This window comes from Schistocerca piceifrons, chromosome 1 (assembly GCF_021461385.2).
Source record: "Schistocerca piceifrons isolate TAMUIC-IGC-003096 chromosome 1, iqSchPice1.1, whole genome shotgun sequence".
Classification (NCBI taxonomy): Eukaryota; Metazoa; Arthropoda; class Insecta; order Orthoptera; family Acrididae; genus Schistocerca; species Schistocerca piceifrons.
The window spans coordinates 438,439,471-438,511,559 of record NC_060138.1 but is presented as its reverse complement, the minus strand read 5'-3'; positions in this window follow the sequence as shown (position 1 = coordinate 438,511,559).

The following is a 72,089-nucleotide window of genomic DNA, read 5'->3' as shown; positions in this document are numbered from 1 at the left end:
ACCAGTTTTTCCACTCGTCTGCAGAGAATTCGCGTTAGTATTTTGCAGCTGTGATTTATTAAATTGATAGTTCGGTAATTTTTACATCTGTCAACACCTGCTTTCTTTGGGATTGGAATTACTATATTCTTCTTGAAGTCTGGGGGAATTTCGCCTGTCTCATACAACTTGCTCACCAGATGGTAGAGTTTTGTCAGGACTGGCTCTCCCAAGGCTGTCAGTAGTTCTAATGGATTGTTGTCTGCTTCCAGGGCCTTGTTTCGGCTCAGGTCTTTCAGTGTTCTGTCAAACTCTTCACGCAGTATTGAATCTCTCATTTCATCTTCATCTACCTCCTCTTCCATTTCCATAATATTGTCCTCAAGAACATCGCCACTGTATAGACCTTCTATATACTCCTTCCACCTTTCTGCTTTCTCTTCTTTGTTTATAACTTGGTTTCGATCAAAGCTCTTGATATTCATGCAAATGGTTCTCTTTTCTCCAAAGGTCTCTTTAATTTCCTGTAGGCAGTATCTATCTTACCCCTCGTGAGATAAGCCTCTACATCCTTACATTTGTCCTTTAGCCATCGCTGCTTAGCCATTTTGCACTTCCTGTCGACGTTTGTATTCCTTTTTGCCTGCTTCACTTACTGCATTTTTGTATTTTCTCCTTTCATCATTTAAATTCAGTATCTCTTCTGTTACCCAAGGATTTCTACTAGACATCGTCTTTTTACCTACTTGATCCTCTGCTGCCCTGACTATTTCATTCCTCAAAGCTACCCATTCTTCTTCTTCGAGCCATAATACGTAATGCAAAAATTACTTACGTCTTTAGCAGCTATGTAATTTCACGCGGGCGGGGGGTCAGTTCGGCCAGTTCTGCCTGGGTCACAGGACCACCCCGGTACGACTCTGCGAGCAACACGCAAGGCCCACCCTTGCAGGGTAAGGCTCTGCTGAAGGGGGAGGTAAGTGGCTGGCCTGGGGTGGGAGCAGGTGGCGCGCCTGCGTGATCACTGTGTGTAGCGCACGGCGGGTTGCGTCTGCCCCTATGCCGGCGCCACAGCTCGTTAGGGCCGCGGCGTAACGACCCGAGCCTGCAGCCGACAGTCAGCAGCCGGCAGAGAGCAGGTGCCGCGGCCCTTTGTTCGGCCGGCCAGCCCGGCGCGCTCCTTGCTGAGCTCCTCGCCTCCTTGGCTGCCGCCTGCGCTGATACAGCGTCGCTGCCCAGCCGCTGCTGACATTTCATGCCGACGGTATGAAATGTCAGAGGTTCACGCCGCGGCCGCAGCGCCGCTAAACAATTTACCGCGCTCCCGAAGGGACTCCGAGTCGTATTGGGTGCGCGCGGCGCATGAAATTCGAGCTGCAGCGCCGCTGCCCCTGACGGTGCCGCCTTATTCTGTATGTAGATTGGCTACGGAGACCATTTCTGTTTGGCGCAGCGATACGTTGTTTCCTTCCAGTTTTGTCGTCGGAAACTGTTCTGATACCATTACTAGCATGGGGGTCCATTAATTAATGCTGAAACTCAGATATAGAAGACTATATCCACGTCCCAGCGGAGGATCTATATCCGATTTACACGAGGAGGATTCTGAATGAATTGGACAAAGAATTACTTCTTTTATCGCAGAAGATACTTGTCACCCCTAGTTATTAATTGTGTGTAGCCGTTTATTACAGGCACGTCGCGGGAATTAGACAAAGAGTTTCGTCCTTTGCCGGGCGTGACATGTTTGTAAGTCGTCTGCATTGGGAAGATGCGATTGTCTAGAAAATAATTGTACTGTTTCAGAAAAGGAGAGGGAGTGTCTAATACGTTGATTACTGAATTTCACCTTCAAGCTTACAGGTTAACTACGGCTATGGTGCTCTTTCAAATTCTGTAGGTGGCAGGGTAAAATACAGGGAGCGAAAGGCTATTTGCAATTTATAGAGAAACCAGATGGCAGTTATAAGAGTCGAGGGACATGAAAGGGAAGCAGTGGTTGAGAAGGGAGTGAGACAGGGTTGCAGCCTTTCCCCGATGTTATTGAATCTGTATATTGAGCCAGCAGTAAAGGAAACAAAAGAAGAATTCGGAATAGGTATTAAAAATCCATGGAGAAGAAATAAAAACTTGAAGGTTCGCCGATGACATTGTAATTCTGTCAGGGACAGCAAAGGACTTGGAAGAGCAGTTGAACGGAATGGACAGTGTCTTGAAAGGGGGATATAAGATGAACACCAACAAAAGCAAAACGAGGATAATGGAATGTAGTTGAATTAAGTCGTGTGATGCTGAGGGAATTAGATTAGGAAATGAGACACTTAATGTAGTAAAGGAGTTTTGCTATTTAGGGAGCAAAATAACTGATGATGGTCGAAGTAGAGAGGATATAAAATGTAGACGGGCAATGGCAAGGAAAGGATTTCTACAGAAGAAAAATTTGTTCATATCGAGTATAGATTTTGTATTATCGCGAAGTAGGGGAGATAGTGCCATAGACATGATGCGTGAATTGGAGTGGCAATCAGGAAGTCGTTACTCAAAGTATTTGTATGGAGTGTAGCCATGTATGGAAGTGAAACACGGACGATAAATAGTTTGGCCAAGAAGAGAATAGAAGCTTTCGGAAAGTGCTGCTACAGAAGAATGCTGAAGATTAGATGGTTAGATCACATAACTAATGAGGAGGTATTGAATATAATTGGGGAGAAGAGGAGTTTGTGGAACAACTCGACTAGAAGAAGGGATCGGTAGGTACGACATGTTCTGAGGCATCGAGGAATCACCAATTTAGTATTGGAGGGCAGCGTGGAGGGTAAAAATCGTAGAGGGAGACCAGGAGATGAATACACTAAGCATATTCAGAAGGATGTAGTACGTACTGGGAGATAAATTAGCTTGCAAAGTATAGAGTAGCATGGAGAGCTGCATCAAACCAGCCTCAGGACTGAAGACCACAACAACAACAACATGGTGCAAACAATGAATTTTAACTATCAACTTTAAAAAATGCCCCAATGGGGTTAAATCGGCCGAGTGCACAGGCGATGGAAGATGGCCCTTCAAGATCAGGCAGTAGGGTAACATTTCCCCAGAAAACACGTATAGTTCGTGCTGTGTGTGGCGTGAAACCCACCTCGCTGAAGTCACCCATCCGCAACATTAACATGTTCAAGACTGCACAAAAGTCCCTAATGACTTAGAGAAATTGCTCCGGTGTAACTATAGACTTCGGCTGCCGTTGCCACAGTCAGTAAAATTCTACAAATAATGTGACCGTATTATGAATGTGTAAAATGCTCCGTCGTTTCGGCCACTGTTGCAAAAGATCTTCCTCAAGGTATTTTAGCAAAACCACCGTGAGGAAGACCCTCCGCTACAGTGGCCGAGGCGTTGGAGAATTTTACACATCGACAATGCGGTCTAATACCCTGAAGAATTTTAGATAATTTATTCAGTATTTCAAGTTACGACACGTTTGTTTTCCTCATAAACGTAAGGACCTGATTCGCGACAGTACTCTCAATAGTTACGAGTGTTTGCACTCTAGTAACGCCAGCTTTCCTTATCCACGTACGCAGGAGAAAGTTTGCCTCGCCACTAAAGAAAAAACAGCTCGTCATGTTGTAACTTTTCAAGCAACTGTTCACATTCATTTTGCCGAGCAATAAAACCCCGTTCTCTGAGTTCTTGCGGCACAACCAACTTTTGTCAATGGAAACGAAGGCCTCCATGAGGATTTCGCGTCATACAACGATCTGTACCGCTTTAGGAAAGGGCATAAAATGACTGTCTCACTGCACTGAGATTTAGTGCTGATCTCATGGTTGCGATAGCTGCATTCTACTTCTTTGCACATTTACTGTTACGCTTAAGGCGTCCGTCTAATCGCAACATTTAAATCACTTTCTGCGGAGGGTACTAGATACATGCAGGCGCAGGCGTATAATTCGTAGCCTACGTGGGTACTACAGGGGATTATAAGGTGTACTTACGTCAAGAGATAACGCCAGGAAATCTAAAATGGCTCCGTAAGATAATGAACGGATGTGGAACCTTTTTAAAACTCCAGTTATGTTTGTTTCTGCTGTCAGGACTGTGTTTTATAAGTCTACCTTCCAATTCTTCTTTACTCAAGGTTTATTACAGTGGGCTTTACATATTACATACAGCCAAAATAGAAATAAATCCAAAGACGTCACGTCACTAAGGCACTGTAGCCAAAGTCATATGAACCATAAACGATTTCAGTAGGAATGTGTTCAAATTAAGCTGAAATACCATTGATCAATAGAGACAACGACACAACACTTACTAGCAGAAAAGGAAGAAGACTGAATACTGCTAGAATCAAAGAATTCTGAAAATAATAGTACTTGCAATAATAAGAATAATAATAATAATTGTAATAAACATTTTGAGATAAGAATGTGTATCATTTTGCAACTATTTGTAACAACCACTTGGCATGAGCGTGCACGGAAAGCTACTCAAGAAGGGTCAAGAGTCTAATATTGTCATTTTTTATATCAGAAAGCTGTTGAGAAATTCATGTTGATTATTAACAAAAATGACTAGCAAAAAACCGTTGGTTAATACGCCTGAAAGCGAAGAAACAAGAAATAAACTTTAAAATTGCCTCTTCAACATACGCTACCAATATTTGGTTATAATGCTTAACATCTGGTGACGTAAATGGAAATTTTTGGCATTAGTTTAATTCCTTCAGTTTTTAAAGTTAACTGGCATAGTTAAAGATTAATAAAAAGTGTTTTCAAAAGAAAAATTTTTAATCTTATTTGGATAAAGTGTAATCCAGGCCGGCATTCGACAAGATGAATGTGGGAAACCTCTTAAAACAATTACAAATTACCCGGTGAAGTTGACTCTTTAAAACCTTGTGAGTAAAACAGATGTAGGTATAAAAGGACTGCAGAAGACGGCAGATGTTCAGTACTACTATCACGGAGTAATCTGATCTCCATCTTTTCTGGCAAGTAGTCTTTATGTTATGTAACAGCACTAACAGGTATTTATTACTATATATAACTTATTTATTAATTTTATTTCTAGAAACGTCACATAATCCATCCTTTGAAGCTGTAGAAACTTTGGACACCAATTCGAGTGATTCTCTTCCATCTATATCAGACGCAAGGGCAATGTTAGAATGGGATTCAGACGAATCTGATGATATTATTACACACTCTGATGAAGAATCAAATAGAACTATCACTGATTCACAAATAAAAGAACGTTTGAAACATATTTCTTTCAAATGTACAAATGATATACGAAGTATAAATCCATTGAACTATAGAACTACATCTCGACCTGATGTATATTCTTTTGAATTAACTTGGCCTAAATGTGTTTTTAATTCACGCATTCGTCAAGTTATTGAAAAAACAACTTATGATATATATCCCAATGATAATAATTTTCAATGGTCTTTTGACTGGAAATTAAAAGAATTTAGGAGATATGATCACTTTATGCGATATTTGTCTATAATACCAGATATATGTTGTGTAAAATGGTCACGACCAAATCAATATAAGTTTCCAATTACAGAAATTATTTTGGTCAATTGTATATACCGTGTGTGTAATATTGGCAAATTACATGTTTTTTGTAATTTACATAAGAGTAATGTTTATAAACCACAATTATTATCAGCATTATGTCCTGAATGTTATATTAATGAAATTGTAAATAAGAAAGATAATGAAGCACTTAAAGAATTAACTAATGTACATGCATATGTTGGCAGCAGACCTTATATCTATGCAACTTATTCTCCAAGTCAAGATCATTATGCGTTTCAGACAATGGAAATAAGGTGTAAAGATATTACAAATATGTTTGAAACAATATTGCATATGAGCTCAATTCTATTTTGCAATGTATGTTTAAAAGCGACATTTGGAGAAAGAATACATACAAAATTTATTGATAAATATATTTATCATGATGTGTCACAAATACAGACTAAAGTGTAATTTTAAAATGTTTTAGGTTACTGAAAACAGGAAAGGAAGACATTTATTATTTTCGTCCAAATCAAAAAGACATTAACCAATTATTTGGATCTAAAATCATGTCTAATAATAAAATTAGTGCTACTGTTTCCTCTTCAGACTATTCTGATACTGAAGACATTACTGACCAAGAACCTCCTAAAACCCCAGGCAAAGATTTAGAAGTTGTTGAAGCTGAGGAAGACGAAGAAAATATCAATACAAATTCAGCACCTAAGAGAAGAGGTAGAAAAAGGAAACTTGAAAGCACTGACAGCACTGATTCAGTACCATATTTAGAAATTATAACTTTACTAATTAAAATTGTTAAATTATATCAATCAGAACAAGAATGTATAGATTCCTTGTATGGTTATATAACCACTTTATCAAAAAATATACGAGTGTCACTATTCAAAATAGTGAATTGCATACAAGACAAGTGGAACCGTTCCAAAAACCAGAACATTTCGTTAATTTCTGCAATATGTTCAAATTCGAAAGCAATTGGTCACATAACGTCTTCAGGCAAAACCAATATAAAAACAATTATAAAATCATTACAAATTTTTATAGAAAATTCACACAAAACACAAAACATGGAAAATTCGTCTTTCTCTTCCTCGAAAAAGCAGGAAGTAATAGAGAACACATCCACTTCATTCACAACCGTAAACGACGTAACGGATCATGCAGATGTATCTTCCACAACAGCATCACTTCTATCTTTGGGAGGGCCGAATTTACTAGGGTCACCGGACCTTACGACTTCGACGGAAAAATCAATCTCCTCAAGTATTTCATTGAGAAACCAAGACGGATATGTTTCTTCGTCATGGTTGGACAAACCGGAAAATGTATTTATGATCTGTCAATTTTACAATGGGCAGAAAATCAAAACATTACCCCGCAATGTTTGGTACAAAGCCAAATTAAGGGAAATTCAAATGTATGTGAATTTGGAGAATCCCAATTCGAAAGTGACTCAAGCAGCCCGGAATTTGATAACCAGTACACAAATTTATCTGGACAATTTAAATCCAGACCAAATTACAAAAAAAAGTACACGTTTTCAGAACTAGTTAATATTGTAGAAAATCATGTTACTGTTCCAATTAACAAAATACAAAATACATTATTTTGGAGAAATAATATTTCTTTATGTACTTTAAATGATAAGATTTTTTCAAATGTTGTAAAACATATTCAAATTATGCTAAGTGATTTTTCCTTATGGCAATTGTATAATTATCTTTTGAATGCAAAGGAAGTGTATTTTCAAGCATATGCACAACAATTTGATTCATATTATTTCAATGAAAAACAATCTTTAGATATAATTAAACATTTGTTAGAATATCAATTTGGTGGTGACTGGGATGTTATTTATGATTTTATCTGTACATTGTACAATGTATTAAACAAAACAAATGGAAAAAGAAATTGTATTCAGTTAATAGGTCCACCAAATAGTTTTAAATCTACATTTGCTCGTGTAATAGCAAGTGCTATGATAAATACAGGATGGTGTAATAAAAATAATAAACATTTTACGTTTGGGTTGATGGAATGTGCTAATAAACGATTAATATGTATGGATGATCCCAATTTTGATCCAGGATCATTTGAACAATTAAAATGTACTTTTAGTGGTGATCCTACTAATATTCAAATAAAGTTTGAAGGAGATTTTACTCTTGATAAAACTCCTGTATTTGTATGTTCTAATATTGAATATTTCAAAGGAGATGTATGGGAACAAAGGATTTGTAAATATTATTGGACTACATGGGATATAAAATTGGAAAAACAAATAAATCCATTTTCTTTGTATAATTTGTTTATTGAATATAAACTGTTACAAAAATAATACATAGTCTTTTATCGTAAATCCTCAACATCCTTTTCACCTACAATAGGTGATCTACTACGATCACGATTCCTACCTTTTTTTCTTTATTTTTTGGTACATTTAAATTACTAGAAACACGTGCAGAAGACCCAGGTAATATATCAGTACTATACATTGCATTAGAATCAAAACAAACACCTCTAAAATCATCTACAAATGATTTAGTAGAAGAAGTCATCCACATTTCGTCAGTATGACTTAATGTACGTGTTTGAGAATTATATGTTTCATAGTTAGTGCCTATAGTAATTCTAGTTGTCATCTGAATTACCATTTTAGCATTTACAAATGAATTTCCTTCTGTAGGAGTATTATTTGGTACAGGATTAATACCTAAACTGAAACTAGGTATTTGAGGTGCTTGATGAATTTCATTTAATTTACCTATTTCCTGACTTTTTTCAATACACTGGTCATACACAAATAACGTTATATTATTAGATATTGGTTTTAATTTTTCGTTTTCTTCTTGCATTGCAAAACCAGATGGACTTACATTTTTCATTACAGTTGAAAAAGCAGGTCTATTCATTGAACTTAACATATATGTATCATCTGCTAAACCAATGCCATGAGCACGCCGTGCTGTTTTAATTATACCTATTTGTGGCTTGTAATTCCATGAAAAAATTTCTGAATTATCAACTGCCCGACTAGCTATACAAATTTTGTATGTATTCTTTCTCCAAATGTCGCTTTTAAACATACATTGCAAAACAGAATTGAGCTCATATGCAATATCGTTTCAAACATATTTGTAATATCTTTACACCTTATTTCCATTGTCTGAAACGCATAATGATCTTGACTTGGAGAATAAGTTGCATAGATATAAGGTCTGCTGCCAACATATGCATGTACATTAGTTAATTCTTTAAGTGCTTCATTATCTTTCTTATTTACAATTTCATTAATATAACATTCAGGACATAATGCTGATAATAATTGTGGTTTATAAACATTACTCTTATGTAAATTACAAAAAACATGTAATTTGCCAATATTACACACACGGTATATACAATTGACCAAAATAATTTCTGTAATTGGAAACTTATATTGATTTGGTCGTGACCATTTTACACAACATATATCTGGTATTATAGACAAATATCGCATAAAGTGATCATATCTCCTAAATTCTTTTAATTTCCAGTCAAAAGACCATTGAAAATTATTATCATTGGGATATATATCATAAGTTGTTTTTTCAATAACTTGACGAATGCGTGAATTAAAAACACATTTAGGCCACGTTAATTCAAAAGAATATACATCAGGTCGAGATGTAGTTCTATAGTTCAATGGATTTATACTTCGTATATCATTTGTACATTTGAAAGAAATATGTTTCAAACGTTCTTTTATTTGTGAATCAGTGATAGTTCTATTTGATTCTTCATCAGAGTGTGTAATAATATCATCAGATTCGTCTGAATCCCATTCTAACATTGCAAGTGTTCGAAGAACGCGCAAAGCGCACTTGCTGACGTCAGAAACCGCAGGGGGGGGGGGGGGGTCGTGGGTTGCTGTTGGCAAGTGATCAGTCAAGGCTATCCAAACAGATGTAGGTATAAAAGGACTACAGAAGACGGCAGATGTTCAGTTGTATTGCAGTGACAATGGAAACACAATGCCTAAGTCGAAAACATGGAAAGACAAAAAGACAGGTGCAACTCGTACTTTACGGTGGGCTGCAATAAGAAAAATTAATGCTTCAAGAGCTGCTACATCTGCGACACGTGCTGCTATTGATACAGATGAGGTGCTTGGCGCTGTTGTTGATTTGTTTTCCAATTTAGACGACGAACCACAAGAGCCACGAGACGTTATTCAAGAAGCGTCTGATAGTAGCGAATTAAACACTCCACCTATTGAGGAAACAGATAAACATTCTGGAATAAAACGGAAAGCAGAAGAAGATCTTCGGCCTGATTCGGTAGAACATAAGCAACCACGTGAGGAAACTTCAAGTAACGAAATAGAAATGGCTGAAGAATATTCTGCACAAATTCGTTCTGTAAATAGTGACAATAGTACTGATGGTGGTACTAATAGTGTGGATCAGTCATCAAAGTTTTTTATGTGGAAAAGTGTAGATGCTATTAAAAATGGTGATATACATTTTATTAATACTCATTTGTTCCAAGTGTGGGGCTATGGACACAGCTGGCAAGATATTAAAGATGCTCAAGGTAATATTTATGGTAAACGTTATGTAACGTCTGCAGCGCAATGGTATTCTAATCAATTAAGTCAATTTTTATCTAAAGCTCAATTTCATAGTTTACCTGATTATTGTTATGTTAAATCTATATCTATTGATTTAATTCCTGTTGGATTAGAAGCTTCATTTTCCACAAGTAGTACATTAAGTGGATCAGGATCTATAACACATGTACCATTTATTATTTATAATAAAGGTGGAAATTTAGCTGTTGCTCATGAAATAGTTGAAATAAGTAGCACATCTACTAATCCAATGTTAATTAGTGGTATTAAGGGAAAGAAAGATGTATCAAAAATTATGTGGGGAGATGGATATAACGATTATCCTTCTTGTACAACAGTAGTACGTAATTGGCCTAATTATGATTCATGGAGTATACCATTTGATAATAATGGTTCAGGAAAAAAGAATATGTGGAGTATACAAAATGAAGTAAGAGGACCAGTATTATTAAATAAAATATATTCACAAGGTATAGCTAGTCGGGCAGTTGATAATTCAGAAATTTTTTCATGGAATTACAAGCCACAAATAGGTATAATTAAAACAGCACGGCGTGCTCATGGCATTGGTTTAGCAGATGATACATATATGTTAAGTTCAATGAATAGACCTGCTTTTTCAACTGTAATGAAAAATGTAAGTCCATCTGGTTTTGCAATGCAAGAAGAAAACGAAAAATTAAAACCAATATCTAATAATATAACGTTATTTGTGTATGACCAGTGTATTGAAAAAAGTCAGGAAATAGGTAAATTAAATGAAATTCATCAAGCACCTCAAATACCTAGTTTCAGTTTAGGTATTAATCCTGTACCAAATAATACTCCTACAGAAGGAAATTCATTTGTAAATGCTAAAATGGTAATTCAGATGACAACTAGAATTACTATAGGCACTAACTATGAAACATATAATTCTCAAACACGTACATTAAGTCATACTGACGAAATGTGGATGACTTCTTCTACTAAATCATTTGTAGATGATTTTAGAGGTGTTTGTTTTGATTCTAATGCAATGTATAGTACTGATATATTACCTGGGTCTTCTGCACGTGTTTCTAGTAATTTAAATGTACCAAAAAATAAAGAAAAAAAGGTAGGAATCGTGATCGTAGTAGATCACCTATTGTAGGTGAAAAGGATGTTGAGGATTTACGATAAAAGACTATGTATTATTTTTGTAACAGTTTATATTCAATAAACAAATTATACAAAGAAAATGGATTTATTTGTTTTTCCAATTTTATATCCCATGTAGTCCAATAATATTTACAAATCCTTTGTTCCCATACATCTCCTTTGAAATATTCAATATTAGAACATACAAATACAGGAGTTTTATCAAGAGTAAAATCTCCTTCAAACTTTATTTGAATATTAGTAGGATCACCACTAAAAATACATTTTAATTGTTCAAATGATCCTGGATCAAAATTGGGATCATCCATACATATTAATCGTTTATTAGCACATTCCATCAACCCAAACGTAAAATGTTTATTATTTTTATTACACCATCCTGTATTTATCATAGCACTTGCTATTACATGAGCAAATGTAGATTTAAAACTATTTGGTGGACCTATTAACTGAATACAATTTCTTTTTCCATTTGTTTTGTTTAATACATTGTACAATGTACAGATAAAATCATAAATAACATCCCAGTCACCACCAAATTGATATTCTAACAAATGTTTAATTATATCTAAAGATTGTTTTTCATTGAAATAATATGAATCAAATTGTTGTGCATATGCTTGAAAATACACTTCCTTTGCATTCAAAAGATAATTATACAATTGCCATAAGGAAAAATCACTTAGCATAATTTGAATATGTTTTACAACATTTGAAAAAATCTTATCATTTAAAGTACATAAAGAAATATTATTTCTCCAAAATAATGTATTTTGTATTTTGTTAATTGGAACAGTAACATGATTTTCTACAATATTAACTAGTTCTGAAAACGTGTACTTTTTTTTGTAATTTGGTCTAGATTTAAATTGTCCAGATAAATTTGTGTACTGGTTATCAAATTCCGGGCTGCTTGAGTCACTTTCGAATTGGGATTCTCCAAATTCACATACATTTGAATTTCCCTTAATTTGGCTTTGTACCAAACATTGCGGGGTAATGTTTTGATTTTCTGCCCATTGTAAAATTGACAGATCATAAATACATTTTCCAGTTTGTCCAACCATGACGAAGAAACATATCCGTCTTGGTTTCTCAATGAAATACTTGAGGAGATTGATTTTTCCGTCGAAGTCGTAAGGTCCGATGACCCTAGTAAATTCGGCCCTCCCAAAGATAGAAGTGATGCTGTTGTGGAAGATACATCTGCATGATCCGTTACGTCATTTACAGTTGTGAATGAAGTGGATGTGTTCTCTATTACTTCCTGCTTTTTCGAGGAAGAGAAAGACGAATTTTCCATGTTTTGTGTTTTGTGTGAATTTTCTATAAAAATTTGTAATGATTTTATAATTGTTTTTATATTGGTTTTGCCTGAAGACGTTATGTGACCAATTGCTTTCGAATTTGAACATATTGCAGAAATTAACGAAATGTTCTGGTTTTTGGAACGGTTCCACTTGTCTTGTATGCAATTCACTATTTTGAATTGAGGTCCAAGTTATTGAAGGCCCCATGTTGCCCATGCTATATTAAAAACAATATGTCCTGATACATCTTATTGAAGTCATTCACCGTTTCTTCCTTGGACCTCCTCAATATTGCTTGAATAACAGTTGTATGAAGGCTTCACATCAGTTACCCTAAAACAAAATCTCTCTTTCCTCCCATTCTCCTGAATCCTCCCCCCCCCCTCCTCCCACCGGCCCCAGGTTTGATAAATAATATTGCAACCATTCAATGACTGTATCTTATGCTGTGGCGCACCCCATAATATGTTGAGAAGCATCGATTGAGGTGGAGATCTTTTCGTTTTGGTTCTACAAACTTTTACCCTCTCTTATAGCACAGAAAATGGTATTCATTATTTTCTGTTGGTGCATTCTGATCCAATAATGAGGTAGTGACGTACACGACTACAATACAGCAACACAGTGTTCTCCATAGTTTTCTACAATTGCTATATGATTGAAATACTGATGGTGGTCTGCGCAAGCCGTCACAGACAAATGGTAAACTCCAGTTGTGATTAAGGTGTGCAGTAGGAGAAGGGTCTATCTTTTGGGGAACTTGGGAAGGATGTTGGGCAGATAAACTACAGCCATCTTTACTTTATGCTCTGAATGGTGCCGGAATTCGCACGCCAGAATTTTGGGCTGGCTCCTCTCTGTGAGTGGACTGTTCGAGGAAGAGAGAGAGAGAGAGAGTAGTTTGGAGACTGTATTTTGGCAATGTCCTGTAAAAAGTCATGGACGCAGGACAACCGCGGAGCCACCACTGCGCCGAAGAAGACGCGTCTCAGTACCCCAAAGTCAAATTTCAGGGGTGAAGTGCCTACTTCCACTCTCCCCCCCCCCCCCCCTCCTCCTCCCCCCACGGTCGCCCTCGCGGAAGCCTGTGTCACTTGGTGCTATTTTATTCCTCCTTTCCTCTCCAATTCGATTTCTCTACTTTTCTTCCCAAGACGGCTAACCTCAGTAACTACATGTATTCAAATGACTTAATGCAATGATGATTTACGAGTTTGGTAAGAAACGCGTTATGATGCGGACAACAAAGCCTGGAATTGACAAGTAATTATGGATGAGAATTACTGATAATTATTACAATTGTCATGTCTGAAAAAAAATTTAAACTGCAATTTGATTCACGAAAGTTCCGCATGCTACAACACTTCATGAACAGCATCACACTGCAAGATTATGAATACTGTAATCACGACGCAAATGATTAAGCTGAACAACATCTTGAGAGGATTGCAGTTATTTTCCCTGTATCGTGAAACAGACGTCTTCAGGCGTCAGCTTTTCGCTAACACTAGCGAAATGGTATCCGATTCAAATATTACTCAGAGCGTGAATAATAATAATAATAATAATAACGATATCAAACTGCCAGTTGTCTGCTTCACTTTCGACAAGAAAGAAGAAAGCCTCAAGGTGAACGCACTCTGGATTCCCGTGCTGCAACGAGCAAGAGGAGAATCTCATTGGAAAAGACCACGGAAAATCCCTTGGCGACTGGCGCCCCAGGTACATGTAATCTGTGTCCATGAGCTCGATTCCAGTCCACCACCAGCAATGGAGGGTGAAGATTTGACAATTTCAGCAACTCGTGCTAGCGAAACGTCAGAAAAATCATCAGACAAACATGCGCCGAAGAGTCCGAGACAGAAGCCTCCAGGCCACGAAAGCCTTAAAAATTTAATAACAATAATATCTTCGGTAGGCAAATATTATTTCAGCAGTTGCTGCATGATTGTCAGTATTTCACAGCTCGATATGTCACCAAACCATCGAATAAGCTTAAAGAAAGTGCCGACAACTATTAAATTACGGCGACGTTTGAAGGTAAAGAATCCTCACAAACCGATTATATATTAGGGTAAACGAATCGTGCACTGCGTTCTATTAATAGGAACCGTAGAAAATACTGATCAAGATGGCTTAGTGATGTGAATAAGCCTTTATTCCCTGTACACTAACAGCTTCTACGGATTCCCAACATACTTCAGTAACTTAATGAAATAACGATGTCGAAAATACTATTGGTGTATAAATTGTTAACGATTTCATTTATTTTAGTCTATTATTGCAACATAAGACAGTTAATTGAGTATAAGGTATTCAAATAGCGAATAGACAGTATTTTCTGGGGTTACCTACTCGGGTTTGAAGGGCCGTGGTTTGTCACTTGGAAGTCTTCAACTGGTAGCTAAAATGAGTTCTTCTTCCATCTTGTAGTTCAAAGTACGGCTGCAATAACAATATTTCACGACAAGATTTCTCTTCCTGCCTGTTGGTTCGGAAATTTGTATTTTCATCTTAACCTGAGTGATATAGGCAAGTGGTATAGAAAGAAATGTCAGCTGGTAATGATACTCGAAACAGAATAACAGAGATACATGTAAAAAACATCGATACATTAGATTTGGTATCAGTAATGACAAATGACAAAGTGGCCCATCAATCTAACTAAATACTAGGAAATACTAGTAATATGGAATATTATTTTCTAAATTCAATTCATGTTTTGAGCATTAACATTAGGGAACCAACTGAAGTACTGCTTCTGAGCTGTAAGAGTATTGTTCATGTAGATAATATTTGCATACTGGTGCACAAGCCTAGGTGAGTATTGGTAGGTATTGTTGTTGAAATAATGGTGAATTATGGAGCCATGGAAGACGAAGAAAGTGTGCTCTAAAGACAATAATTAAAGGTTTTAGTACGACTGATTGATAAGTACTCCAATAAAAAAGGGACGAAGTGAAGAAATTTTGACAGTACTATGGACTGAGGTATTTATGGGCTGAGGTATTTATGTAAAGAAAACTACGAAGTCTTAAGTTTTGTCTGTTGTTACTGTACCGCACTTGCAACTTCAAAAATGTATCACAAATTGTGTTGGCAATCAATGAGGCATGAATAATGGAGAATAATTACATTTTGTAACAGTGTGCATCAAACTAATTTCAGTGTGCTAATTGGCTTTTATGTGAGACTGAACAGATAAAGAATAAACTTTCATTATCTCGGGCGAGATTCAACAATTAGTTTCTATTTGCAACTTCATGTGAAAGGCTATCCGGCACGGGTGATTAGTTTGCCAATAAAACATTATCAGTTACAACGCTGGAACTTGTGTGAGTCGAACGAATTTGTTTTCATTTGCCAAAATATTGTTATGATAATACCCTTTTACTTTTGTTGTGGCACATTCTATTCGCCACAAGAGAACAATCTATGAAATCAGCTCAGGTCAAGCAGAATTATTGTTATTTTTTCTCTTTGATGTATATTCAAATTTCCGTCATCCGTGAGTGATGTTTCTAGAAAAAATGGCAAAGAAGAATCATCGTTCTATTGTGCAGCGGGTGAACTAATAAAAAATACGTATAATTATGTTGAACTTTACACATCTACGTCAGCTTCACATTTTAAATTGTTTTGAGAAAATTTTATTTTGTTTACATTTATAGTTCCATATACCGTAGTTCTTAATGTGTTCACTGCTTTATTATTTCTGTGCTATTTTACCTTGATGTTTTTCGCTGTACTGACTACGCAGAGTGAAGTTATTTTAGTTTTCGTTCTCGTAACGTGACTAGGCTGATTATTAAAGTCGTAAAGGTATTGTTTAACGTGCTATAACACGAGCATTAACTTTACTGATGATTAATTGTTGATGGTAATGATCACTATTTATTGGAAGTAGGCGTACTACATCTTGTTCTTGGTGGGAGAGAATTTGTCCCACTATTCTGCATTAGTGTTTCAACGAAATCCACAGAACAGGCAGTAGAAACGTCACATCTGTAAATATGTGCTAGAATGTTAGAGACCCTTAGAAATTAGTATCAGTCTAGCAGGTGAAACTTATCTTTATCTTTACTACATGCTCTGTTTGAAGACCTTTACGTAGCAGCTCATATGTAATGTAGGAGAAGAAAAAGGATCATTAGGGTTTTACATCCAGTAGAGGTTACTAAAGGCGGAGCGAAACCTTTAACTGGGTAACTATAGGCAGGATATTGACCGTATCCTTGCCCTTTTTTAGGGAGCGATGCCGGAAATTGCTTTAAGCGCTTTAGCAGAATCACGTGAAACCTAAATCTCTTGAATACGACTGTAGTGTCTTAAGCAATTTGGTACCTAGCTCAGTGTTATACACTTTCCGCTCTCAGAGCTTGAACTGGGCCAGGCATATAAAGCTGGACTAGTGTGTTACGCAAGTGGACGCCGAGTGCCGGCATTTCCGACAAGGTCGCGAACTGTACCGGGGGTAACTAACTACGAGTGCGTGCAAATCGGCCTCTGGCGTGCGTGCATAGGTAATGTGGAACGGACCGGAGCGCCTTTGTTAAGGACGGCGTGATAACAAGTAGTGCTCAAGTCTTAGAATTTGCTTCGCGTTTCATAACGTAAAGCAACGGCAGCTAGCATGGACCACTTAAGACAATATTGGTATAAAAATTTTGGTGTTGTTTTGAAATAATGTGTAACTGTATAATACCTTCACTGGAACATTTGTTTTGCTATAAACGGTAAAAACTATGTTTCAAAGCAAAACGACACACAGCAAGACAAGTTTTTCTGATACTTACAGTTCGAGTTGTAGAAGAATGTGGAAAAAAAGAAAACAATCGGTTTTTAAATTAAAAAAAAAAGTTTTTCTCCTTCACAAACTAATGGTTTATGTATCAAAAATACGAGATGATAAAACTTAACTGGTTATGTAATCTTTCACCCTTTGGTCTACTCCATTTGACACAAAGCATTGAACTTGTGGACTGAGGTATTCTGTTAGTCTGTACTGTTCGATGTGTTGGTTATACATTGTTTTAACCTACAATAGATTGTTCATGGCTACTGGCAGACTTGCTTCCTTCCATTTGTTGTTGAAGATTGTTCAGGCTGCAGCCTGTAGTCTGTAAACTGAAGAGTGAGCCGGCGGGTACCCATACTCTCTATTGAGCTACGTCACAAGGAGCACCTGCGTGTTCCTCGAGAAATACAGGTCCTGCAACCGTCTTGTGATGTCACACTAGTCGGCTTGTCCGCCACACGTCGCCAACGCTCGGTTTCGTGCAGTGCCCACGGCAAATCAATATGTAATTGAAAAGGTATCCACTAAAGTCTTAACTTTGTTGTATGCTATCGACAGTTTGCAAGCATTTAAACGCGCTGTCAGGAATTATTAAACTTGTCTGAAGTAGCTTCTCGCTCCTCGCCGGAGACGGCTGCTGGCACTCGAAGGGCCTGCAGAGTCACCTGCTGTGACGTACGCGCCGCGACCTGTCTTTCTCGTGGGCCTCGGAGCACCTGCAGGCTACTTCACGTAGTTGCACCGACCCTTCCATGGCGCTCCTTTTAAATCAGTGGTGACGCATACGCAGACACACCGAGACTGTTTATTGTTTAATAAATGCGATTAACCTGTAAGGAATACAGAATTAGTTAATAATATAACATTCGGGATGAACGCACATCTCCAGAATTACGTAAATCACTGGACGCTGCAACGCAATGCTTGACGGAAAAATGGTTCTTAACCATCCTCTGCGGCAGTTGTAGCGTTCGTCCTGGAATGGCGACCTCCTGCACCATAAACGCTGAACACTCTTCAGTTTACAGGCAGGATATAATACCTAGCATGAACAAAACATAGGAGGCTATGTTCCCGTAACAGGCCATCCTTCACCGTTTTCCTAATTTTGGGTGTCTGACATCTTAACGTCAGTATGCTGAAAATGATTCTGATGGTATTCAGTCTACTTCCCTTTGGTTTGAGTAGCTCACCATTCCGATTGTGTCTAACGGAAGCTCTAGCACTGACGTATGGAGGGTGAACCCTAACACCCTACACGAAATTTGAGAAGTTGTTTAAGGATGTTCTTTGAACATTTTGATGCACGGTATTCGAGGTCTCTGGTGACCCGTTGCAGAATAACAGCATTTCGTTTGATCCCTTACCTTCATTTTTCTATCTGCGTTTCAGTAAGAATATCGGCAAAACAGAGAAAATTTCGAAGGTATGCGCTTCATGTCTCGTTTGAAAGGTTAAAATAGATCTGTTGCGATACTTGCTGTTGATAACAGTAATCCGCACTTTATTTTTCACCCTTAAGCTTAGGTTCAGTACTGCTCGATTTTGTACCGGGTTTATTTTTCGGACGTTGTTGATAGGTTTAATGGCGAGGAGTTGGTCAACATGCATCCCATACGTGGGTTGAATGAACACAGTGGGAAAAAAGGCAAAACGGCGCTATGTTGAGTTGTTCCTGCAGTGACGAAAACCATATGACAGTGTTTTATAATCTCTACATAGACGCCTAAGAGAAACTGGATTCTACCATGGTATCATGTTACAGGCTTATTTGCTATTCTGAAGACATTTACTCAGGAACAATTTAATTGGGGTAGTTAATTGAATTACTCATAATAACATTACTACTCTGTGACGAGCCACTCGTGGTCACGGGTTCCTGACAGCGAAATAGGAAATATTCCTGAGCAACGTCCAAAATTTTGTCGGTGGAGTTAGGGTTCGCCTTCTGTGAAACATGGTAAGAGAAGTTAAGGCAGCAAAAATCTGAAATTTTTGATATTTCCCTAAACTAGTCCTATAATTTTCCTTCGTAAAATGGTGCATAATTTATCTTTGTATGGCCCATATACTTTAATTTTTTACATTATTTTCTTATCAGTGAAGCGACCTAGTTTTTGGACATGTACTTCTTTATATTCAGATATTTCGAAAACTACTCCACATAGAACTCTGTGATATGTATCTATTGATAGAAGATACGCGGCACACAGTATTGGTTACGCAGCTGTGTACAACGTGTCCCATGTGACCTCACAAAATTGGAGCAAACTTTGCCCACCATCAAACAGTCAGATCGAAAGGTACTGGAGAACAACTCGATGATAAAACAATAACTGATTCTCAGTAGTATTATGGAATGGCCGTCAGGTACAACAGAAATAATTGGAAAGTATGAAGGATGCCTTCTGAGCCACATACTTGAACAATTACTCAAATGACAAAGAAGCAATACAGTCACTTTGTCCAACTAGACCTGAATCACGACGTGAATTTTGGAAGGTTGAAGTTTCAGGGGCATGTTTCTTAGTTACCGATTCCCGCAATACATCTCTTCAGATATCAAAAACTATCACCACTGCAGAACTGCAGTACTAAACAGAATATGTTCAGCGTCGTGGCTGTAGCTTTGCATAAAACAAAATTTCTGAGTTTTTACTTCTCCCTTTCGGCCATAGGACTGTGGAACAAATTATCTCGTGATACGCGTATTATCCAAAACCACTTTGCTTTCAAGATGAATTTAAAACCTTATCTACTGCATGGGCGTAGCTTCTCTCGCGGCATATCCCAACCGTTTTCTTTCTGTCCAATGGGGAGCTAGTATCTCTGTCACATTGTAGACTATCTATGCTTTTTCTTCCTCTTCTCTCTGTTCTTCGTTCCTCCTCATCTGATAATCTTACCTTATTATTTCTTGCTCATCCTCTGACCTACTAACTTCTTCTCAACTTTGGTTCGTTCTGCACAACTGCCACACGCTTCTGTCAGATGGCATTACTCGCATTTGACATGAAAGTAATGAGAAAATGTTTAATACAATACTACTAAGACTGACATTTCTCAAACTCCACACACTTACTACTATACAGGTAATTATTTTTAACATCTTCATCATCATCGTCATTGTCACCGATATACCGGATGCTTCAAAATCTTTACCTAAAACATCTAGCGGTGATATACGTCAAGGGGACAAAATGTTCGATGACACTTCCCGGCGATGGCACGGGGACGATGAGATTTCACCTTTATACCAGGGTCTACTAACAAGGCGAGCTCCATTACAACCTACCGCAGTAAACTGACAGAATAGTTGTCCGCAGTGGGTAGCACACTGGACTCGCATTCGGAAGGACGGCTGTTCAAACCCTTGTCCAGCCCTCCTCATATAAGTTTTTCATTTCGATTAATCGCTTAATGCAAATGCTGGGATGGTTCCTTCGAAAGGGTACGGTCACTTCCCTTCTCCATCGAGCCCTAATCCGAACTTGAGCTCCGTCTGTAATGACCTCTTTGTCGACGAGACTTTAAACACTAATCTCCTCTTCCTCCAGAGTAATTTTCAACAAGGAAACCTCAAGAATGGGTGCCTCTGTACGAAGAAAAATGTTTTACAAGTGATTCATGAACTTTAATTTTGCTGGGAAAATCTATTTTGGCACTGAGCAGATGGATTATAGGGAGTACACGAGATATAAGTGCGTCGCAGATTACCTAAGCAGTGCCGCCTCTCAGGGGCACGATCAATAGAAAACGAAGCTAGCGTCACTGGGAGATTTCAGCGAACACTTTGTTTCTAACAAAAGTTGTTCTCCGTTATATGATCACTCATCCCCAAAACGTTTCATGCAAAGACTTCGAAACACCCAGTATACTGATCAATAGAGTCCGGATTATAAGCATTTGCATGTTGCATATGCATTTGCATATTGGACTCTTTTCACCGGTTATTGCGTATTTTAACTAAAAACTAGTGATGATGCATATTTTCGCTCTGTATTTACAACATTTTAAAAATTTACACGTACGTTCTCTAGCTCGATCGAGTTTTCATCTCACAGGTTGACCACAACCTAGAACCGTGTGCAATAGCTAACTGAGAGGACATTGCCTAGCAAAATCATTACAGAAGGGGAACAGGAACAGGCAGACAAGAGTCAACGCTCCTGCGCCCGCGGCCCCGGTTAATCCCCTCCGTTGTCATACCGTCAGCGCTGGGAACAAGTACATTAAACTACGCAAGCCTTAATCGCACGTTCATTGTTTCAGTTTAGCTTTCTATTTACTTGTACACAGCTGAACATGTTTACGACGTGTTGTGTGTAACAAGTTGTGCGCCATGGTTTCCGCAAAAAGAAACGTTGTTTTGTGGATAACTGACCATCTTGGAACATTTACGTATGACGGAATTGTTTTACATTGTCGAGTTTGCGAGAAAAACGTTTCGTGCAAAAAGAAAAAAGTTTCAAACAGACCAGCACGTCTTCATGTCGCAGGAATGCAGAGCAAAGGACCACGACAACAAGCTCTGACAACAGCAAGTTGCAGTAGCAGGGATTTGTCCAAAGGTAACCAAAAAAGTCGGTTTAACATGGGTCTATGAGAAGCATTTATTGCAAGCAATTTTTCTCTTCACACACTTACAAACCCTATCCTCAATGCCTTCCTGCGCGAATACTGCTTGAATCAAAATATTCCACATGAATAAACGTTGCGTAAAAATTCAATACCGACAATTTACGTAGATGTTCTGGAAGAAATACACAACGAACTAAAGGACGGCATTATCTGGATTTCAATTCACGAAACTACAGACACTTGTGGCCTTTACATTGCAAATTTAGTTGTTGGTGCTTTAAAAGAAGAGCATTCTTCTTCCTATTTAGCGGCGTGCAAAGAACCTGAAAAAGTAAATGATCCTAAGATCGCCAGATTTGTGAATGAGGGTATTAGAAAAATGTTTCCAGAATCTACTGCAGATGAAAGGGTGTTTGTGTTTATTTCGGATGCTGCTGCCTACATGATTAAAGCAGGAAAAGCCCTCCGAGTATTTTGTCCCGATTTTATTCATGTGACGTGCTTTGCTCACGGTGCATATCGCCTGGCTGAAGAAGTACGTTCCATGTTTTTGAATGTAAATAAACTGATTTCATCCACAAAGAAAGTGTTTCCAAAGGCTACTGTTCGCATCAAGACCTACAAAGAAAAACTACCAAATGTGCCTTTACCTCCCGAACCAGTGGTGACTCGTTTGGGTACGTGGGTCGAAACTGTGTTGTTCTACAGTAATCATTTCGAGGCCATTAGAGGGGTAGTAAACGACTTCGATAGTGCAGAGGCTGTGTCAGTTTGCCAGTGCAAGAGAGCTTTTAATGATTCCGGTATTAAAAAAAGCAGTACTGTGATGAGCACTCACATTCTCCATATACCTGCAAGTATTAAAATGCTTGAAACTCAAGGTTTGGCGTTGAATGAATCTATTCAGTTAATGAATACAATTCTTCTTCTCATTGTCGGAGGTATCCCAAGAATAAGAGGAGTTTGAAAACATTTTAAATACTAACCCAGTTTTGAACCGTTGTGCCAAACTGATAGTTTTATTAATGAGACAGGTGAACTGTTACCAGAAACAATAAATGCCAACATGGCACCCAAATTCAAATACTGCCCAGGTACCTCAGTTGAAGTGGAACAGTCCTTTTCTGCTTATAAAAATGTTTTGTGTGGTCGAAGACACAATCTTTCTACCGAACATTTGGAGCAGCACTTGGTCGTTTATGCTTACAATAGTAGAAAAATGTAAAATAAACTGGAAATGATGCTTCGGTCGAATACTATTAATTAAAAGGTAACGCTGTTCAAAAAAATTCATGATTGTATGGTGTTTTTGAAATAAAATATTATGGAGTTTTTGAGCATGCCCCTCTGCGAGCAGTATATCTTGAAGTTGGTTCTGTACATATCGATTGTTTTGCTGCGACTCACTCGCATCGCATCCACTTCTTACCGACAACAATAGCAAGGAAGGAACAATTCTTGAAACACGGTATGCATTCCCATTTTGCAAATTTTTGGAAAATAATCCCAGAAAGGCCCCTTCCTAAACTCTACCAAGAAGTATTCAGAAAATATCAGCTTTCTAAATGTACCCAGTCCGCCGCTCTTAGTCTCGCGGTAGCGTTCTCACTTCCCGAGCGCGGGGTCCCGGGTTCAATTCCCGGCGGGGTCAGGATTTTCGCCTGCCCCCAGATGACTGGGTATAGGTGTATCGTCTCCATCATCATCATCATCATTCATCCTCATTACAGTCGGAGGAAGTCAGCGGCAAACCACCTCCATTAGGACCTTGCCTAGCACGGCGATCCGGGTCTCCCGCATCGTTCCCCTACGCTCTGTCAAGAAGCATGGGACTTCATTTTCAAAGGTATCGAGTTTTCGCGTGGCCGGCGCTTGTACTCGTAATTGATATGGACTTTGAGATGTAACTACCATTTTCTTTTATTATTTAATCTTGCATATTTCGACACTTTTCATGCATATTTTAAGTTTTTATGATGCATATAATCCGGTATCTACTTATCATATACGAGACCAACTGTGATTTTCACTCTCTAAGGATGTCTGCGAGTAAACCATGGATAAAAAGAAATGTTTAAGTTGAGCAATGGAAAAAGGGAGTACAAATATTTCCAGGGAAATTCACGAATACAGAAGTACAAGTTGCTTAGGAATGAAATAAATCGGAAGTGCCGGAGAGCTAAGACGAAATGGCTGCATGAAAAATGTGAAAATATCGAATGTGAAATGATTGTCGGGACGACTGACTCAGAATATAGATAAGTATAAACAACCCTTGATGAAATTAAAAGCAAGACTGGTAACATTAACAGTGGAACGGGAATTCCTCTGTTAAAACAGAGGAAAAAGCAGTTAGATGGAATGTGTACATTGGAGTGTTCTGTGAGTGGGAGAGCTTGACTGACAACGTGATAAGAGAAGAAACAGGTGTCGGCAGGAAGAGACAGAATCACAATCATAATTTGTAGGAGCTTTGGAAGACTTAAGATTGAATAAGGTAGAAGGATAGGTAAAAATACACTGGAATTTCTAAAATCTGTGAAGACACACTCACAGAATTCGTCGACATGGAAAAATACTAGTTTGACAATGTGAAACGATGCACGATATTCTAAAGGTAAACTATAAGGGAAAACGGGTAATCCTGTGTATAATATGTACCAGATCCTAGAGGGAATATTAAGAGTGGAAGACCAAGAACGATGTGCACGGAACAAAAAAGAGTGTAAGACAGAGATGTAGACTTTCATCTCTGCTGTTCAATCTACACATCAAAGAACAATGAAAAAAATAAAAGAAAGGTTCAAGGATGGAAATAAAAGTAAAAGGGAAAGAATGTCAATGTTAAGATTCGATAATAACATTGCTATTCTCAGTGAATGTGAAGAAGAATTAAAGGGTGTGTTGAACTCAATGGATAGTCGAATGAATACAAAGTACAGATTGAGAATAAATTGAAGAAAGATGAAAGTAATGAGAAACAGCGGAAATTAGAACAGCGAGAAAATCAACATTATAATTGGTGGTCACGAGGTAGATGAACTTAAGAAATTTTGCTACCTAAGTAGAAAAAACTCGTGATGCACGGAGGAAGGCGGGGATAAAAAACAGTCTAACACTGGCAAAAAGGACGTTTCTGGAGGACGTTCCTGATTCAGAGACGTCTACTAGTATCAATCATAGACCTTAATTTGAGTAAGAAGTCGCTGAGAGTTGAAGTTTGGAGGACAGCATTGCTTGGTAGTTAAAACAAGTACTTTCGGTAAAACGGAACAGAAGAAATTACAAGCGTCTGACATGTGGTGGTACAGATGAACTTTAAATATCCGGTGGTCTGATAAGGTAAGGAATGAGGAGGTTCTTCGCAGAATTGGCGATGAGAGGAATGTATGGAAAACACTGACAAGGAGAAGGGGCAAGATGATAGCTCGTCTGTTAAGGCATCAAGATAAAACTTCCACGAAACTAAAGGGAGATGCAGAGGGTTAAAAACTATTGAGGACGACAGGGATTGGAATATACCCGGCGCAGTTCAACGTTTCTTACGTGACATCAGCTGAACTACGTTTCGTACAGTGGTGTAATTTTGCAAATACATTCCGTGGTATATGTGGACGGCCTGCAACGTGTCTTGTGAGTAAAGTATTATTAGCAAAAAGGTAATAAATTAAAACGGCAGGTGCAGTTTTACTGCACGAACAATGAAAATGTAGTACACGATAGACTTTTCTCCTTTCATCATTCTGTGGTGGTTGTCAACAAGAAATAGTTTCGTAAAGGTTTGAAATTATGTGTAAAGTTTTTTGCGAGTCACTAAGTGCGCTACTGGGTGACTAAGGTAGGAATATTTGCACATCGCGAGCTACGCCACTTATTCACTACCCATCCCTTTGATAGGCAGACGGTTCTTATCCTCATAGCGGTTATTTCCAAATAGTAAGCGATACGTGTACCAAGTTTGGCTGAAGTCGACCAGTAGTTTAAACTGGAGATGATGTCGAACATACGTACATCCATACGTAACTACATAAATATATCCATTTTTATGTTATGCATTGAGTAATTATAATTTATTGCAAGAAACTGGCTTTTTAAGGAAAATATGAAGGAAAGAAAGTAGAGAAATAAATCTTTCTGCAATGGAAACGGGCCCACGTCGCTCGCACATGACTACGGCCCACCAGGTCGTTCCTCCACGCCAGAAGGATTTCGTCGACAGATGTCTTTGGCTGGTAGCTCTGTTTCGTTAACAATGAGCAAATACCACGAAGCGCACAGTAGCGGGACCGGAGCGGGCGCGCACGGAGCCGGCCGGGCGCTCGGCTCCCCATCATTAGCCGGCAGCCGCCACCCTCACAGCCTCGGGGCGTGCCGCTGACTCCCCCAGCTGCACGCGTCAGCGCTTCCGCGATCATCCCTCGCCGCCGCTAATTGATGTTTCTGTCGCTGTAGCGTTTGTTAGGCGCAAAGAACGAAGCGCCCGCACCGGCACAGTTTGCGTAACTGATAACGAAAGTATTATCACTGCACGTAGCAAGTCGATGGGCGACATGCAGTACAAAGTAAAGGATATGTGCACTGACAACGGCAGCTCCGTGCGGTGTTGGAGTCTATGGGTTCTTTCCAAACACTCAAAACACTCATTTATTTTCTCTTGTTCATACATATAGCGTTTATTTCAACCTGGTAAGACATGCAGGTGAGATAAACGTACATGTATGTGTGAAATATCTTAATGTGATATTTATGTGGGAGGTGTGTATGCGAGCCAGAGCATGGCTAGAAAGCTCCTCCTAAATCTCTGGATTGATTTCAACCATTTACCTACTATCTGGAGAGTAATCTTGCTGTGGTAAGAACCAGCAACTTCCTATTGGAGTGGGGGTGATGAGGTCGAGAGATGAGGGTAGAGGAGTAGATGGGCGGAGTTTCCGAAGGAAGAGATGGACACAAACAGGGGGAGGAGCAGATGTACAGAAAGACGGGAAGAGGAAAAGGAGCGAGAGAGGGAGGACGAGGAGACGGACAACGAGAGAGAGAGAGAGAGGAGAAGGAGATAAACAGAGAGGAATGGAGCAGATGGACAGAGAGTGGGGATGAGCAGATGGGTAGAGAGAGAGGTTGGAAGAGATAGACAGAGAGACGTACAGAAGGAGAGGGACAGGGTGTCGGGGTGGGGGAGTTGGGCAGAGAGAGAGGGTGAGGAGATGAACAGAGGGAATGGGGAAGGACAGAGAGAGTGGGAAGGAGGAGTTGAGCTAATAGAAGATTGGAATAAATACAACCCGGACATCGTTGGGTGCTCATCTAGTTACAGAGTAATATAAAAAAGCCAAGGAAGTCGGATACAAACAACAGAACTGTTTTCTAAGAACAGTGAAGGGATGCGCGAAAGCTGACAAACATATATTTAATGCTCGCAATAAAATACGAGGAAATAGGAGAAACCGGAACGGACTTCTCCATAGAAAGATAGGAGAAAAATTACCTGTGAAACATACAATCCAGTTGGGAGAAGACGTCAAGTAAGACAAATGAATCGATGACTTTCGCGACAGGCAAAACAAGACAAGTACAAATACTTCTGAGCATAATGATTATTTTTGTTTTCATTCGTCATGCTTTCCACTGCTTTGATCTACTTCCGCATCCAAATTCTACAAACAGCTGTGAAATGCATACCATTGTACCACTTCCCGTTGTACTGCCAAAATGATGCAGAAAATGAAATATCATCAAATTACAGTGATACAGAAACCAAAGATAAAGCAGGATGTCAAATCAAACACCTATCATCCGTCTAATTTCGTAACTGTTATTTTATTTCACTACCAGTTTCGGCGGTTTAATACGTTATTTCCAGGCCCCCTCATCGGCGGTAGGAAGATTCCCACCTCGGTTCCGGTCAAAATAGGGGCCAGCATTCAAATACTGGTCTCTGTAGACCCCTGCTTGACACAGCGGTCACCTCAACCGTCACCGAAACTGGTAGCCAAATAAAACAGGTGTTCAGAAATTAGACGGCTGAAAGATGTTTGATTGGACATACTGTAATGAAAAGCCGATCCCGCATTCATCTCTGAAAAGGTGGGCATCAGAGACATAGACGAAGCAGACGCACGCTAGCACATAGTACCAATGTTTCTACAAGACTACATAAGTATTCAGAATAATATTGCAGACAGAATTACATACAAATTTTGCTCATAGAGGCCTACGAATAATGAAAAGAAAATACTGGTCAGAAACGCGTAACCCAATGGCCCTGGCTATCCCCATGAACAGTTGACAGCAGTAAATTCTATAATAACTGCTTTTAAAGTGTGCGAATATTTCGTAACAGCATGAAAGCAGTATTTTGCCCTTGAGGTAACTATAAAGCTCTAAATAATTAAGAGCATTTATCACATCTTGTTTCTAAGCTGTAGAAACCGACTGGCTGTTGTTGCCAAAGGACAGCTTAAAGTACTTTACAAAACTGACAGAACAATCTACACAATACAGTACCTACAGTATAACAGCAAATACAAAACAAATAAGTATTGTAATGTCAGATCGGAAGGAAAAGGCTCGATACAATTCCAATCAGCTACTTTCTCTACTCTTCCCCATTTCAATTTTATTCTAAATTACTAACATTTTACCTTAACACCCTCCGTCTCCTTCAACTAATTTTTAGCTTACAGTTTGCTTAATTTTCCTTGTAACTCATTATTATTACTCTTTCTTTGTTCAAAACAAAATATGTTTCAAAATCGGAACTGTTAAAACGAGAAATGGAGGTGAATCTCAAGTGTACTCTCTCTCTCTCTCTCTCTCTCTCTCTCTCTCTCTCTCTCTCTCTCTCTCTCTCTGTGTGTGTGTGTGTGTGTGTGTGTATGTGTGTGTGTGTGTGTGTGTGTGTGTGTGTGTGTGTGTATGTGTGGACAGCCCTAAGCAGGAACAAAAGCAATAGTCGGACTCTGTCTGTGGCCTCATTCTAAAACTTTCTTACCGTATTATCTTGGTGCTCACCCAACATGGACCACGACATCATAATGGCTTGTTTGTTGCACAAGGTATCGTCAACGATTACTGGGAAGGCTCCTTCAGCGCGCCGCAGACACACACACACACACACACACACACACACACACACACATACGCACGCAGAGCAGTTGCAAGAGCCTTTCATCCCTTTACGCTCCTCCCCTACGGCGTGCCACTGCGGTGCAATTGAAACTGTGAACGATTAATAGAGACCCGCTCCTTTTATCTGTCCTTTGACGTTACACAGAAGGCGGCGGGTTGCCTTAAAGTAGTAGTGGCTCTGTGGCACGAGGCCCCTTTAACTCTTCCATGAGATGACGTGTGTGCCAGGCTTTGCTCTCTTGCAGACACAGCCTTCCTTCACAGAGCTATGAGATCTATCACGAATCTGCCACTCACCGCCAAGTGGGAGAGTGGCATGAATGAAAAAAAAAATTCTCGCTTGTAGAGGAAGCGGTAGCCTCTAGTCTTCCCATTAATGCTCCGCAAGGTCAGCAGTTCCAAATTGAGGACGACTCGACCGCAGACACCAGACGCCGCTTACTGGAAGAATAGGTGTAACTATCGTAAAGATACAAGTAGAAATTGGTTAAATAGTGGAGTACACAAGCGAAGAAAACTGTTAGCTATAGATAAATGGTATTTTCGAAAACGATCTGTCAGCAAAAAGATAATTCGGTAAGATGCCATTGCAGTTGCGAAAATTAGTCAGAAGATTGCTGTCTTAGCTATGATTAAAAATATATGAAACATGTTACTTACCATCAGATTTCTAGAAAAGTGAAATCATCACTTGATGAGCACTGAAACTGAAAATTAGTGGAAGTAAAATTTGTTTTTTCACGCTACAAAACTGTAGATTTCTCTGTCGTTCTCAAAACCAATAAAAAAAGCTAGAGATTATTTTCTACAGGCGTTCGAAACTGCAACAGCATGTCGGTTAATAACCGAGATCCCATCGTAGCTTTAAAATAATGCGAGTGGCTCGAAGAACTAATACAACACGGTTAAAACGATTGAAGAGTATTATTGCCGACTGCTTTTGCTTTGCGAGCACAGATACTGTTGAAATTTACGCGGTTGCGGAACCTTTGAAGGCATCAGTTCATCTTTTCTACAAGTCATGACGAATACAAAACAAATTTCACTGATGTGGCTGATAACAAACAATTAAGTACAGTGGTCTTATAGGTTAACCGAGAGGTTACCAATTGAGCAACATAGCCATCTTCACACACACACAGACACACACACACACACACACACACACACACACACACGCACACACACACACGCCAACTGAACGGCTATAGTTTCAGCACAACATTTAACACGAATTGCGTTAACAATTGATACGGGGGCTATTCGGAACGTAAAATCTCGAAATGGAAACCATAGCGGAAATCAGATGGAGCTTTACGTAGATGTGTTGTACAGTGTCTCTAGTATTCCCGTCGGTCGCGTCGCCTTGCTTTCCGAATAACTCTCGCAGATGTGTGTGATAACTGTTATCAAGAATCCAGAATGAATTCTGGAAACATCCCCCAGGCTGTGGCTAAGCCATGCCTCCGCAATATCTTTTCTTTCAGGAGTGCTAGTTCTGCAAGGTTCGCAGGAGAACTTCTGTAAAGTTTGGAAGGCAGGAGACGAGGTACTGGCAGAAGTAAAGCTGTGAGGAAGGAGCGTGGGTAGCTCAGTTGGTAGAGCACTTGCCCGCGTAAGGCAAAGGTACCGAGTTCGAGTCTTGGTCCGGCACACAGTTTTAGTCTGCCAGGAAGTTTGTTATCAAGAATACTGTATTAACAGATACGAGAGATGTTCTTGATTCGTGTGGTTCAGCTCGTAAGCACCCAGTCTGCTTCTCTTCTCTTAGGCGTCCAAGGTACATGCGTCGGCGTCCTGGATCTCCACACAGTCGCAGTATGACGTGAATTGTATAGACGATTTCCACCCTGATAATGCCACTTACGAGCTTCCTCTTGATTCTTATGCCAGTTGAGTTACATGTCATATTCCAGTTTTCAGTGTATTGTAAGGCCTTGGGTAGATGTGGGAGCATTTGTTTGTATCAGGTGCCCTTGTACATATCTCCCGTTTCCCACAGCTTGTTCAATTCGCTTTTGGCCTTGTCACTTTCAGTAATTAGATCAACCGCTGGAAATACGCAGTTTGGTTTTGTCGGCGCTGGAAAAATGGGGGGGATTCAGTTAAGTTTCGAGAAACTGGAACGTTGATCAGGAATACCGTAGCGTTATTTGAAAGGTCCTGACTAGAAATTCATGACAAGAGACATAAGAGACGTCAGGCTGTCTACTGTGGATGCAATCGATTAAAATATATGTTGCAGCGGAGAACGCTGCTAGGGATGTGGTCTGCGAGTTTAGTGCGTATCGAGATCACGTCACGGATACTGCAATGAGGGCGCGCGTTGGAGATATGGTGTTCACAACGCGCAGATAAAAGCGGAGGCAAATAAATTTCAGCAGACAGACGGAAACAGTTAAGACGGAGGATCCGGCGTTCGCAAGTCGTCGGCAGCAGTGCACCGGGTACGCTACGGAAGGCGGGAAGGCCGGCCGCGAGGTATTAAGTAACAGGATTAATGCCAGGTCGCTTTCCTTGATAGAACGCGAAACGTCTCAGAAATCATAATTAAGTGGTTAGTGGGATTTATGGCGCCCGGCACGCTAACCGCTGTGGGGTCGGTTCTGCGCAGACGAATCTCGTGCTCAGGGACCATAAAGTGAGGACAGCGAGCCGTACTTCTGCCTGCAGCGCTGCTGTCAGGTTTCCGTGTGGGTCTGCTGCTGGGCTTTCTCTTAAACGCTCACCAGTCCTATACTCGAACGTTGTACGATACAGTTCGTATAATGAAGCACCACACAACAATTGCCTAATCGACAGTCTTTTATTGTCTACTCGACCGGTTTCGGAACACTTAAAGTTCCCTCGTCTGGTGTAAACTGTAGTGGGGAAAATATTGTGTAGCAGGACAATGGCAGGGCATCCTCAAGTCAGGAATATAAAATATGGAACTGGTCGGCTAAAATTTCTAAAATGAATTGAAAGGGAGAACAAGGATTTACTCACAAATAAAATCAGTTAACCATCCGAGAACGTTGCGTCGAACATCAGCGTCATACACGCCTGGGGCAACCTGATAAATCAGCGGTAGCGGAAAATTGCCTGGACACGGGACATCGTGTTCTTTACGAACAGACGGAAATTTTATCCCCAGCGTCATCTTTCTGGGACTGTGCTATTAAGGAGGCCATACATATTCGCACGGCGGACAATATTTTCAACAGGGATGCAGGTTTTCAACTGCGCGCCGCCTGGTATCCAGCACTGGCTGCCATTGAATCAAAAACAGGGAAACCTAGGACTTCCGTATCCTGAAGTGACGCAATGCGTAGCTTAGATTAGTTCACACTTTAACCGCAGGAGCGTCCGGCAGCACAGTTATTGCCCATAGCGCACACGCGAATGGCCTTTCTGCAGCTCCCAGCAGGGGGCACCAGGAGCTCCGCTTCCTCCAACTATGAGCGTCTTCCCGCGCACGCCTATTGCTTGCTCCCGTCATGATAAATTCCGACGCCGCCGCGCGATTATCATGTCGCGCCATGCAGCAGTGACAGCAGCAGCTACCACCACCTGATGATGTCGATCAGTTGTGTCGAAGAAATAGTGTGCGATTTACACAATACGTCCGGGCGGCAAACCCGAGAAGTGTATTTGCAACAGATCCGTCGGAAAAGCATGAAACATCACACCCCAGTGCTGTCTGGAACCAAAGGTTACATGTCAAAAAGATAAGAGAGATCTAACAGAATCCAAAAAACCTACACCGCGACCGGATACCATCACTCACCATCATTTTGAAACCTGTAAAATACACTGAAGCGCCAAAGAAACTGGTATAGGCACGCGTATTCAAATACAGAGATATTTAAACAGGCAGAATACATCGCGGCAGCCGGCAACGCCTACATAAGACACCAAATGTCTGTCGCAGTTGTTAGATCGGTTACTGCTGCTACATTTGTAGGTTATTAAGATGCAAATGAGTTTGAACGTGGTGTTATAGTCGGCGCACGAGCGATCGGACACAGCATCACCGAGGTAGCGATGAAGTAGGGATTTTTCCCGTACGATTATTTCAGAGTGTACCGTGAATATCAGGAATCCAGTAAAACATCAAAGCTCTGTCAGCGCTATGGCAGGAAAAAGATCCTGCAAGAACGGGATCAATGATTACTGTAGAGAATCGTTCAAAGTGTCAAATTGCTGCAGATTTCAGTGCTGGGCCATCAAAAAGTGATAGCGAGCGAACCATTCAACGAAACATCATCGACATGGGTTTTCGGAGCTGAAGGCCCCCTCGTATACCCTTGTTGACTGCCCATATCACTGTAAGTAGGCTGTTTAGGTTTTTATATTGGTAACGCCACGTAGCGCTCTGTATGAAATTCACTGGCTGTGCTATGTGCAGTCCGTGGCTGGGTGGCATTGTTGTAATATTCGCTATTGTAGTGTTGGGCTGTAGGCTGTTAACAGCGCGTAGCGTTGCGCAGTTGGAGGTAAGCCGCCAGCAGTGGTGGATGTGGGGAAGTGAGATGGCGGATTTTTGAGAGCGGATGATCTGGACGTGTGTCCATCAGAAACAGTACATTTGTAAGAATGGATGTCATGAGCTGCTATACGTATTATACTTTTGAACACTATTAAGGTAAATACATTGTTTGTACTCTATCAAAATCTTTCATTTGCTAACTATGGCTATCAGTAGTTAGTGCCATCAGTAGTTTTAATCTTTTATTTAGCTGGCAGTAGTGTCGCTCGCTGTATTGCAGTAGTTCGAGTAACGAAGATTTTTGTGAGGTAAGTGATTTGTGAAATCTTAATGTTAGTCAGGGCCATTCTTTTGTAGGGATTATTGAAAGTCAGATTGCGTTGCGCTAAAAAAATGTTGTGTGTCAGTTTAAGCACAGCCATATATAATTTTTCTAAGGGGACGTTTCATATGTCTACCCTTAGCTGAGGATACCTCACTGGAATCTTCTGATTATTTTCTTGTAGTTTGTGTAATTAGTGTAGCTATTGTTTATTGCTAGCGCGTAATTGTAGAGACAATCTCCTTTGTAGTTGCAGTCTTTCATTGTTGTACAGTAAAACACCTGTGGCATGCATGTAGATTTGCACCAAGTATTTCGCAGCTGCGCTTTCAATTAACTAGATACTATTTTCAGTGCTATGTAATGTGTTCTCTTATTTTTGCTCTTCAAATTGTGCTTTTCTGTGTTATCGTGTGAAATATTGTGACAGTAATGGCGTGTGAAAAACGTAACACTAGGCTCCAAAGTAAACTGAGTAATAATAGTGACGATGAGAGTAGCTTATCAGCACCACTGTGTAATGAATTAACAGACATTCAAAGTAGTAATTTGGTAATTGTGCATAGGGAAATGGGGCGGGCAGCAAATAATTGTGTAGACAGTGAAACAATTAGTGAACAGGGAAGCATTATCGATCGATCGGTCGCCAACAGCTAGCCTCAGGAATCCGAAACGACAGAACACAATATTGCAAATATTGTAGACTCAGGTTTTGGGTCCTCACCGTTTTCTCAAATGAGTCAAGACATATTTTGTGCTTGTCAAAATGTGAATGTTGCCGGTGAAAATGCACTGCCAAAAAGCATAGAGAAACAGATTCCAGACGCTAATACATTATTATTGCAATTAATGCAACAAATGGAACAAAATCAGAGACAAGCACAGCAAAAGCTTCAAAAGTTAGACACAATGGAACAAAATCAGAGACAAACACAGCAAAAGCTTCAATAGTTAGACACAATGGAACAAAATCAGAGACAAACACAGCAAAAGGTTCAAAAGTTAGACACCATGCTTGAACAAACACGTTAAGATTTAACTACTGAGTTACATAACATTGAATCGAAATGTCAAAAAGTCTGTAATGACGTAAAAACACAAATTTGTGAGCATTTTCAACCTATTCTTTCGCGGCATGAAATAGCATTACAGAATCACGAAGCAGCCATAAAAGAACTGCAAACTATTGTTCATGAAAATCATGAGACCTTGCAAGCTAAAATTGACCCAGTTGCATCTACCGATTAGGTTACACAACTTGCAAAAACTCAGGAAAACTTAAAGGACACAGTAGATACTCTGAAAATTGGTTCAGAAAGACACATGGAGGAAATTAGTTCATTATCAGAGAAAGTAGTTGAACTTTCGGATCAGCTAAATAATTTATCTACGAAAGTAGATGATAATCTGAACGACACAGAAGAGTGCGAAAAAATTAGGAGATTCAAACAAAATCAGAATCAAATTAGTACGCAACACCAAAGAGAAATCCGGGAAGTACAAGATCAGCTGACACAGGTAGTACAAGAATTACGTATTTCAGAGGACACTCGCGCTCCAATACGGGAAGAGGGACTTAGAAATACGGAACAGCCACTAAATAATAACACAGGGCACTTCGGACATTATGAAAGACATTGGTAAGGTACACCGAATTTTGAGATGGAACCGCCGAAACGACGTAATAATGACCGACATGCGACTCGCCGACATGATGATTTTGACTATAAGCTGTTTATTACTACACGTAAATTCAAAACATTTAAGAATTCCGGCAACGACATTCATCCACAAGCGCGGCTTCATCAATTCTATCATTGTTTTCCTCCCAACTGGTCATTAGAGCACAGATTAGATATGTGTGGCTACTTAGAGAATGAACCAGCTGTGAGAATGCGATCGGTCATTCACGATTGCCACAGTGAAGAAGAATTTTATCATGCCTTCCTCTCAGAATATTGGTCTCAAGCTACACAAGACCGAGTAAAACATAGCATCATAATGATGAAATATTTCGAACAATATAAATTTTCCAGTCTTGTGAAACATTTTGAAGACATGTTGCTCAAGGATCAGTACCTATCAAACTCGTACAGCCCCTCAGAACTCATCCGCATTTGCTTAATTAAACTACCTGAACATTTACGACATATTATTTTGGCAGGACGTTGCAAAGATGACATTGAAGCATTTCAGGGACTGTTACAAGAATTGGAAATTGTCACTGACAATCGCGGAACGCTAAAACAAGAACACAACAATTACAGGTCACATCTGTCACAATTCCGCGATGATAGAAATAATAACTGGACACGACAAGGCTATTCTTACAACGCAAATCGTGAACAAAACAGACACCATTAATATGACAACCACTGGCAGAGTAATAGTTACAGAGAAAGATCGCATTTCCGTAGTAATGAATATAACAGAGACAATAATAGAAACAGACAATATGGCAACCAGAACTATTATTATCATGGGAGACAGAATAACTTCAGACGCAACAGTCCACCGTGGAGTGATAATTCAGGGAGAAATTCTCCTCCACATGACCGACAACTAAGAAACTATGTAAACTACCGACAAAACGACAGACCAGAATTCCATCAGAACTGGCGAGCTTCAAACAGGGCAGGGCCTTCTCGTCAAGGTGAATTTGTAGAAGTTAGGTCTCCTAATCCCAATAACGACGCCCTCCAACAAAGAGGCAGAGAATGACTCGCACCGCAGGCAGCCACGTGCGCCGGCTGGCTCAGAGAAAAATAACATAGACGCTAACATTGAGAAAAATTCCAGTATTCCCTACTGACGTATACAACATGATAAATGCTTTGTAGTTTAAACTCTGTCCACTAGTAAGAGTAAAGGATTGCACCACATTTCACATGAAAAACCATTTATTGAGAGATAATCCTCCTTTTAACTTTGTCTCTTCCATAAAACTTTTCACTTCACATTTCTAGTATGCGTTGTCACACTTAGAAACTGTTAACATGCAACTATGTTTTAAAATTAACTATCCAGTCTAGAACCTAGGGAACATATTTAGACAGTAATTACGAATGCATTGTTATAGTGAACAGATGACACAGTGTTATTGTGTGTGTACATTCTTGTTTGTTAGTTGCACGATTATGTAACGGCTATAAGGCTTACATACTTAGAACATATACTGCCAATGAGATTTTAATGCAACATTTTCGTTTACTTGAAAAGATACTCTTTATTTGAAGTACATTCGGTGAGATTAAAGATGACTTAACATTTGATTGCTTTGATAGCTATACGATTATATCACGACGCTACTAATTTGTGACACAATTTACATTGTTGCTTTTGCGGTGTACCTGTTTTATATCTGCACAGTTTTTCTGCATTATTTTGGAAAGTAAAAAATGTTTTAGTAGTAACGTTTGTGGTATAGCTACAATGAGACAGCCTTTTCGGTAGCACAACAATACGTTACATTATAGTACTTTCTTGATCACGGTAAGGTACGTAATAACTACGATATCTATACACAAAGCATTTCACTTTCGTTTATGATGAGGTAAGTACATTGACTTCAACAGAACTATGCTTACAGAAGACAATAACTACGACACTTCCACAGAATTATCTTACAGCAAGACGAACATTTAGCGCTACAGGACACGCATTTGAGAGATTAATTTTGTACTTAAACCATTTATTTTTCAAGATTTTTGAATTACAAAAGAAAGTTTTCCGTGATACATTTCATTCTATTACTGTAATCTGTAAGACCTGAGGGTATAATTACATTAATCCTCATGAGGGTACACTCTTACTTTGAGTACCATGTGTCTGGCAAGCACAAGGAGCCCTAGCTAATATGGTATTTGCTTATACAACTTTACACATCGGTACCATATTTCTCTAACACTGAATTACACAGCTATCTGATCATTTAACTGAGAGAGACAAACATTTTTTTATGACATCAGTGACAGATGTTTAGGTAATTACACAGTTGGATAATTTCACAATTATGAAATTGTATTTTGTCTGTACTTAGTGAACTGTTCGTATTTTTTCGGAACCATTGTGATACTATGAGAGCTTTGAATGATGTATTTGGTATGGGATCATGATTTTTAAAATACTTTTGAGGTATATGACACTACGTAAATGAGCAGAGAATTTTTTTAGGTTTTGAAATGATTGGAGGAAGCTACGACGATTTTGAAATTTGACTGAGGTGTTATGATGTTATTACGACGACGATGTATATTATGCTGTTGAGGTATGTTTATAATCGATAAGCTGATGCTATATGAGGAATTTGATTATGCTATGTATTTGTTATGATGAAATATTGAAGCGTCGCCGCAAGATTGAAGTGTCGACGAATGTGTACATGTGTAATAAGGTAAGGAATAAGGAGTAGTGGTTAGGGACTCTGGCTTGTGAAAAAGGATGTTGGAAACCAAGAATCGTACTTTAAGAGTTATGAAATGTGTGTATATGCGTGAATGTATCACAACGCCAGCGAAAAGTTTTTGGACACTGTTATATTTACAGGATTTTGTTTCTACACATTTGCAACGCAAATTTTCGACCCGTGAAATTTTTATATGATACTGTCACTGTAGCGGAAAGTGCTGTCGTAAATATTTCGGTAAGAAAGGTAAGTGACCGTGACGCAATGCATTGTGAGCGGCCAGGTGTGCCAGCCGCCTTGAGAAAAAGCCATTAGGTGGAGAAGAAAGAGACCATTATCCTCGCTATTGACATTTCTTTGTAGAAAGAATCGCAAATATGACACGCTCAAACTTGAATACATGATTACACTGTAGAGTTCTTAATTTATGATATTTACTAAAATGAAGTGATGAGAAACATTTCACGTCTATTGTCTTGCTAGTTGAAAGATTGTTTACTGCATTATGAAATGCCATATGGCTAGTGAATGACGTTTCACGCCTTGCTTTGCCTATTTTGTTTAATACCTAGTTTCTAGCTGCACTGCAGCATTGGTTAAAATAAAATTTTATAGATGTACTAATATAAATATTTTCTGTCTACAGATCCAGTAAATAATAATTTTGTGATATACTTCCAAAAAAATGAGGGATCACAAAAAGACATTTCCCTTCACAGGAACTGCATACATAAGTTTCTTTTCAAGTATTTGGTAATTTATTTCATAGAATAAGTTTTTGTGGTGCACCACTTTAATTACATAGACATTAAGATGTGAATATACATTTCCCTTATCTGCGTTGTTGTCTTTAGTGTACTATTTTTTCTGCTTGTGGGTTTGTCATGTTTAGACATACGTTATTACATTTACCGCTGCTAGCTTTGCCAATTTGCATTTTTTTCATTGCTGTTTGTGTTAATTGTTTTGTGTTCCTGCATTGACTCGTCCCTTACTTTAGCATCTGACCTCAGTAGATTTAAGTTAGCTTAAGATCGGATAGGCTATATAAGAGAACAAGTCGTGATGAATTGGAAGAAATGCATTGAGAAGCTATAAGAAAATGGTTTGGGAAAAAAAGTATTTTGAAAGAGGATATGAACAAAAAAGTAGGGTTAGGGACAACAGGTTTAGGTAGGATTTTCTTGGAAATAAATGATGAGGTAAGATAATGGAAAATAAATAATGAGGTAAGAAAATTGTGAACATATAAATACAGAAAGCATGCTTGGATAGGAATTTTTTGGTGGAAACAAATGTTGAAATAAGAGGAAAGATCTATGGAATGAAGTTTTGGGGTGGACAACGGTACCAAATGTCACACTGAAAACAAACCCTGTCCTGTCCTTTTGTATCATTCCGCTATGTGTTTGTGTACCCTTGTGTATTTGTGTTCTTCCTGTCTTTATGTGTTTATCTGAAAGACTTATGTTGTAGAATTTTTCTAATACTCAGTTACATTCACTATGATGAGGAATACTGTTATCCTCAAATATAATTTACATTAATAATATGTCATTTTCTTTGTAAAGATGTTTACACATTATTAATTCTGTTCTGTTTCAATTCTCATGTGTGAAATTAATGTTTCAAAAACTATTCTCATTATTTTATTTATTTACTTATGTCATAATTCCTGAACTCTGATGTATATGTCTATTTCTATTCTTTTGTAAAGCCTGTATTACTACAAATGTTATCTGTACTATTATGTTCTTTAATGATGTATTTTGTACCTTTGTAATTGTATTCTTATGTTGTAAATTTATAATTGTATAGACAACAGTTCTTCAAATTAAGTTACATTTCACTGCACACGTTTCTGTTGGTCATAGTAATGCACAATATGTGAGATGTTGGGACTGTTAGTGTTTGCACATGTGTTAATAATTCAGCAAGGGACTGGATAACAGCATAGCTGGTTCTAAGGACGTTTCAAAAAAAAATTTTGTGAGTGCGCAAGTGGTGGTTCATGGACTTGCTATATTGTTCACAAGACTCTTCGATGGTGATTGTGCACCTGCAAAGTCGCAACAGATGGCTGCTGGCTGTCTCTACAAGGACTGAAGTGGGTCTGCACCTTTGATGGCCCACCAATACCATTATTTCTACAAGGACTGCAGTGGGTCTGCATCTCTGGTGGCCCACCAATACCATAATCTCTACCAGGACTATAGTGATGTGATGACCTACCTACCAGTATGCTTCAAAACTTCGAATGACTCTGCTGTGGGTTTGCTATGATGTGGCCCATTACCGGTCTGCATGTCAAGAGTCAGCACTATCTTTCCATTGGAAGGACAACACTACTTCTTCAAGACTGCATGGAAATCCACTACTTCCGTGTGAATTTTCTTTTACTGCTCAGACTTTGAGAAAAACAATTTTACTGTGATGAACGATCAGGACTGTATTTATGGACTGTGACTATTGACCAACATTGTATCAATAAGTGTGTGCATATGATTTCTTTGTTATTGTAATTGTGAAAATTTTTTTAACAAATATGTATTGGCCATTGCCCAAAACAATTTGTAAAATTTTTTGTGGGGAGCATGGTGGCTAATATGAAACGTCCCCTTAGAAAAATTATTGAATAACTGTGCTGATAAATCTCTTACATTATTTGATTTTCAAACAGCTGAGCAAAACTGAACGTATTCAGACATTTCGCTCTTTACCTATTCTGATCAACACTAAGCTGACACACAATATTTTTTAGCGCAACGCAATCTGACTTTCAATAATCCCTACAAAAGAATGGCCCTGACTAACAATAACATTTCACAAATCACTTACCTCACAAAAATCTTCGTTACTCGAACTACTGCAATACAGTGAGCGACACTACTGGCAGCTAAATAAAAGATTCAAACTACTGAAGGCACTAACTACTGATAGCCATAGTTAGCAAATGAAAGATTTTGATAGAGAACAAACAATGTATTTACCTTAATAGTGTTCAAAAGTCATAATATATATAGCAGTTCATGATATCCATTCTTACAAATGTACTGTTTCTGATGGACACACGTCCAGATCATCCGCTCTCAAAAATCCGCCATCTCACTTCCCCACATCCACCACTGCTGGCGGCTCACCTCCAACTGTGCAACGCTACGCGCTGTTAACAGCCTACAGCCCAACACTACAATAGCGAATATTACAACAATGCCACCCAGCCACAGATTGCACATAGCACAGCCAGTGATTTTCATAGAGAGCGCTACGTGGCGTTGCCAATATAAAAACCTAAACAGCCTTCTTACATCACTAACGTCGATTTGCAGTAAGGTTTTGGAATATCTACTGTTTTCTAACATTATGAAGTGCCTCGAAGAAAACGATTTATGGATACGTAGCACAGACTCAGAAAATATAATTCTTGCGAAACACAACCAGCTCTTTGTACTCATGAAGTAACGTGTGCTATCCACAGGGAATGTCAAAATGATTCTATATTTTTAGATTTCCAGAAGGCTTTCGACACCATTCCTCAGAAGCGGCCTCTAACCAAACCGCGAGCCTATGGAATATCGCCTCAATTGTGCGACTGGATACGTGATTTCCTGTCAGAAAGGTCACAGTTCCTAGTAATAGACGGAAAGTCATCGAGTAAAACAGAAATAATATCCGGCTTTCCCCAAGGACGTGTTGTTCACCCTCTGTTGTTCCTGATCTATATTAACGACATAGGAGACAATCTCAGTAGCCGTCTTAGATTGTTTGCAGATGATGCTGTCATTTACCGCGTTGTAAAGTTATCAGATGACCGAAACGAATTGCAAAATGATTTATATAAGACAAGATTTTAAACATGGCTGCAGCAGCAACTGTTATAATTCTTCACAATAAAGGATGACAGCCAAAAACAGTTGCAGGATAGAATTTTTTTTATTAAAATTCTTGACCAAGGTTTCGGTACATATAAATATACCTTCATCAGAAGTAAAACTTCCTGAACAGAAAGACACATTCATTAGAAAAGCCATATCAACGAAAGTGAGAAACAGAAGCTTAAGTAACGGTGAAATTGCTAAAGTAAAACAGGCACAAAATCTTTAGTACTTACTAAAATTACATCATGCACTGGAGAATAATAAAACAATGATGCCAAAGGCGTCGTCAGTAAATTAAAATATCATCTCCATTTGTACAACATGTGTAATGGGCACAGGATCAAAGCGAACAGTTTAACACCGTTACTTCGCCTATGAACTATTGAGACACGAGTGTGAAGGCACTAAGGCAGATTGTTTCGCCGAGAGAGGGCATTTGCTTGTGCCAGACTCGCGCATATTACAATTCATAAATACATACATAAGCGCATCAAAAATTATTAAAGGTTGTGTTAATTCAAACTCTGTCTTAATAAATAAAACGTATCAGGCCAATTAAAGACATTTATGTAAAATAGAAATATAGAACCAAATTTACCTATGTCATAGTGTCAAACGGATAAAGCTTGCGCTTGGAACATCTAACGAGAGAGTGCACTAGTGTAATGCGCGAAAGTCTCGCGTAACGTAGGCAGTGAAATACATACTAGCGAAACAACCAAAATGTTATAATAAAACGAAACCATCTGTCATTATGAATAAAACATAGTAGTCATTTAACCACACATACACATTGAAATTCATAATTAACAAACATCACAAGATATAAGATATCTGTTCGGTGTGAGAAGTGGCAATTGACCCTGAATACAGAATAGTGTGAAGTTATATGCACGAGTACTAAAAGAAATCCGCTAAATTTCGATTACGAGATAAGTCACACAAATCTGAAGGCTGTAAATTCAACTAAATACATAAGGATTACAATTACAAATGCCCTAAATTGGAACGATCCCATAGATAATACTGTGGGTAGCGCCAATCAAAGACTGCGATTCATTGGCAGAATACGTAGAAGGTGGAACAGGAGACTGTCTACACCATGCTTGTTCGCTCTATTCTGGAGTATTGTTGAGCGGTGTGGGATCCGCATCAGATGGGACTGACGGATGACATCGAAAAAGTACAAAGAAGGGCAGCTCGTTTAGTATTATCGCTAAGTAGAGGCGATAGTGCCATAGACCTGATGCGTGAATTGGAGTGGCAATCATTAAAACGAATGTGTTTTTCGTTGCGACGGGATCTTTTCATGAAATTTCAATCAGCAGCTATCTCCTCCGATTGCGAAAACATTCTGTTGGCACCCACCTACATAGGGAGAAATGGTCATCACGATAAGGTAAACGAAATCCGGGCTCACACAGAAGAATTTAAGCGCTCGTTTTTCCCGCGCGCCGTTCGAGAATGGAACGGTAGCGAGACAGCTTGAAGGTGGTTGATTGAACCTTCTGCCAGGCACTTTATTGAGAATATTGGAGTAATCACGTAGATGTAGATGTAGACGACACAAAGCTTTACGCTTGGGACAACCAACACCAATATTGGACTGTTGGTGATTGGAAACATGTTGCCCAATCGGACGAACCTCGTTTCAAATTGTCGAGCGGATGGTCGTGTACGAGTACGTAAACAACCTTATGAATCCCTAGACCCTGTATGTCACCAGGGGACTCTGTAATGGTGTGCGGCGCCGTGTGCAGTTGGAGCGATGTGGTACCCCTGATACGTCTCGATATGACTCTGACAGGTGGCCGCCCGGAGTTACCGAGCGGTTCTAAGCGCTGCAGTCTGGATCCGCGCGACCGCTACGGTCGGAGGTTCTAATCCTGCCTCAGGCATGGATGAGTGTGATGTCGTGAGGTTAGTTAGGTTTAAGTAGTTCTAGGGGACTGTTGACCTCAGAAGTTAAGTCCCATAGTGCTCAGAGCCATTTGAATCATTTTTCTGACAGGTGACACGTACGTAAGCATTTTGTCTGATCATCTGCATCCATTTATTTCCCTTGGGCATTCAGACAGACTTGGGAAATTCCAGCAGGACAATGCGGCATTCCACACGTCCAGAACTGCTACAGAGTGGCGCCCGGAACACTCTTCTGAGTTTAAACACTTACGCTGGTCACCAAACTACCCAGACATAAACGTTATTGTGCATATCTGGGATGCCTTGCAACGTACAGTTCAAAAGAGATGTCCACTCTATGGTACTCTGACGCATTTATGGACAGCGCTGCAGGATTCATGGCGTCAGTTCCCTCCAGCACTACTTCAGATGTTAGTCAAGTCCATGCCGCGTCTTGTTGCAGCACTTCCGTGTGCTCGCGGGTGCCCTTCACGATATTACGCAGGTGTACCAGTTTCTTTGGCTCTTCTGTGAACAATACAAAGTGAGTGTGGGGGGGGGGGGGGACGAGGAGAAGGGAAATAAATCACATATTGCGTGGAATTATTTACATAAATTTCATAAGAACTGTTCCCCCGTGAAGCGCGACCGGGATCACAAATACGAAAACTACGTAACAGTAAATACTGGCCGAGAGTAATGAGGTGGCACACGACGCGTAGCGGGGACGCGGTAAGAAACAGACATGAGGTTGGTGAACTGTTAAAATTTAAAAGTTGTTAGTGAGGACGGAACCATCTCAACATTAACAGGGCAGAGCTCACGTAGTTAAAGAGAAGGAAAAATGTTATATTGTACGGACACCTCAACCTTCCTGGATAATGCCATAATTAACTAAAATATTTTTGTGACACATGTCAGTGAGTTCATTAATTGTACCGAGAGGGTAGGGATGAAGACTTATTAAGATTTCAATTTCTTCCAGAAATTATGCCACTTTTCTCTGTAGCGTGTAAGGTAGCTAAGTTACCGGTAACTCGTTGCAGCTGATCCTGGTTGTAAATTAATTGCATTTTCAGAGCTGACCGAGAAATGGCTAAATCTCGTACAAAAATTCCTACCTGTCTGTCCCATGTATGTGCCCTTACATAACTGGCTTGTAACGCACTCATGCACATGTCTGTTTCAGCCGGCCGGAGTGGCTGGGTGGTTCTAGGCGCTACAGTCTGGAACCGCGCGACCGCTACGGTTCGAATCCTGCCTCGGGCATGGATGTGTGTGATGTCCTTAGGTTAGTTAGGTTTAAGCAGTTCTAAGTTCAACCATTAGTCTGTTTCATTCAGCGTTTCCCGCTATAGGTCTTGTGCAGCCTCAGCAGTTACGGTTAGTATTTACTATTACGTTTTTTTCTTGTTAGTGTGCCCGGTCGTTCAGGACGGGGAACAGTTATTATTGAATTTATGTAAGTAATTCCTTGTAATATGTTGTTTCTCTCTTCCCCTCTCCCACCCTCCCCGACACAGACACACACTTTATTACATTTTACGTCTTGGGGAACTACTTGTGCTACATACAAAGTGTTAGCTGACGCTTCCCGGCGATGCGAAGTGTCTTTATTCTGAATTCGCTGGTCCTGTGACGACGAGATTGTTCTGAATTATCTGAGTCTAGTAAGGAAATGTGCTGCATCTGCGAGCTTCGTACACCAATAAATTGACAGACTGCTCTTCTACAAGAAGACCTCAAGAATGTCTCTAAGCAGACGAAGGTATTTTAGTAGCTTGGCCATCTCTCGTAGAGCAGATGACTGGATTATATAGGCTACACACATTGAATACGAACGCCGCAGATTGCCTTTCCCCTGCCGTCTCTCAGGAACAACGCCGCTTACAAGAGACGCCCATCGTCGCTGGGGAGCATGAGCGGACATTTTTTCTTTGCCAAAAGTCGTTCCCTATGACGTCATCTATCTCACTAGACATTTGATGAAAAGAGTGAAACATCCCGGACACTGATGAGCCACAACATTACGACCGTCTGCTTATTGGCGTATTAGTCCACTTTTGGAGCGCAGTACGATAGATATTCTGCCTGGCAGGGATCCGACAAGTCCTTAGTGGTTCCTGGAGGTGTGTGGCACCGGATGTCTGTGCACAAGTCTGTAAATTACCAGCCGGTGATTTGTGGAAGCCGAGTTGGTCTCCGATAGCGTTCCTTATTTGTTCCATCTGGCTCACACCAGGCGCATTTGTTGGCCCAGAGTCGACTATCTTGCTGTTGAAACTACTGTAGCACGATTCTGACCTTGTGACATGAACAGTTTTCCTGCTGAAAGATGCCATCGCATTCGGGAAAGACATCGAGAATGACGTGATAGTGTTCACGTAGTCCGCAGCCTCCACTGTGCTTTCGATTGCTAGCACAAGTCTTACGGAAGCCCAGGTGAATGTCCCCATAGTTTTACACAGCCCCTAGCGACCTGCGTCCGCGCCATGGTACGTTCTTCGAGCAGACCTTTGCCTGGACGACAGCACATCCCGAAAGCATCATCGGCCTGCTGTAACAAAAACTGTGATTCATCCCACCAGGTGACACATTTGCCTTGATCCATGTGTGTCACTGATCCATGGTGCAACCTCGATGGTCCCGTGTTCACAACAGTCGTAACTGACTTCTTCGCTGGGTCAACATAGGAGCACGTAGGTGTCAACTGCTGCAGAGTGTTCCCGGATTCGATTCCCGGCGGGGTAAGGGATTTTCTCTGCCTCGTGATGACAGGGTGTTGTGTGATTTCCTTAGTTTAGTTAGGTTTAAGTAGTTCTAAGTTCTAGGGGACTGATGAGCGTAGATGTTATGTCCCATAGTGCTCAGAGCCATTTGAACCATTTTTTTGCTGCAGAGTCCCACATTAAACCCGCAGAACGGCGTGCTCTCAAACACTTGTGCCTGTACCAGCATCTGCCACAGATCGGCACCAGTCCTGTTTTAGAGAGTGGACAAGCCTCCGACCGCCACGTTCCGTGATGAAGTGTGAGCCAGCAGCTTGACACCTAATAGTGGTTTCACCGTCCTTCAACCGCTTTCCATAGATAACTCACGACACAGCACACTGATAGCTTTCCAGCGTCGCCATTACCGGGATGTTCGTTCCCAGGCGCCGAGCCGTAACAATCTGCCGTTCGCCAAGGGTTCTTACGTTAGTTGATTTCCTGATTTTCGCACCGTAATGTCACCAGAATATTTACACGTGCGTCTATGCTCCCCTTATATATAATATGTGATCAAAAGTATCCGGACATCCCCCCAAAAAATACGTTTTTCATATCAGGTGCACTGTGCTGCCACCTACTGGCAGGCAATCCGTACCACCGGCCTAAGTAGTCATTATACATCGTGAGAGACCAGAATGGGGAGCTCGGCGGAACTCACGGCCTTCCAACGTGGTCAGGTGATTGGGTGTCACTTGTGTCATACCTGTACGCGTGATTTCCACACTCCTAAACATCCCTAGGTCCACTGTTCCCGGTATGATAGTGAAGTGGAAACGTGAAGGGACACGTACAGCACAAAAGCGTATACGCCGACCTCGTCTGTTGACTGACAGAGACCGCCGACAGTTAAAGAGGGTCGTAATGTGTAATAGGCAGACATATATTCAGACCATCACACAAGAATTAGAAACTGCATCAAGACCTACTGCAAGTACTATAAAGGCTAGTCGGGGGGGGGGGGGGGGATGGGTTGAGAAAATTTGGATTTCATTGTCGAGCAGCTGCTCATAAGGCACACATTATGCCGGTAAATGCCAAACTACGTCTCGCTTGTGTAAGGAGCGGAAAAATCGGACGATTGAAAGTGGAAAAACGTTGTGTGGAGAGACGAATCATGGTACACAATGTGGCGATCCGATGGCAGGATATGGGTATGGCGAATGCTCGGTGGACGTCATCTGCCAGAGTGTATAGCTCCAACAGTAAAATTCGGAGGCGGTGGCGTTATGTTGTGGTCGTGGTTATCATGAAGGAGGCTTGCACCACTTGTTGTTTTGCTTGGCACTATCACAGTACATGCCTACATTAATGTTTTAAGCACCTTCTTGCTTCCCACTGTTGAAGAGCAATTCAAGGATGGCGATTGCATCTTTCAACACGATGGAGCACCTGTTCATAATGCAAGGCCTGTGGTGGAGTGGTCACACGACAATAATATCTCTGTAATGGACTGGCCTGCAGAGAGTCCTATAGAACACCTTTGTGATGTTTTGGAACGCCGACTTCGTTTCAGGTCTCACCTACCGACAATGATACCTCTCCTAACTGCAGCACTCCATGAAGAATAGTTTGCCTGCGAGGGTGGAAGCTGTCATCAAGGCTAAGGGTGGGCCAACCCCATACTGAATCCCGTCATTACCGATGGATGGCGCCACGAACTTGTAAGTCATATTCAGCCAGGTGTCCGGATATTTTTGATCACATAGTCTACCTCTCGTAGAGGGTTATGTGCCCACGTCGCTACTAGGCGTCACTCACTCTCGCGGCCAGCAGAGCTCAAAAGTTGTAGCTGATCAGTGTATATTCCAAGCAGGACGTTTCCCTCATTCTTCTTATTGGAGCTATTTTCCTTTCGAATGCGAAGTAGCAGTGCCTGTGTTATTCAGAAGTACGACACAATGTTCGGTCAGAATTTTGCATCGTACATCTGGATAACAAAGCCACTGCTATTTCGTATTTATTCTTTAATTTCAGGCCCTCGACTTTAATAACTAGTACGTTCTTTCTGGACGGAAGTATACGTAGTACGAGTGGTGACTGTGGACACAAGGACGGTGACAAACGAAACTTTGGGTCTGGCTGCGATTCGGGCACACACAGCAGAAGCTGTTATCCGGATTCGAGTCCCAATGCGGCACAAATTTTCATCGTCATCATTCTAATATACAGCCAAAGACGGTTCAAACTTCACAACATTTCAAAACTATTCTATTTTATATGACAGAAAGAACAGGCACTAAGCATTCATATAACTGAAATGCCTAGGTGCGCAAAGGATCCACCTCCTTCAGTGCGGATGCACTGATACGTCTGTTCTCCTGAGAAAATCTCAGAGTAGCGAACGTGGAATCAATTGGCAGCGACTGCAAGTAGGTGGCGCTCGGTGAGAGTGTGGATCGGACGTGAACCGTGCCGAGGTAATCAGCGCAATTGGACAAGTCTGTGTTCCGGATGGCGCAGAGGTTAACGCACCTGCCTTGTAAGCAGGAGATCCCGTGTTCGAATCCCGCTCAAGTGCACATTTTCGCGTATGTCGCGCTGCAGCTGATTGCAATCATCCCCTTTAGTTTGAATATACACTACTGGCCATTAAAATTGCTACACCAATAAGAAATGCAGATGATAAACGGGTATTCAATGTACAAAGATATTATACTAGAACTGACATGTGATTACATCACGCAAATTGGGTGCAAAGATCCTGAGAAATCAGTACCAAGAACAACCACCTCTGGCCGTAACAACGACCTAGATACGCCTCGGCATTGAGTCAAACAGAGCTTGGATGGCGTGTACAGGTACAGTTGCCAATGCCGCTTCAATACGATACCACAGTTCATCATGAGTAGTGACTGGAGTATTGTGTCGAGCCAGTTGCTTGGCCACCATTGACCAGACGTTTTCAATTGGTGAGAGACCTGGAGAATGTGCTGGCCAGGATAGATGTCGAACATTTTCTGTAACCTGAAACGCCCGTTCATGACCTGCAACTTGCGGTCGTGCATTACCCTGCTGAAATGTAGGGTTTCGCAGGGATCGAATGAAGGGTAGAGCCACGGGTCGTAACACATCTGAAATGTAACGTCCACTGTTCAAAGTGCCGTCAATGCGAACAAGAGGTGACCGAGACGTGTAAACAATGACACTCCATACCATCACGACGGGTGATACGCCAGTATGGCGATGACGAATACACGTTTACAATGTGCGTTCACCGCGATGTCGTCAGACACGGATGCGACCATCATGATGCTGTAAACAGAACCTGGATTCATCCGAAAAAAATGACGTTTTTCCATTCGTCCACCCAGGTTCGTCGTTGAGTACACCATCGCAGGCGCTCCTGTCTGTGATGCAGCGTCAAGGGTAAGCGCAGCCATGATCTCCGAGCTGATAGTCGATGCCGCTGGAAACGTCGTCGAACTGTTCGTGCACATGGTTGTTGTGTTGCAAACGTCCCCATCTGTTGACTCAGGGATCGAGACGTGGCTGCACGATCCGTTACAACCATGTGAATAAGATGCCTGTCATCTCGACTGCTGGTGATACGAGGCCGTTGGGATCCAGCACGGCGTTCCGTATTACGCTCCTGAACCCACCGATTCCATATTCTGCTAACAGTCATTGAATCTCGAGCAACGCGAGCAGCAATGCCGCGATACGATAAACCGGAATCGCGATAGGATACAAACCGACCTTTATCGAAGTCGGAAACGTGATGGTACGTATTTCTCCTCCTTACACGAGGCATCACAACAACGTTTCACCAGGCAACGCCGGTCAACTGCAGTTTGTGTATGAGAAATCGGTTGGAAACTTTCCTCATGTCAGCACGTTGTATGTGTCGCCACCGGCGCCAACCTTGTGTGAATGCTCTGAAAAGGTAACCATCTGCATATCACAGCATCTTCTTCCTGTCGGCTAAATTTCGCATCTGTAGCACGTCGTCTTCGCGGTGTAGCAATTTTAATGACCAGTAGTGTAGTAGACAGCTGCTGTGCTATAGAAAGAGCGAAGGAGACAATGGCTGTTTGAGAGAAAGAGAGGGACACAGTGGCAATACAACATAGCTGACAGTGACGGAACGGTGCTGGGAAAACAGTGAAGGAGACAGTGCCACGAAAGAGGAATAAAGAGAAAGAGAACATGGAAGTAGGTCACAGCCTATTACAATTAGCGGCAGAGTATATGACAATGACAACGAGGACAAGACAGTGAGAGGAGAAAGCAGCAGTAGGAGGAAGAGAACGAGATATTAGCAATAAGAGAGAGCGAGAGGGAGACAATGGCCCTGAGAAGAGATTGTAGTAATAGGCAGAACGAAAGTGACTGTGGATCTGACACAGGAGACAGTGACAGGGAGACGCAAGGGGATAATGACAGTGAGCTGGGCTGAAAGAGTGAGTGAGTAAGGAAAACTGGGAGTGAATGGCTGTGAGTAACACCGAAGGGCTAGTGTGTGTCAGAGAGTTAGGGTAGCTTGTGGGAGTTTGAGGTGAAAAGCATGTTAAAAAAAGAGCGAATACTTTCACGCGTCAAACTTTTTGGGAAATTTTTTTAATTTGCTGAGGGTAGGTAGAATGAGGCAGCTGGTCAAAGTTTCTAAAACAAACAGGAACATATCGGCATTCTTTTGTTGTCGTAGGAGCTTTCTCCGCTGGTGTTCAGTTACGTAAATGTCGCGGTGTTTCCATATTTTTGCCCTCCCCCTTTCTGTTGCCTGTCTTTAATCCACCTTCTAAGATAAGTCGTAAGTTCAATATTGCCTCTCCTAGGCGTATATTCAGTCTTAATTCGAAAGAAGTAAAAGCGTCCTCGTGCTTCTCCCGTACGGTAAACTTTGGAAACATCGACAAGCGGGAACGTAATGTTAGGTTGTTAGCTGCAGAACGGTGTTACCACGCAGTAGCCGCGATAAGGGCGAAGCGAACGGCTCACGGCGCTGCGTTGTTTGCAGAGAGCGGCGCGCAGCAGGAGTCGGCCGGCACGCGGGGCGCAGCGCGAGGTGGCGATGCAGATAAAACACGCACCGCGTCTGCGTGAGCAGCGACGCACTCTCGCCGCTCCCATGCCACCCCCCCCCCACTCCCACCCCCACCCCCGCAACACACCCCTTCCAGCAGCACCACCAGCCACACTACTTCAAAGTACTGCGCTCAGCGCTGCAGACCACTGAAAGGTTAATACGTTCTGTAATGCTGATGAAACATGGCACGATGCTATTTATGTCTTCAGAGGTGAGCTTCGTGCAGGTGGAGGCGGTGGAGGCGGCGAAGGCTCGTAAAGGAAGAGGGAGAGACTATAAAACAGGCACAACCACCGCAGAGTTCTCTTGCTTCGAAACCACCAACTCCTATAGGTTGTCAAGATCTCGTAATTACAGTTACGAAAATGGCCCTTTTAGATGCTTCTGTTAAAAGCGTAGCTATCTGTCAGTGTAGCTGATATGTTGGGCTAGTAACCACGCACCTGGTTTGCAGGGGTAGTGTTTTTGATTGGTAATCAAAACGTCCTATGTCGCGGATTCAACACCGACCACCGCTTAAATTTTGATTAACAATCAGCATTGGCGGCCGAAGACTTCCAGTATAAGAAGTCGGCCCCGTTCTGCCCAACGTGGGCGAACAGAGGTTCAGGGCACCCCTGTGACCATGGGGTGGGAAACTGCTTTTAATGGCGATAGAATCAGCAATGATCAACCGCATGAGGATGCAGAAGACAATTGTAACCACAGTATTACAGACACATAACGTATATCCACAGGACATGCGGCTTGTTTCACCAACTGCGACATGGTCGCGTATACAAACAGTGATCCAATACTGACATGTTTTGATGATGCCATTATGGCCTTATCACTTTAGGACATGGTGTAAAACAGATCTGAGGATGGTCATTACGGACTGAAACCGGCCATCGTCTAAAGAATTCATATGCCGCTTGTAACGGAAGAAGTATCATGATGATCTCTCCACTGGCAAAACATTCCGGAATTGTCCCCGATTCGGATCTCCGGGAGCGGACTGCCAATGGGGTGGTGACCATGAGAAGAAGCATGAATACCGAACGAAAAGATAACGTTCTACGTGTGAGAAGTTGAACGTGGTAGCGAAGTTAGAGATTCTGTAAAGGGAAATGTAAATAATCAATCTATATATAACAGGGATTAGTGAAGTAAAATGGGACGAAGCCAAGGATTTCTGGTCATATCACTATAGGATAATATCAACAGCAGCAGAAAATGGTATAACTTGAATAGGACTCGCTATGAATAGGAGGGCGCGGCAGAGAGTGTGTTACTGTGAACAGTTCAGTGACAGGGTCGTTCTTATCAGAATCGACAGCAAATTAGCACCGACAACGACAACTCAAGTATACATGCCGACGTCGCAAGCTGAAGCTGAAGAGATAGAGAAAGTGTGTGTGGGTACTGAAAGGATAATACAGTACATAGAGGGAGATGAAAATCTAATAGTCATGGAGGACTGGAATGCAGTTCTAGGGGAACGAGCAGAAGAAAAAGTTAAAGGACAACACTGGCTTGGAACAAAGAATGAGAGAGGAGAAAGGTTAACTGACTTCTGCAATAAATTTTAGTCAGTAAGAGCGAATACGCTGTTCAAGAATCACTAGAGGAGGAGGTATACTTGGAAACGCCTGGGTGATACAAGAGGATTACATCATGGCCAGGTAGAGATTCCGAAATGAGATACTGGATAGTAAGGTGTACGCAGGAGCAGATATAGATTCAGATCACAATGTAGTTGTCATGAAGAGTAGGCTGAAGTTTAAGACATTGGTCAGGAAGAATCAATAGGCAAAGAAGTGGGATATGGAAGTGCTGATGAATGGCGAGATTTGGTTGAAGTTCTCTAAGGCTGTAGATACAGCAATAAAAAATAGCCCATCAGGCAGTACAGTTGAAGAGGAATGGACATCGCTAAAAAGGGCAATCACAGAAATTGGAAAGAAAAACACAGGTACAAAAAACGCAACTGCGAAGAAGCCTTGAGTAACAGAAGCAATAACTTCAACTGATCGGTGAAAGAAGAAAGTAAAAACTTGTTCAGGGAAAATAAGGAACAGAAAAATCACAAATCAATAAATAGGAAGTGCAGGGGAGCTGAGACGAAATGGCTGCAAGAAAAATGTAAAGACATCGAAAGAGAATAGGAGAAAGTACATTGAAATATGACGAGGAAGAATTGTATGATGTGATAGAAGAAGAAACGAGAGTCGATATAGTAGAAATATGGGATCCACAATTGGAGGACTAATGATCAAATAAGGCAGAAGGATTAGATAACATTCCATCAGAATTTCTAAATTCGTTAAGGGAAGTGGCAACAAAACGACTATCAACGTTGGTGTGTAGAATATATGCGTCTAGGGACATACCAGCTGACTTTCGGAAAAATATCATACACAAAACTCCGAGGACTGCAAGAGCTGACAAGTGCGAGAATTATCAGCATCAGTTTAACAGTTCATGCATCAAAGTTACTGAAAAGACTAACATACAGAAGAATGGAAAAGAAAATTGAGAATGTGCTAGACAACGATCAGCTTGGCTTTAGGAAAATAGCTCCATACAGGCAATTCTGACGTTGCGTTAGATAATGGAAGCAAGACTACAGAAAAATCAAGGCTAGTTCACAGGAGTTGTCGACCTGAAAAAGCATATGACAATGTAAAATGGTGCAAGATGTTCGAAATTCTGAGAAAAATAGGAGTAAGTTGTCTAATAGACAACACGTACAAGATCCAATAGGAAATAATAAGGCTGGACAACCAAGAACAAAGTGCTCGGATTTAAAAATGTGTAAGACAGGGATGCAGTCTTTTGCCCCTACTGTTCAATCGCTACATCGGAGAAACAATGATGGAAATAAAATGTTTAGGAGTACTTACTTACTTTATGTGATCAGGCCCAATGGACTGCGGACAGCTTTGAAAGATTGCCTCCACTTCAGCCTGTCTTCGACTCCTTTCTGCCATCCTTCCAGCAATCCCACTCTGTGACGGTCTTTGGATACGCAGTCACTCCATCGAGTTGTAGGTCTTCCTACGGGCCTTCCGCCGGTTGGCTTGGTATTGAGTACAGTTTTCGGCCATCTGTTGTCCTGCATTCGAGCAACATGCCCTGCCCAATGGATTCGTCGTGACTTCATTATAGCCACAATGTTCTGCTCTGTATTGCGACGAATCCTCCATTTTTCACTCTCATTATCGTAAACTGGTTCAAAAATCTTCCGAAGGACTTCCCTTTTAAATATCATCGGTATGTTCAGATCTTGCTTGGTTTTATTCCAGGTGGCACATCCATAGGTGTGTTTTGTAGATGTTTATTTTGATATGTCTTGACAAACTTCTGGTTTCGAGGAGAGCATTAAGGGGCCGTGGTAACAGCGATTACCTGCCTGTAGTCTTGCCTGTATTTCCATTTTACTGAATGGTTCATCACTGAATACCGCGCTCAGATATTTAAACTCTCTGACTTGACGATGAGAACCTTCAGTTGTCTGTAAGGGTGGTAGTGAGTTTCATTATGTTTACCGTGTAGAACCTTGTATTCCGTCTTGTCACGAGTGATTTGAAGTCCAATTTTCGTCGCTGTTGTTTCCAGAATGTCAGCCATTTCCCTTAATTCTTCTTGCGACCCAGATAGTAGCACTATACCACCGGCATATCCGAGGTACTTGATGTTCGCTTCCCCGGTCTGGACTCCTGTGAGTTCTTTAGATGGCATCTATCGCATTACGTTCTGTAATGCGAGATTGGAAAGGTGATAGTCCATCGCCCATCCTTAGCCCAGTTTTTATTTTGAATGTTTCAGTCACCTTATTTTCAAATTTTAACTTTGCTGTAGTATCCATCAGGCAGGCCTTCGTGAGGCTTACTAGTTTCTTGGCAAAACCGAACTTTTCCAGACACCTCAGCATACTTTGCCGATGAATGGAATGAAAATTCAACGTGAAAGGATATCAGTGATACGATTCGCTGATGACATTGATATCTTGAGTGAAGTGAACAAGAATTACATGATCTGCTGAATGGAATGAACAATCTAATGAGTACAGAATATGGCTCAGACCACTATGGGACTTAACTTCTGAGATCATCAGTCCCATGGAACTTAGAACTACTTAAACCTAACTAACCTAAGGACATCACACACATCTGTGCCCGAGGCAGGATTCGAACCTGCGACCATAGCGATCGCGCGGTTCCAGACTGTAGCGCCTAGAGCCGCTCGGCGACTCCGGCCGGCTGCAGGATATGGACTGAGAGTAAATCGAAGAAAGACGAAAGTAATGAGAAGCAGCAGAAACGAGAACAGCTAGAAACTTAACATTTGGATTTATGGTCATGATGAAGTTAAGGAATTCTGCTATCTAGGCAGCAAAGAATAGCCAATGGCGGACGGAGCAAGGAGGACATCAAAAGCTGCCTAGCACTGGCCAATAGTAGTCCACTAATATCAAACGTAGGCCTTAAGTTTATCAAGAAATTTCTGTGAATGTACGTTTTGAGCACAGCATTGTATGGTAGTGAAACATGGACTGTGAGAAAACCGGAACAGAAGAGAATCGATGCATTTGAGATTTGGTGCTATAGACGAATGTTGAAAATTAGGTGGACTGAGAAGGTGAGGAATGAGGAGATTCTTGCGCAGAATCGGAGAGGAATGTAACATGTGTAAAATATTGACAAGGAGAAGGGACTGGGTGATAGGATATCTGTTAAGACAACAGGGAATGACTTCCGTGGCACTAAAGGGAGCAGTACAACTGAAAAACTGTAGAGGAAGACAGAGGCTGGAATACATCCAGCAAATAATTGAGGACAGAGCTTGCAAGCGCTAGTGTGAGATAAAGAGGTTGGCACAGGAGAGGAATTCGTGATGGGCGCATCAAATCAGTCAGAAGACTGATGACTCAAAAAATACAGCTACCCCAAGTGACCCTATTCGATGCTTCTGTTACAAGCGTGGCCACGTGTCAGAGAGATGGAACTCATATTTGTTTTCGCTTTCATGCCACATATTGCGCAATAACTTGTCAACTTACACAGACGAAAAAAAACTCCCAATACCAAGAAGGAGTTGTGCTAGAGAAACGAAAGTTTGTAGGCGTGTTTCTAGACCTCAAAGATGATGTCCATTCAAATTTCACGCCAGTCGCTTAAGAGAGGGGCTAGTAGCACCACTATAAGCATGCTTTAAATACTCACTGTAATGGTCGTTAGTTACGTTCTACATTGGACAAAGTGAGTTGATGTTAGTCAAGAATACCTTTAAGATGACAAAGAAGCCATTATTAACAACTTAGTCAGTTCGATACTGCAGAAAGCCTTGGTAGGAATGTAGCCACTGTACTTGAGTGGTCGCCGCAGTGGTTACGGGTAAGTACGCACGACGCACGACGACCACGTGGCACCAGCGACAGGGAAGACCATCTAGTTCAGCGTATTGCTCTGGCGGATTGTACTGCATCTGCAGTAGCAATTTGAGCAGTGGTTGGCACCATAGTGACACAACCCAATGACCTCAAACCACCGACATTTGCGACTTCAGTGTTGTCAAGCGAGAGGCCACTGGAGGTGAGGATGTAGATCTGTTCTGTTTTCTGATGAAAGCTGGCACTATCCCGGTGCCAGTGACGGCCGTTTGTTGGTTAGAAGGATGGCAGTTGAGGGCATCAACCAATCTATCTGCTCGCTAAACACAGTGGGTCTACACCTGGATGGGGTTTCGTATGATAACGGGGGCACTCTCGTGCTTACCACATGCATCCTTACTGCAGGAATGTACGTCAGTCGGGTGATTCGACCTGTTGAGTAGCCATTCATGAACTGCATTGCAAGGGATGTTGTCCAACAAGATAAAGCTCGTCCACAAACGGATGTTGACCCAACATGCTTGACAGAGTGGTGACATGTTGTCTTGGCCTGCTCGATAACCAGATCTGTCTCCCATCGAGCACTAATGGGACCCATCGGATGTCAGCTCCAGTGTCTTCCACAAGTAGATATAACCGTCCCTATATTGACCGATCAAGTGGATCAGGTAAGGAACTGACATCTGGCACCTGTACAGCACAATGTAAGCACGTTTGCATGCTTGCATTTAACATTCTGGCGGTTAAATGGGGTTTTAATGTATCAGAAATTCACATATGCAATGGCTTTTCTCGCGCCTACGTTAACCTGCGAACGTACACTGTTAATAACTTAAATATATTACCGAGACGAATCTATTCCCGAAATTTCATTATTTACATCGACTATTTCTTGGTGTTTTGAGTTTTTTTTCAGTATATTTTGCGTTTTAGTTTTCCTGTATGAGTTTCTTATTTAATAGTATTGTATGTTGGTGAATAACGCAACCAGCAACAAATACTTTTTAAATGTTTTATTTAGATGGCTAATATTTTTCGGTACACAGATATTTTCATCTATAGCATGTCTTCTCCTCCACACTGCACAAGAAGTTCAGTATTTAGTGCATCTTTATAAGTTGTTTCATTAACAAATGTATGCTGAAGCAGTTGCATTTTTTAATGTATGGTGGAATATAGTTGTCTTTAGTTCCAGAAGTTCCAGTAGATGGCGATTTGTCTTGTGGTCGTTGTGATTTTCCAGCTCAACACAGCACACATACGATAAATAAATTACTGTGGCACACTTCATAACATTCTCAAAATGAGTGTTGAGCATCGCACTGGTGCTACACACTTGATGTCGCTGTTTACAATACAGAGATTATTATTGAGCAAAGATGCAAAGATATCATTCACTTAATAATGACCAGGGATGTAAATAGAGAACATACGATGTTTTTGATGTGAAAAATGTAATACGTTAATAATAGAAAAATTTTTGCCCTCTAAGAGTATACTTGTTATTAAGGGATGGTAGGATAAACTGTTTTGAATAGGATATTTTCTTTCTTCTTTCATTGTCAATGGAAATTATTGAAGAAATACTTCACAGCGAGCCGAATATGTATTATAAAGTAGACATGTACGTACACACAGTTATACATAAGATATTTGGTTTTTTATAGTTCAGAAGTTAAATTGCAGGAAACACAAAATTAAAAAGTTGAAGTTTGCAATGAGAACAACACATTTATTCGTCGTGGCAGTTTATATTTATACAATTATTTTGTGTTATCTTAAACTGCAGCGATGTGACTGTTAGGGGTAAAATTTGTGTTTGATTTCTGTCAACAGCCCAAGGAAATTATTTAGAAAATGTTTATTGGTTAGCTCTAGCTGCTCATTTAGAACGTATTGAGGTGGGCTGAGGGTGTGATAATATATTTCTAGTTCCTCTAAGACGTGAATTTTCTTGCCGTTGCTAGTGGTACGTAATGTCTGTAAGTTGTAATTAAAGTTAGGAACAGAGTGTCCATTTTGATTCATGTGGATGGCTATTGCGGATTTATTTCAGTACTGAAGCTTCTGCCGGTCTGTCCAAGATAAAAGCTGGGGCATAGCTTTAGACAAAAAAATTTAAATAAATCGATTTAAGTCACTCACATTAATCAATATGGACAGACTGTTTCTATCATTAGTTACAACTTATAGATAACCATTAACAACGGCGAGAGAATGGACCACATGGAGGAAATCAGCTCACCCCAATACATTTTAAATTTCTTCAATAATTTCCACTGACAAAAAAAGAAGAAAGAACTGTCCTACTAAAAATCCTCCTGTCTTTTAATAATAAGTTTACTCTTACAGTGCAAAACATTTTTTTTGTTATTAAAGTGTTACATTTTGAACATCCCACACATCAACTCTTCTCTGTTTACATCCTTGGGCGAAATGTAATGAGTGATGTCTTTGTATCTTCGCTTGATGATAATATCTGGATTTTAAACAAAACGTCAAATGTACAGCACGTGTATGATGCTCAGCACTCTTTTTGAGAATATCATAAAATATGCCATAGTAATTTATTTACAATATACGTGCTGTGTTGAACTCAAGAGTGTATACATCAAGCTAGAAAACCATATGGATCATAACAAAACAAATCACCATCTACTTGAACGTATGTAAGTGAACACAACTATTTTTCATTGTATATAAAAATGCAAGCACTTTAGTGTAATTTTGAATAATGAAACAACTTATAATGTGTGAAACTTCTTTATTAAAATTATTTTCTGCTTCTATTGCTGAATTAAATAGGAATGTGTAGCTCCTATGTTATTTAATTCTGAAATAGCCGAGTGAAACCGAAAGTACATAGCCTACTTTCTCTTTACAAATTCTTATCACGTCAACACTAACCCACAATATTCTAGCGCAACGCAATCTGACTGCTCAAAAAAAGGATAACCTGACTTCAAATAATTAATTCAAAAGAATGGCCCTGACTAAAAAGAAATCCTAACAATAACCTATACATTTAATTAAGAATTTACCCCACAAAAATCTTCATTATGCGAACTACTGTAATACAGCGAGCGTCAGTACTGCCACCTGAATAAAAGATTCTAACTACTAAAGCCTCTAACTACTAATAAGCATGTGGTTGGCAAAGGAAAGATTATGTTGCAAACCAAATAATGTATTTTTTTACCTTAATAATGTTACATCCATTCAGACACGAATATAAATCGTCATTGACATCTAGTACAAAGGTATATAATCATGAATAATATTCAATCTCCAAGTCGAACATTTACAGATCGTTAGCCTACGCTAACACTTCAGACCTCTACCCTCCATCAATACTAACTTCTCACATCTAACATCCATCACTGCTGGCTGTTCACGTCCAACTGCCCAACAGTACTTCCATCACTGCTGGCGTCTAACTTCCAACTGCCCAACACTACAGGCGATTAAATTCCAACAACGAGTCTAGCCAGTCACAGAGTCTCTTTCAATGAAAGCGCAGTCAGAGATCCAATGAAAAGTGCTACACAGCGCTGCCAACACAGAAGCAGCCCACTTACAATTGGCATTAAATACTCAAATATTCTTGTGCAGTGTGGAGCAGAAGACATTCTGTTCATCAAAACATCTGTGTAACAAAAATTATTAGCCATCGGAAGATGGGCGTGGTAGCCCAAAAGCGGTTATGGCACTGAAACAAAACATTTAAAAAGTGTTCGTGACTGGTTGCGTCATTCACTAACTGTCATTAACGATCGCGGAATTCACAAAATCCAGCATGGATAAAATGATACTGAATGTGTTTCTCCCAAACGGATGACCTAGACTGGTTCACAAGACGCAGAATGCAGTAGAGACTAAGCATGGGTTGACACTGTATTCCTGGTGATCCAGAAGGTGTTGGCCGCACATTCAAACTGCCGACTAGTCAGCAAAATACGAGCGCGTGGGCTACCAGAACAGTTACGTCATCGGCATGAAGAGTTTGCTAATGAGAACACTATGTCACTTTCGACAGAGACAAATCTTCAGGCCTAAAAGTAATTTCGGGTTTACCCCAAGGGACTTTTACTGGACCATTGTTGTCTGGATATTCATTTTTCCAATTTTATATGGGAAATGGAAAGAAAACGTGAACTGTGTTCGTAGTGTAATACTGAAAAAAATTTCATTTTCATTTATTCGTAGAAACATTTTTGAAATGACGAAACAATCGAACAGACATATGCATATTGTAAAAAAGTATACATTCTGCGATTTCAAAAATACCTCTATGACAACGCGTGTTCATAGCTCCACAGTCGGCTATTGTTGTCACTTACAGCCATTTGAGTTTCACCACTGAAGGCCGTAAAAAGAGCTGCCAGGTGTTAGTGATGTCCTTAAGTTGACTCGACTGAAAGTGTGTCTCAGTAATAAAGAATAACTGTATTAAAATTTAATCTATAAGCCTACATTCTTTTACACTTCTCAGTATTTATGGGGTCATATCTCTTGAACTATATGTCTTACAATAATGTAAATGTGTGGGTACACTATGTGATCAAAAGTGTACAGACATCTGGCTGACAATGACTTGCAAGTTCGTGGTGCCCTCCATTGGTAATGCTGGAATTCAGTATGGTGTTGGCCCACCCGTAGCCTTGATGACAGCTTACACTCTCGCAGGTGTAAGTTCAGTCACATGCTGGATGGTTTGTAGGGGAATGGCAGCCCATTCTTCACGGAGGGCTGCACTCAGGAGAGGTATCGATGTCGATCGGTGAGGCCTGGCAGGAAGTCGGCATTTCGGTACTCCAAAACATCCCAAAGATGTGCTACAGGAATCAGGTCAGGACTCTGTGCAGGCCATTCCATTACAGGGATGTTATTGTCGTGTAACCACTCCGCCACAGGCCGTACATTATGAACAGGTGCTCGATCGTGTTGACAGATGAAATCACCATCCCCGAATTGCTCTCCCACAGTGGGAAACAAGAATGTACTTATAACATCAACGTGGGCCTGTGCTGTGATACTGCTACGCTAAAACAAAACGGGATGGAAGCCTCCTCCACGAGAAACACGACCACACGATAACACCATCACCTCCGAATTTTACTTTTGGCTCTACTCACGGTGGCAGATGACGTTCACCGGGCATTCGCCATACCCACACCCTTCCATCGGAGCGCCATATTGTGTACCGTGATTCGTCACTCCACACAATGTTTTTCCACTGTTCAATCGTCCAGAGTTTACGCTTCGTACACCAAGCGAGGCGTTGTTTGGTATTTACCGGCGTGATGTGTGGCTTATGACCAGGCGCTCGACCATGAAATTCAAGTTTTCTCACCTCCCGTCTAACTGTCATAGTACTTGCAGTGAATGCTGATGCAATTTGGAATTCCTGTGTGATGGTCTGGATAGATGTCTACCTATTACACTTAATGACCCTCTTCAACTGTCGGCCGTCTCAACAGACGAGGTCGGCTTGTACGCTTTTGTGTTGTACGTGTCCCTTCACGTTTCCACTTCACTATCACATCGGAAACAGTGGACCTAGGGATGTTTATGAGTGTGGAAATCCCGCGCACAAATGTATGACACAAGTGATACCCAATCACCTGACCACGTTCGAAGGCCGTGAGTTCCGCAGAGCACCCCATTCTGCTCTCTCACAATGTCTAATGATTACTCAGGTCGCTGATATGGAGTAGCTGGCAGTAGGTGGCAGCACAATGCACCTAATATGAAAAACGTTTGTTTTTGGGGTGTCCGGATACTTTGATGGATAATGTCTGCGAACTATGTTGCAATTAGACCGAGGTGTCAAATGACATGGGGCAGCGATACGCACATATACAGATTGTGGAAGTACTGCGTACGCAACGTATAAAAGGACAGTACATTGACGGAACTATCATCTGGAGTCAGGTGAGTCATGTTATAAGGTTTTTGAAGTATTACGGCCGCATGACGGAGATTAACAGATTCTGATTGCGGAACGCCAGTTGGAGCTAGACGCATGGGGCATTCCATTTCGGAAATCATTAGGCAATTCAGTACTCTGAGACCCACACAACCAAGTGTGCCGAGAATGCTAATTTCAGGCATTACCCACAACGAAGTGGCCGACGGCCTTGACTGAACGACCGACAGCAGCGGCTTTTGCGTAGAGTTGTGATTACTAGGGAACAAGCAATATTGCTTGAAATAACCACAGACATCAATGTGGGACGTACGGGGAACGTATCCGTTAGAACAGTGCAGCGAAATTCGGCGTTAATGGGCTATGGCAGCAGACGAGCAACCAAGTGCCATATCAGTTGGACCCTAGACTAGTCAGATGAGTCCCTATTTCAATCGGTTAGAGCGTATGGTACTGTTCGAGTGTGTCACAGAGTCCACGAAGCCATGGATCCAACTTCTCAATAAGGCGCTGTGCATGTTGATGATGGCTTCATAATGGTGTGGGCTGTGTTTAAACTGAATGGATTGTTTCCTCTTGTCCAAACGGAATCCATCCTTTATTGGAAATTATGTTCGGCTACGTGGAGGCCGTTTGCAGACGTTCATGTACTTCATGTTCCCAAACAGTGATGTCGAGTCACTGGACCATAACTGTTCGCGAATAGTCGGTGTTAATGACACCATATTTCCTGAATAGTGATTGTTGCCTAACATTAAGGGACATGTATAGTGAGTTGGGCTGAAATAGCTTCAGTGGCTTAGGAGCGTATGTGGCAAACACACACACACGCACATCCATTTCTTTAATATGAATGGTTTATTTTCTACAATATATACAAACCAGTATCTCTACCCCTCATTCATTAAATATTCCAACTCCTATGTATAAAATAGTTTCAAAAAAGAAATTATTGTGTTGAATATTTGACATTAAGCCTGTAAAACCCTTATGGTTGAAGTTTCAGACTTAAGCTAATTTTATTAGTTTCTTTTTATTCACCCATAGTCTAATCAAAAAGTCGAAACTAAAACTCAGTTTTAAGGAAAGGTAATTTTTCAGGCATCTCAATGATTTCGACGTCGTATTTTAATGATGATGATGTGTCGAACGACGATATGATTTTGCGTCAGATGTGGGTAGTATGGAAAACATATTAGCATTAGCAAAGCAATAAACTACAATGTCATGTGTCAATCTGAAACTTCGCTATGTGAACAGTGAAAAGGTAGTAAACGATTAACTTCCTTTTCTTCGTCGTTTTATGGGGGTTTCAGCGCGAATAAATTTGAGTAAAGTTTGAAAAAATGTGTGAAATTTGTTGGAAGTGTTTAAGTGCTCTCATTCGATATACTGGATCAATATTGTGTGAGTAATCTGTACACCGTGAGTTACGCTATCTCAAGATAGTTTCTAACTTTAGCACTTGACTTATTTTGCTAAACCTTTAACGTATGATTATAGCTCTTGATGGTCGCTCACGACATTATTTTAAGTGTCCAAATTCGGTCAATAATCACATTAAATACAGGGTGAGTCAAAAAGGACTTTACAACTCTGGAATGATGCTGAAATTTATTGATATAACTTACAGAATCGCTGGATGTGTCATTTTGTATCAAACATTCTCAAGTCTGATTCACGTAGTGCATCAGTAACCCATTCCGCCACCAGGAGCGCCAGCGTAGTGCACAGTTGAAATGGCTTCTTTGACTGGTGCGGAGCGTGAACGCTGTATCTTTTGGTTTCTTGAAACGAACGCTACAACAACTATTCGGCCTAAAAATTCGCCTAGAATACGTTAAAAAACCTCGAAGCGGGCCTACAATTCACTTTCGGCACAAGAAACTTGTTGAGACGGGTTGTTCACTGCGACGTGATAAATCACTGCCATTTGTTGTTCATGGAGAAAACTGGCTGATTCTGTGTAGCCGGTAATGCTTTAAAACTTTCTAGTTGCACAGATCGATGAAAAGCACGCGACATCGATTTTTCACTACCAGCAAGACGGTGCACTACCTCATTTCCTCATGGATGTTCGAGTTTTCCTAGATAATCGCATCCCAGGTCGCTGTATTGGCCGTGGAGCGCCAACCGTATGGATGCCTCGCTTCCCAGACTTTGCACTACTGGATTTCTTTCTCTGGGGTTTCATGAAGACCGTATGTATATTTCTCCTCTACGCAAAAATTTTGCTGACTTGAAAAATCTAATCCTCTGCCGTTGCACAACCTACAATCGGTTTGTTGCAACAAGTGTGAGAAGAAACTGATTACCAACAGAACGTTTGCTGCAGCACAAATGGCAGTCACATTAAACAGAAATGACATTTGACATTTTCATGTGAAACTTGAGGTTGTTTGCTACAAAAAGACACATCTACCGATTCTGTAAGTTATCTTAATAAATTTCTGTATCATTCCAAAGTTGTAAAGTCCTTTCTCACCCGCCCCGTACTGAAAATCAGTCTGTTCCTGCTCCTGGAAGTCATTAGATAATTAACCTGCAGCTGTCAGCTGAAGACCAGGAGATTCTTCCTAGCTGTTTAGTAATACAAATGACCTAGTAGGTGATGTCGGCGCTCCCAAAAATCTTTTCGCTGATATCGCAACGGTAGAAAATTCATAAGCATTCTCACTTACATACTTCCAAAATTTTGCCCCAGTGCATAGTTCCGCTACATTTTTAATTAGGAATGTTTATGTTTGGATGCAGTATTGTATAATTCATGTTACTTTACTTTCTTGTTATTTGTCTTATTTTTTCGTTAATTGAGCTTCGATTCTCCCCAAAGTGGCAGGCTGGGAGCAGCTTAGTATGAGACACTTCAGCCTACAGAATTTTTAAACCAGAGGAAGAAGATAATAAACAATAAAAGCAGGCGATAGAAACGGTGACTTTAATTGTAAAATAGCGGAAAATTGTGGAAGGTAAAACATAAAACAAAGGGGTGATGCTAATAAAATACACAGTAAGCAGATCGGTAAAATAGTAGACAGACAATTAAAAAAACACGGTGACAGTCTGATTTCTGTTAGCAAGAGACATAAAAATAACACCCAGCGACAGTATGAGTTCTGTTTACAAAACTTCAGAAAAGACGCACAACACTGAACGCTGCATTTAAAAGCTGGCACGAGGATGTCACACCACAGCCAAGGGCAGATGGGGGGGGGGGGGGGATCTAGACAGATGAGGGAAAGAAAGGGGAAGGAGAGGAAAAACGAAGTGGGGGCGAGGAGCCGACGGAGGGAGTGGACTCATAAGGGGGAGGGGGCAGGGCAGATGGGAGAAGGAGTGGGGAAAGACAGAGGAGGGGAATGCAAAAGGACTTGGGGGAGAGAAGGGAAGCAGAGAGTGGGTAGGTGGGGAAAAAACAGAATGGAAGGGGGGGGAGGAAAAAGACAGAGGAAGGGAGGGGGAGATGAGGATCAGAGTTGATAGGAGGGATAAATGGAGGGAACGAGGGAATCATCCGTGAGGGGGAGTCGATGGAAGTGTGTACACCGTGTGAGCACGGATCAGCCACTGGCCCATTGTTCCGGGGCCTTGTTTACAGTTTGTGGGCGTGGTCTTAACTCTGACCTGCTGACCATGCCCCACATCACACGATATAAACCAACAGTACAGTTTTTGAGTATTCTTCTGTTGGTTTAATCTTCATGGGTTTTTATACCATCTCCCTCAGTGTTATTCCTGTTTATTATACCGGGCATTTCAGGCATATTTGAAGTATTCTTTCTGGCTGTAGTTATAACATTTTCTATGTGCTTTCCTATCCTTTTTGTTTTACATATTTGGAGTTTTGATTTTCACTTTATAGTAGCTCAGGATAGGATCACGCACAGTTACTTATTTCGTCCATGTTTCATTGTACTTTCATATAACCTTATGATGCTCAACCTGAAACACATAGTTTTTGAGGTAATAGAGGTTATTGTGCAACCTAGGCCGGTCTTTTAATATTAATAGTAAACAGTAAGAGACTGGAGTCGTTTGTCATTGTCTGACTTGTCACGATTTAGTTTTGAAACAATGCGTGGCGTTGACCACCCAGTGAGATATGGAGGATATACTTCAGGCCAGAGGTGGTTCTGTGATACTTTCGTGTTCATTGCCGTGAACTGACATTGGCCGACTAATTCAGATTAACGTCTACATGGGCCGGGAAGGTTATCTTAGTGATCAAGTTCTGACATTTATACTATACCTTCATGAAGAGTACACGGTGAACTCTACTCGCTTCCAAGATGATAAAAGTCATGTTCACAGTACTGGACGCATATATTGATGGTTTCACAAACACGTATTTGTGTTATCGTACCTCGACTGCTCCACTGAACTATTCGATCGTAATACCAAAGAACATGTCTGGGAATATTTGAAACAGCAGGTGAGAGGTAGCAATCAACACCCACAACATTTGGAAGCTCTAAGAGATCTCACAAGTAATTAATGCTTTCAGCTGCATGTGTCGTAGCTGAAGCATCTTGTGCACTCTCTTTCTAAGCTAGGTGACTCCATTATGTGTAGAAGTGGTGTGAGAGCTCGGACAAAATAACATGGCACCTGGTCTGAACCGTGTTCTTGTCTTGATCGATGGGCGAGTCCGTCGCTTTCTTCCAAAGGGAGGTCGCCTCAGTTGACTGTCGTGTGCTCAACTGCACTCTTTGAGCATTCTCGTGTCTCTCACCTTACGTCACAGCGTGACGTCGTGATTGGCACGTGTGCTTACTTTCAGTGCCATATAATTTATGTTATACTAACTATACGCCTGAGCTTCATAGTGATGACCTTTGCATACGATAGCTTCTTAGGGTTCCGCACTTCAATTGGTGAAAACGAAATCCTTATGGGATTACTTTGTCATTAAATTCATTTTCCTTAATGAAATATAAATGGACTCCGCTGAGGGAAACAAAGCAGCTTCGTTAAGTTTTTAACACTCAAAGCGAAATCAATAAATCTATATGTCTTAGCAAAGTAAATTTAATATTAGTTTGTATTCGTAAAGATACGATGGCATCGCTTAATTCTGACGTAAACGTAAGAAAATAATATTGTCACTGAGATAAAAAAACTAACACAGTCGTCTGTTTGTGTACTACAAAAGTAACAGCGCCATCTATTGGTTATTTGGAATATTACGCCGTCCCTAAGGTAAGCATCCAAACTGGGCAGACTTCTAAAGCTGTACATTGCGATATCTTTTTTTTTCGTGATCAGATTGTAATGAACTATAGCCTATATGTTACCCAAAGCTACGCTCAACATACCTGTGAGAACCCCATGTAAATTAGTCTAGTAGTTTTCGAGTAAGTGTAGGTAACAGACAAAAAGATAGACTCGACAGTCTTGCAGTTTTATTATTAATACTCCAGCAATGATATAGTCTCTTCTGTACTTATCCAAACCTTGTATGATGCCATGGCTCCACTAATGAATCGCGCCAGTTCTGCACTTACACATCCTCGACATACTCTGCCAAAGAAACTTCAATGATCTCCCCCACGTGGATCATGAACTCCGTCCCAACATTTATACATCCTACCACCTCTAAATCCACCACACCCATTACATCTCATCAGGGCTGCCTCTCCTCTACCGCCCCCCTTCCCGCCCCCGTCACCATATTTCCTTACCACCTATTTTTCAAATCTGGTTTTCTTTCCCTGCTCCCCTTTACCCATCAAATTTCAGCTTCACCAACACCACTCCTCTGCCCCACCCCCTCTCCTATCCCAACAACCAATTGTATCCCATCGATACTAGGCACCAGCCCTCCATCCTTATTCCACAACGTTCCTACCTTATTCACCAACCGACCTCATACCCTTTAACAACAGCTTCGCTATCCCAGGGCAGGTCCTTTAAGTTTTGTTGCCAGGAATGTGCGTCTTTCAGTGTCCATTTTTGATATAATGCGTTGATTGTTTTTTAATGTATTCTTATTATATTTCGTTTTACCTTTTATTATTACTGTGTTAAATAAAGAAACAGGAAGCTATCTCTTATATTTATGGCAAATATATGAACATCCATTTCATTTTCACTCTTAAAACGTTTTAAACTCACTGTACATATCCAACATTTGTGTTTCTTCTATTTTTCTGCTCATTCAGTTTTCACTGTCAATTGGATGAAATATGTGTTGACTGTACCGCCGACGGCGAACCCTTCCACCCATATGGGGTGTTGAGGATGATAATAATGAGGATATCGAAGGTGTGGGAAAATGTAGGTGCAAGTACTTATGAAGGCTTAGCTGCTTGACTAAAACGTAAGATGTGGAAGAGAGAGAAAAACATTTTATTTATTTTATAAGGACGGTAGATTGTCAGACCGCCAGGATAGCCGAGTGCGCTAATGCGCGGCGGATTAACGACGATGACTGGTATGTTGGCCAGCCTGAATGTGGTTTTTAGGCGGTTTCCCACATCCCTTTAGGTGAATACTGGGCTGGTCCCCACGTTCCCCCCCCCCCCCCCCCCCCCAGTTACACGACTCGCAGACATTTGAAAACGTTCGCACTATTCCAAGGCTTACACTAGACACAGACAGCTGGGGTACACTAATTCCGTCCGGGGGTTTCGGGATGGCGGCAGGAAGGGCATATGGCCACCCTCTGCACCTAACACTGCCAAATCAATTGTAACAAGGCCGATCCAGGGTTGAAGCGGGACAAAGGTCTGAAGAAAGAAAGAAAGGGATGGTAGGTTGTCAGGCACTTGCGTAATTTTCATGTGACACATGTCCTTCATTTTACATCTGCTGTATAGGAGTAACGTATGCTGTCCACTATGTTACACCTGTTTCACTCTTTCTTTGTTTTATGAGATTTCATTTATGCTAGGCATGATCAGACTTGTCATGCTTTGTCTGGTCCTTTGTCTATGCAATTGTTTCTTTCTTGGTGCTCTAGAGAGGAACTATTTATTTTGAATATCTATACGTGTCGCATTATTGCTTGTACTGGCATATTATAGGTTAGTTTGCAGTCTCGCTAGCTGTATCTTACGAGCTAGGCGAGGTATGCGTTTTTGTTACCGATCTGCATCTCCACTACTGCGCCCAGGCCGTTCACGACGGAGGCCCCACCGGTACCGTTGTCCCTCGACACGATGTTGGACCGACGTTATCAGTGTGTCCATCGTGCAAGAATTCTTTCCTTCTTAACCCCATTTCTGGATGACACAAACATGAACAACACGTTGATGATACGATTAGAGTCTGGAAGGTCCCGAGCGAACGGCCGTTCGTCGAGATGGGAGGACGAAAACAGAACAGCCCGCCCGGCAGCTGGCGTGGCGGCCTGGGGAGGTAATGCAATGCGCGCTTACGCGCCTTCATCTATAATGCATTAGCCGCCGCAATTCCCCTGGTGTCGCGGCTCGATAGCGGCGCCGCTGGAAATCCATAGCTGAATGACTATCCACTTCTTTAATGTCGCGCATTTGTGAGGCTAATGAGGGACGCCTGGCGGGCCGCTCCATTTCGTTAACGCTCTTCTTTTAGCTGCCGCCGACGCTTGTCGCAGTCGCAGTCGCGGATCTCAGGAGGATAAACTGGAATTAAATAGGAAAAAACTGGGCTTCTTAGATTTCCTGTCAATACTGACAAAATACGGACGACGTCAGGTGTACATAAGAGAATCTTTTCTACTAAACTAAGTTGTATCAGTTTCACGAATCACACTTTGCAGTGGTCTTAAAACAAAAATAACTGAATGAGATGACAGCTTATTTTTTCGCATTTTATATATTCCCTGGTCTATAATAATTTTCTTTGCATCCAGATTCTGTACAATGACAACGCATTTGAAACATAAGAAATATTTCTTTAGTTTCAACATTTTGTTGACAGCGATCCAGCAGCTTTACTAGTGTCCTAAAATGTTTACAAAGTGAATGTCAGAATCCACATGTGCATTTTTTGAGTTGGTAAGAGGCATGTGTGGGGATTGCGACATCCATTCTGCAAACATTTATAAAGCATGTATTGCCACTCTGATGTTTCTTATTAAAATCAGGCACTATCAGTACAGTCTCAGTAGGCAAGGCCTTAAAATGAACCTGTAAGGTTCGAAACTTTTGCTATAAATACTACAACTATTGACAGAATCGTTAATAAATACTTCAGGGAATAAGAAATATTGACCCACGCTTCGATAGAAATACTGACCCACGTGCCACAATGCTAGCGCGTCGTAGAAAAAGTGTTCTTATGGATAGATACCAAGAAGCCTTCTCATTGTCACGAATAATTTCAGCTACGTAGAATATGTGAACTTTTAATATTACAGGTAAAGGATAATGGAGAAGTGCAGCTTACAAATGATTTAATTAATCGCCTTTGTTACGTTATAGGGTGCATGGAGCATTTGCCTTCTGTTGCCGGATGGAATTCCCGGTGAAAATAAAGAAACGTCTGTAAATTTGTGGAATATAAATACCAGGAGAAATATCTTAAATTTTTTAAGGTAAAAACACTATCTTGAAGCATGTAATGTCAGATATAGGTTTACGAGTAACGATACCAATAGGGACGAACTCAATACAGCGCGAGAGGCATTGGATAAGTAGGCTGCCAAACTAGTGGAGTCGGGACCTAAATATCAGATGGTTAACGCCATGGCTTACACACAGACAATCCAACGTGAGGAATGTTAAATATGAAATGTTAGTTTGACTTCTGGTAATATTCCTACTCAACACTGTTGAGCCACAGAACATGCGCTGGAAGTCGCACGGATAGTGTGACACACCAGAAGAAGAACGAGCAAAATCAAATAATCCTGCGTTCGTAATACAGTTAACAGCAGCGGGCATGTTGGGCTTCTACTACCAAAGCAGTACAACAACATTTT